This window comes from Equus caballus, chromosome 7 (genome assembly GCF_041296265.1).
Source record: "Equus caballus isolate H_3958 breed thoroughbred chromosome 7, TB-T2T, whole genome shotgun sequence".
NCBI classification, from domain to species: Eukaryota; Metazoa; Chordata; class Mammalia; order Perissodactyla; family Equidae; genus Equus; species Equus caballus.
The window spans coordinates 31922422-31994510 of record NC_091690.1 but is presented as its reverse complement, the minus strand read 5'-3'; the positions used below and the strand labels follow the sequence as shown (position 1 = coordinate 31994510).

General features: G+C 36.5%; 2 protein-coding genes and 2 pseudogenes across 2 annotated transcripts; 2 read left to right on the top strand and 2 right to left on the bottom strand.

Annotated features, from left to right (window-relative positions):
- Nucleotides 11162-12086, top strand: OR8B90P (olfactory receptor family 8 subfamily B member 90, pseudogene; annotated as a pseudogene).
- Nucleotides 31783-32733, bottom strand: OR10G6 (olfactory receptor family 10 subfamily G member 6). The gene is given in 1 exon segment (NM_001391506.1): nucleotides 31783-32733. A coding segment is annotated over 1 exon segment (951 nt).
- Nucleotides 45378-45782, top strand: OR10G9NP (olfactory receptor family 10 subfamily G member 9N, pseudogene; annotated as a pseudogene).
- On the bottom strand, nucleotides 55402-56337 carry OR10G7 (olfactory receptor family 10 subfamily G member 7). Its single transcript, NM_001391505.1, has one exon. The coding sequence runs from the start codon at nucleotides 56335-56337 to the stop codon at nucleotides 55402-55404; it is 936 nt and encodes a 311-aa protein (NP_001378434.1).
- Between the last annotated feature and the right edge of the window lie 15752 nt (nucleotides 56338-72089).

Genomic DNA, 72089 nt, shown 5'->3' with positions numbered 1-72089 from the left:
AAATAGGTAATTTTAGTTCTTTTGTCTTTTAACCTTCATATTATCTTCATAGGTGGTTGACCTGCTACCTTTACTGTTTTCTTACCTTTACCAGTGATTTTATTGCCGTTTTTTTTTTTTTTGGATAATTTTCTTATTCCTATTTGTGGTCTTCTCTTTCCTACTTAAATAAGTCTCTTCAGTGTTTCTTGTAGAATTGGTTTCTTGGTGATAAACTCCTTTAATTTTTGCTTGTTTGGGAAGCTCTTTATCTCTTCTTCTATTCTGAATGACAACCTTGATGGATACAGTATTCTTGGCTGTAGGGTTTTTTTTTCCATTTATCAATTTAAATATGTGATGCCATTCTCTTCTCGCCTGTATGGTTTTGGCTGAGAAGTGAGCTGATAGCCTTATGGTCTTTCCTTTGTATGTTACTTGTTGCCTTTCTTACTGCTTTTAAGATTCTCTCTTTATCTTTAATTTTGGACATTTTAATTATAATGTGTCTTGGTGTGGGCTCCTTTGGGCTTATCATGTTTGGTGCTCTCTATGCTTCCTATATTTGAATGCTTATTTCCTTCCTTAAGTTAGGAAAGTTTTCAGCTATTATTTCTTCAAATAGATTCTCTGTCCCTTTGTCTTGCTCTTCTCCTTCTGGGACACCTATAATACAAATATTAGCATGCTTGATATTGTCCCAGACTTCCTTTAGACTGTTCTCATTCTTTGTAAATTCTTTTTTCTTTTATCTGTTCAGCTTGGGTGATTTCTTCTAGTCCTCAGTCCAGCTCACTGATGCATTTTTCTGTATCATCTACTCTGCTATTGAGTACCTATAGTGAATTTTTCCTTTCCAATATTGTATTCTTCATTTCTAATCCATTCTTTTTTATATTTTCCAATCCTATTTTTACGTTCTTACTGTGTTCATCCAGATTTCTCCCAAGATCAGTGAGCATTCTTATGAGTTTTTGTTTCAACTCTTTGTCAGGTAGATTGCTTATTTCTATTTCATTTAGTTCTTTTTCTGGGATTTTATCCTGTTCCATTGCTTGAGACATATTCCTCTGTCTCCTCATTATGCTTCTTTCTCTATGCTTATATCTATGTATTAGGTGAGACAGCTATGTCCCCTTATCTTCAAGAAGCAGTCTTAGGTAAGAGACGCCCTTTGAGGACCAGGAGTATGCTTCTCTATCATCACCTACCCAACTGTTCTAGGAATGACCCCTGTGTGGGCTACACATGTTCTTCTGTGGCAGGGCTGCTCTTACTGCATGTACCCAGGGAGTCTAGGTTTTCTCTCACTGGCCCGCTGTTTGTAAATCAGGTTTGGGGAGCCTAGCACCATTGGCTCCAAAGTCTAGTAGTACCCTCTTGTGGCAGTTTTTCTGTTGTGAGTAGGCACCCAGTGTGGCTAGTTGCTAGGCTCAGGGGCTTACAATTGCTGTAGGCCTCAGGCCTGAAAGGCTGTTGTCAGCTCTCTCAGGATTGCATCTGAGTGGGACTGGCCCCAGGCATAGGAGCATACAATTGTTTCTGGTTTTGGAAGGCAGGGCCAATACCCTTTGTGAATGTTGGTGAAGCATAGGTCTTCTGCCACTGATAAGCCCCACCCCACAGGTCCACATACACCATCAACACAGTCCTGGTCCATGCACACATCCTGACCCATTGGAGCATACCCAGTTGCCCCACTGCAGAGGCCCCCACACTCTCCACTAACACCCCCCACAGTTCACCTGCTTCTCACATAGGTCCTTCCTGCAGAAGTGACACACTCATCTTCCTGTAGAGGATTGAGGCACCCAGTCTATGCAGGCTGATAAATAGCTTGAGGGCTTACTGTTTGGTGGGGCCAGTCCCTAGGGATGCCTCTCCTGGCTGAGCTGGATTAAATCTGTGCTCTAGTTGGTGTGGCAGACCCTTGGGCTATCAGGCCAGGGGGATAACTCCAATGGCATCTGCCAGCACCTGTGTCATACACCTGTACTAGGTCACAACAGTGGCTGCCATTAATGTCTCAGTCTCTGGAGAGGTCTCACCTCTCACAGAGATGCACCCAGAGCCTACCTGCTGAATTTTTTTTCACCAAAGTACTGTGCACCTTCCTTTCTACTGATTTTATGATGCTCTCTGAGATGGGTGAATGTCTGTGTGGGCCTTTTAAGAGCCAGCTTTTTTTGGCTTACGTCTGATATCTTTTCTGGGGGTATTCCCCCTTGTAGTTAATAGCCAGAAAAGTCAGGTATTACGAGACTTGTCTCAGTTGTGCTGAGTCTGAAGGATGCTTATAGTGATAATCCACCCCTGTTCAGGTCCCCACTTCTTCAGGGAAGGCTGAATACCTTAGGGTGGCTCCTGTTCAGCTGTGAAGCTCCTTGGCTCATGAAAGTGGCTTTTTTTCTCTCCAGAGAGAATTTATGCCTCTTCTGCTTCAGTTAGGACTGTCCATTTTTGTGGGGGTTCTTTTTGTCCAGTTTTCAGTTCTCTTTTTGGGGTAATTTTTCTAAGAACAGTTGTAACCTAGTTGTCTTCATGGGAAGAGGTGAGTTCAGAGTCCACCTACGACACCATCTTGACCACAATCTTATTGATAAATATGTTAAAGTAACCATAGGAAAAGATTGACAAAATAGAGGAAGAGGTAGAAAAATTCAGGACAAGGAAGTGTATTAAAAATAAAGCACAAAGAAAGATATATTGAAAAAAGAACACAAGAACTCAATGTCTGGAATGTGCCAAGTGATGCAGCATGCTTGTAATTAGACTTCCAAAAGGAGAGTAAACAGTGAATAGAAAAGACACTTATCTGAATGAATAGTGTCAATTTCTCCCCAAATATGATTAAAAAAATTGTAACATATAGATCAAGAAAACTCAACCAACCCAAAGTAGAATAGGTAGAAGCTTATGTATTCTAAACATACCTAGGCACATTATACTCAAACTGATGAAAACCAAAGGTCAAGTTAAAATCTTAAAAGCACTCAGATAATAAAAAATGCATTATTTTCAGAGGAACAATGATATGAATGACAGTGAATCCTGGTCAGAAAGAGTGGGGGTCAGAAGACAATGCAATGATATCTTAAAGTGCTCAAAAGGTGAGAATGAGGGCTTTAACCTTGAATTCTACATCCAGTGAAAATGCTGAAAAGTAAAGGACAAATAAACACATTTTCAAATAAATTGAAATTGAAACACATTTTCACTTGTAGTTCTACACTACAAGAATCAATAAAGGAAGCTCTTCTAGCTAAAAAAGAAATGACAAAGATTTTTTAACTTAAAGAAGGAATGAAAAGTGCTGGAAATTGAGAAATATGAGAAAATATAAAATACTATTTTACTTTCTCATATTTTAAAAAATTTATTGACTAAGGCAAAAATATAAATATTACATTTTAGTGTTACTAGTACATGTAGGATGAAAACAAAAAAAAAGCAGCAGTGTAACAGAAAAGAATGGGTTAAGTTGAATCATGCTGTTTAAAGCTTTTACATCATACATAATATAGTAAAATATTAATTCAATGTAGATTGCGATAAGTTAATCTTGAATTTTGGTCCCTTAAGCAAACAATGAAAGATAGAAAAAAAGAATAGTTAAAAAGCCAGTAGAGGTCATAGAATGGAATCTTAAAACAACTAGTCAAGTAACTTAAGTAACAGAAGGACAAAAGAACAAAAAATAGATGGGAAAAGCTGAAAAAAGAAAAGCAAAATAGGAAACTTATACCTAAGCATAATAATAACTACACTAAAAATATATTCTAAAAACTCCAATTCATATGCAGCAATTCTTATACTGGATAAAAAGACAAGACAATACCATATGCCATTTAGAAAAAACCTTGAGGGTATTATGCTAAGTGAAATAAGCCAGACAGAGAAAGGCAAACCCCATATGATTTCACTTATCTGTGGAAGATAAATAAACCCATGGATAAGGAAAACAGATTAGTGGTTATGTGATCAGAAACCAGGCAAGAAAAGGGTTACTGAGAATCTGACCCATAACTAGCATTGTCTGTAAAATCTTTTCCAGACAAGGAGAAAATTAAATGTGCTTTTTCAGAGGTTGATGTCCCCATTTTTAGATGTTGCCATCCTACAGTGAAACTTAACATGATTACAGCAAGACTCCTGTAAATTGCTCCAGCTCTAAGTGTCCAAAAGTTACTACAGACCTGTTACGTGATGATGTGTTCCTTGAACTTGTTATGTAATGGCATGTTGTGTTGAACTCATTATGTAATGGTGCTTTGATCTTGTTATGTAATAGGGCCTTGAACTCAGATGTAATGGCCATCGACAGGCAGCCAGCTTTGGCCCAGTTGTTACACAGTTGTAGCACATCCTCTGCACTCTACTGTATAAAGTTTCCACCAGCACTAAGCTCAGGGAGACACTGCTTTGGGGGCTGTCCCTGGTGTTCTCTATTGCTTGTGCAAGCAATAAAACTTTTCTTCACCTACTTCAGAGTTGGTTGTGCTTTTTGCCTCTGCACTCACCAAGAGATGGACCCACTGAGTTTGGTTACAGTTACCAGAGGGGAAAGGAGTGAAGGGAGGGCAAAAGGGGTAAAGGGGCACATATGTATGGGGACAGATAAAAACTAGACTATAGGTGGTGAACATGATGCAGTCTATACAAAAACTGCTAATATAATAATGTACACCTGAAGTTACACAATGTTATCAGCCAATATGACCTCAATAAAATAATTTTAGAAAAAGAAAAACATATTTTGCAGTTAAAGTCATGGACAAGATGAAAATTAAAAACTAAAAATGATGGAACATAAGAAAACTGGTTTGCCTGTTTTGATAACAAAGAAACTAGACTTCAAGACAATGAGTATTACTAAATATAAAGGGGGCATTTCACAATGATAACATGATCAACCCATTAAGAAGATACAAAAATCCTAGTTGTATACACATCTATAACAAGCAGTGAAAATACATGAAGCAACATTGAATAAATAAAGGGAGATACAAAAAAATTCGCAAACATAATGAATAGAACATCCATGAACTGTGGGACAACTTCAATTTCCCAGATATGTAATTCGAGTCCCAAAGGAGGGAGGGGGCAAGGAGTAGTGGCCAAAAGTTTTCCAAATTTGATAGAAATTATAAACTCACTGATTCAAGAAAGGTAACAAACCCTAAGCTTAAAAAACATGAAGAAAACTACAAGGGCACATAAAAATCCAATGTTTAAAAACCAGTGACAGATAGAAAGTCTTAAAAAGAGCCAGAGAAAAGATACATTATGTGAGAACAAAATAAAGGATGACATCAGCTTTCTATTCAGAAACAATACAAGCGAGAAAACAATGAAGCAATGTCTAAAATAACTAAAGATAGTAAAAGTAAATAAATATTTTTGACCTAAGATTCTCTATCTGGAAAAAATAGCTTTTAAAATAAATATAAATGGCTTCTGGAAGATGGAGTAGGTGCACTTGTCATTATTCCTCCCACTAAGTATAACTAAAAACCCTGGTCACATGTAAAACAAACAGAAGAGGACTCTGAAAAGTATACAAAGGAAGGAAGACTTGTCGGAACCTTGGGACCTGAGGAATGATACGATGGTGAGTAATCCTCACATATCCCAGAATTGGAGATGAAGAGGACAGCAACCAAAAAATACCAACAGGCATGGAACAAAAAAAACCCCATGGAAGCCTGCCCTTTGGGATTCCTCTGAGTTATGTCAACTGGATGGAGGAATAGGAGGTTCCCTATGTTCCCTACAAAAATAATGATCTGGCAGCCATCCATAGATGAAAATGCCTTTGTGGAAGCCTTGGGATCCAGGTAGGAAGTTGTGAAACCCCAGCGAAGCCCAAGACTAAGGAGAGAAGCTTTGAGAAGGCAGGCTTGTGATAGGGTGGCAGACTCTGCATGTGATTCCGTTGCAGGCTGAAAATAGTTGCATCTCCCTATGGATTCAGCTCCAGCCCCCTTGGGTGCAGTCCTACAACGAACCCTACCTGCCAAGGGATCTAGGAGGAGCCTTACCTGTCCATGCTCCTGGTACTAAGCTCGTTGATCTTGGACTTTACTGCAGATCCTGAAGTGACCCTGTGAACTGGCTCCAGTCCCCCTCTACTGTTATCCAGAGTCAGTCCTGCTGGCCCAGGGACCAAACAATGCCCATCCTTGCCCCTGGTGGCAGATCCACTGACCTCATCCTGACTGTGGACCCAGAAGTGGCCGTGTGGCTTAGTTCCAGCTCCACTGTGCCATAGTCTAGGTACAATCCTGCCCACTCAGGGAACTACCCTGCAACCCAGCAATCCCATTCTGAGTATATATCTAAAGAAAATGAATCTGTATCTTGAAGAGATGTCTGCACCTCCAAGTTCACTGCAGCATTATTCACAATAGCCAAGATTTGGAAACTACCTGAGTGTCAATGGATGAATGGATAAAGCAAATGTAGTATATGTACACAATGGGATATTATTCAGCCTTCAAAAGGAAAGAAATTCTGCATTTGTGACAATATGGATGGATGTGGAGGACACTATGCTAAGTGAGATAAGCCACCCATGAAAAGACAAGCACTGCATGCTCTTACTTATATATGAAATCTAAAAATGATGAACTCATAAAATCAGAGACTGGAATGGTGGTTGCCAGTGGCTGCGAGGGTAGGCGAAATGTGGAGATCTTGGCCAAAGGGTCTAAAGGTTCAGTTATGCAAGATGAATAATTTATGGAGATCTAATGTACAACATTGTGACTCGAGTTAATAATACTGTATTATATACCTGAGATTTGCTAAGAGAGTTGATCTTAAGTGTTCTCATCACAAAAAAAAATCATAATTATGTGAGGTGATGGATGTGTAAACAGTTTGATTGGGGTAGTTATTTCACCACATATGCACATATCAAAACATCATGTTCTAAACCTTAAATACGTACAATTTCCATTTGTCAAGTATACCAATCAAGCTGGAGAAAAAAAGCCTGTTCTTTTTAGCCAAAGGATCAGGAAAGGGGTAGCCTAGTAAGGCAGGAAATTTTAATAAGATAATCCCTCTACTGAAGCCAAATACCACGGAAAAACGTTTAGCCCCACCCCCGTGACAGCAGAGTCCAAATGGGAATCCCAGACTCCCACTCTCACAGGATGTAATGAGATGCCCCAACACTCTCACTGGAGCAGAGTCAGAGAATGCTATATAGAGAGCCAGGATTTTCATTCCTGCTGTGTGACAAGAGTTCCTTTTCATGGTGTCAGTGGAGAACATGTGGGAAGCCTAGACTTTCATCACAACCCACCAGTACTGAGGCATCCCTTCTCTTCCACTGGGCTCACGTAAGAAGAGAACTTGAGGAGAATCAAGGTTTTTACCATTGTTCTTTTGCAATGATGACATCCCACTGCAGTGTCAGCTGAGACCATGTGGGAAGGCATAACTACAACCCCCATTCATCAGCAAGGAGTGTGGGGAACCTGGGTTTCTTCTTTACCTGGCAGTAATGCGGTGGTGTCCCCACTTTTCCAGAGCAGAATGGTGTCAAAGAAAATAAGCTAAATGAAAGGTTTAAATAAAATCTAGAGTCTCATAACATAATAAAAAAATGCCCAAATTTAAAAAAGAAGAAATTGCTTGTTATACCAAGAATGAAGAAGATCTCAAGCTCAAAGCAAAAATGACAAGCAATACATACTGTCACCAACATGACAGACATGTTATAATTGCCTGACAATGATTTTAAAGCAGCCAGTATAGAAATGCTTCAATGAACAATTAGAAACATGTGAAACAATTTTTTTAAAGATTTTATTTTATTTTTTTTCTCCCCAAAGCCCCCCAGTACACAGTTGTATATTCTTTGTTGTGGGTCCTTCTAGTTGTGGCATGTGGGAGGCTGCCTCAGTGTGATTTGATGAGCAGTGCCATGTCTGCACCCAGGATTCAAACCAATGAAACACTGGGCCATCTGCAGCAGAGTGCGCTAACTTAACCACTCGGCCATGGGGCCAGCCCCTGAAACAAATTTTTAAAAAAGAAAACTTAGCAAAGAAATAGAAAGTTTCATCAAAGAAATAGAAGACATAAGATTACATCCTGTATGCTTCTATTTATATAACGTTCTAGAAAGGATAAATTTATAAAATGGAGAACACATTTAATGGTTGCCAGAGGTCAAGGGAGGATGCTGGGCAGGAAGAAAGCGAATGTGGCTATTAAATGGCAACATGAGGAATCCTTATGACCATGGAAATGTTCTGTATTTTGAATCAATGTGAATGACACAGTTGTGATTTTGAAAAATTAGCAGCACTCATCTGTACAAAATAAGTATTGGATAATTTGTTTTATTTTACTTACAAAACCACTTTATATTATATAACCTCAGTTATATACTTACATTTAAAAATATACTAGCCAATACTTCTGGGTGTTTGTAGCAGGTTAGTATAGTCTCACATAATCTTGCAAAAGTCATTTAGTTAAAATATATGGTTTACTTTTCTGCATGGATATGACAATATGGTACAGCATAAAGCTTAAATTCCCACTGACTTTGGCAAGTTAGAATATATTGGGCTTGAGTTACTTAAAAAACTCAGGAATGAGCAAAAGATGCTGTGAATATATCTCAGTGAAATGATGACCATTTTACATTGTTATAACTGAATGCTAAGTGAGATAAGCCACCCATGAGAAGACAAACACTGCGTGCTCTTACTTACTAAGGTGACCACATGCAGATGGAAGAAAGGAAGGGAATTAGAGCTTTGCAATGTAAGAATAAGCTCAGAATCTTTCTATATTCAGTTCATGTTTATCCATACTTACACTGGTATTAAAGGTGAAAGAAAGACTTCCAGGTTTGCTTTAGAACCCTGGCATAAAATTCTTCCAGCAATGTGATTTGATACAATAGAAATTGAGAGACAGCATTTCTGGGTCTTGTATCATGTAAATAAGAGCCCTTAACTTTCCATAGAAAACATGTTTTAATGAATCTCCAAGGTCCTCATCACTGCTGCAGCCCAAGGAATGTCTATCTTTTGAGGCACATTTCAAGCTTACCCTGAGGAATTTTTTGTCCCCTAGTAATTTTGAGGGGCTTGAGAATAATAATTGGTTTTAGTAATGGTTGGGGTTTAAATCATTCCGAAGTATAAAACCCAAAATTGAGGGATTTCCTAAAGATTTTTCTTGTCCTCTACTGTATCTCTTTACTTTCTCTCATTGAATTCACCTAATCCCATAGCTTTAACCTCTATGGAAACGATCACAGATCTTTTTCTCATGTTCTGACCTTTCCCCTTACCTTTATTTAGCTTTAGTTAGGCATTTGTCTAATGAACACTTCTACTTGGATGTTCTGCTTGCGGCTCAAGTCCTCCATGTTCAAAGCTAAATGCATGATTTTTGTGAATATTTCCACTCATTTTGAGTTATTTCTGTTTGTAGTAACACTAAACACCTAGGCAAGTATCTTTCAGAACTTTTTAATCTATTTTATCCTCTTTATGAGAAGTCCTGATGAATCTTTCCTTAGAACATTTCTTGCATATGTTTGTTTCTTGGAATTACTCACAGTAGCACTGTTAATTCGGGGCATTTTTATCATTCATTGACTATTATAATTACCTGCCAAAGCTGACCCTACCTCTAGTCTTTCTTACTGAAGTACATCCTGCCAGCACCCGCTGTGTTAATCTTTCACAGTGTGCACTTTGATTATTTAAATCCTGTGCCAAAAAAGTAATCAAATCTTGAATGGCTCCTAACAGCCTCCTGTAGTGAGCTTACCTTGATCTTGGCATTTGAGAGCTTCCTATACTGATCCAAAGTCTATGCTGCAGTCCAGTGGGGAGAGACATTGGGATCTCTCCGAGAGCCTGTGGAAGTCCTCTGTGTGACATACAGGGAGAGTGGAAATTATATGCTTTCTCTGAGCTCAGTAATTTTGATCTAGAGAGCTCCTAGAAGGCCACTAAGAGTTTCGCAGTGATCTTCACATAACTTACCGATGTTTTTTCTGTTTCACACTCAGGTCTATGAAAAAAAAAATTTACATTACATAAGCTTTTGCCTGTGGGGCAAGAATTCTATTATAGTTTCCAGTATAGGTCCCAGGAAAGATGGGAAAAAGGGACTCTAAATCATTCATTTTTTTATTAAAAAATATTTATTTATTCAATTCCTACTATATATGCCCAGTATTGCTCTAAGGTGCTGTAGAAGTAGCTCTGAAGAAAATGCATAAAATCCCTGTCCTTTTGGAACTTAGTTTCAAATGTATGAGAGTGCATGATTTATGTGTATAACAAATAAACAAGTAAATGTACAGTATTCCATATAGGGACAGATGCAGTGGATACAGGAAAGGTCATCTCCTTTTTTATTTGTGGAGGTGCCCTATTTGGCAGCAAGCAAAAATGTATGTAAAATGTTATACTTCCAATAAATCAATGTTATTTTAATGAACTAGGCTATAAATGCAGAGTAGGTAATTTCCTTGGTGTACAAAGCCTGAAACACTGCAGACACATGAGTCTTCTAATTTTTAATCACATCCTGAGGATTTCCCAACTCCTGAAAACCCCTTGGGTCATATTGGTTCGTGGGTCTTTGGCACCAGCAGATTCAAGAAGAAGAAGAATCTCCATTTGGGCTGTTCGTTTCTGAAATTCATCAGAGCCATTTTCCCCTCCTTGAGAGTAGAGGAGAAGGGTTGAAGAGAATATTGAAGTCCCAATGCAGAAAGGGGAGTGTTGAATTTTATCTATCCTGTTATTTTTCTTCCAAATCTCATCTGTGGAAGCCAAGGACTCCTTGAAATGCTATATCTCCTGTCTACTGAAATCACCATTGATCATTAGGTGGGCCCAGTGGACTGTCAAAACAGAAGTGGAACAGAGATTCTGTAGAGTCACGGTTGGTCACAAGTTTCCTGAATCTTATTCCTAGAGAACTTGCCCATTAATGTTTTTGATATACATCTTTAAAAATTCTCTCAGCCTTTATACAATGGAGAAAACAAAGACATACAGAACTGTGGGCTTGAGTTCATTCTTCCATTCTGGGTCTCAGTCCCATTTTACTGGAATTGGGTGGAGAGAGCTGGGTACTGATTTTAGTGTTATCTTTTTGTCCTGTTCCCACAGATATGTCCTAGGGAAGAATGGCTTCAGGAAATGACTCTTCAGTGACTCAGTTTCTCTTGCTTGGTTTAACTCAGTGATCATAACTCCAGCTGCCCCTGTTCTTCTTTCTCTTAGTAATCTATGTGGTCACCATGGTGGGGAACATTGGCTTGCTTATTCTCATTGGTCTGAACTCTCACCTGCACACCCCCATGTACTACATTCCCTTTAAACTTTCCTACACTGATCTCTGCTACTCCTCTGTCATAACCCCAAAAATGCTGTTAAGTTTTGTAAAAGAGAGCATCATCTCTTATTCAGAGCACATGGCTCAGCTCTATTTCTTCTCCTTCTTTGTTATTGATGAGTGCTATATTTTTACGTCAATGGCCTATGGCCCATATGTGGCCATCTGTAAGCCTTTGCTTTACAAGGTCATCATGTCCCATCAGGTCTGCCTCATGCTTATCATGGGTGCATATGCAATGGGGTTTGTGGGTGGCCCACACTGTATCCATGCTGAGACTCACCTTCTGTGATGGCAACATCATCAATCACTACGTGTGTGACATACCTCCTCTCCTCCAGTTCTCCTGCTCAAGCACCTACATCAATGAGCTGGTTGTTTTCCTTGTTGTGGTCATCAATGTAATAGTGCCCAGTCTCACCATCTCCATTTACTACACATTAATCTCCAACATCCTCGAGATCTGTTCTACAGGGGGCAGGTCTAAAGTCTTCAGTACCTGCAGCTCCCACATAATTACTGTTTCTCTTTTCTTTGGATCATCAGCATTCATGTATCTTAAATCTTTCCCTCCTGGGTCTCTGGACCAAGACAAACTATCCACAGTTTTTTATATCATTGTGGGCCCAACGATGAATCCTTTCATCTACAGTCTGAGGAACAAAGATGTCCAAATTGCACTGAGTAAGACTTTGAAGAAAAGGGTGTTCTCCTGAATGGAAATTGTGTTAGTTATTGATGCCAAATCCTGGTAAAGGCACACAATGTATAAAAATATGGAGAAAATAGAAATAAACCAAAACATAAATGCAGATGATTTGAACAATAAGAAAAATTAAGTTTATTATGTAAATTACTTCATATGAAAAGACGCTGTAAGGAAGAGGAGGATAAGTCCCTCATCCTTTCATAGAAAGTAAGGAAAGCATTTCATTCTGTCATTCTCCAGATTATTCTCAGAAACTATAAGGTTTTAAGTAGAAAGGTTGAATGATGATAAATTCAGGAATGGTAAGGTTGTGAGATTTTTGACTGAGGCATGTCTGGAATTCCTGTAAAATTTTCTCTTGGAGGTATAGACTTTGGTGTACTTTGAATGGAGCCATTTATTCATTCATTTACAGATTTCCCCCACTCCCTGAAAGTAGAGTGTTCCTATGAAAACTTTTGTAAACCAATTGCCATCAATTTGTATGGGAGAAACTTTTTTTTACCGTTCCCAGACCTCTCCAAATAACCTATGACATTATACCAAATAACACATAAAACCTAGAATAACACTAACATATAGTAAAATCAAGAATGATATGATAAATACACAGCCTGTATAAAATAGAAATAATGTATTTCCAGTGTAGTTTCACTTACCAGAATTGGGAAGACAGTGAGCACATTGGAAGGCTGAGAGGTGGTGGTGGTGGTGGTTATGGTGTCTTAGGCTGAGTCAGAGGTTGGGTTGGTGGGATGTAAAGGACACTAGGATGTAGGAGAGAGAGGAAGAGGTCATCTGTTAACATCTCATCATCATCTGAATCCATCAGGGCAGGCAGGTCACTAACGCCTCACCTTCTTCTGTGTCTGCCTGCCTCAATGTTGAAGGTGGGGGTCATTGACTTCCGTAGCTGACGTGGCTGATGTGAAAGGCTTAAAATACAACTATAACACTGAATACTATCTTCACTTTTTGCCTTTTTTGTAAGAGTAAAAAATCTCTTTGGATTTCTTGTGGCTAGCAAAAACAGATACTAACGTAAGTCTATCTTAAAAACGAAATGGCATAAAGCCACCTTTCTGTTAGCGAGGAAATCTGTAATAAACCTCTAATGAAAGGCTATTGAGTTTTCAGAAATGTGAGTGGTCCATATGAGTGGAATAGGGCATTTTGAATAGGAAGATTCATTTCCTTAAGGAGATGCTCTTCTCACTCTGGTCTCTTCTCAAGTTAGTCACAAGGGAGTGTGATAAAGAGAGATTTCCTTCTGATCCCTGTTCCTAACGACAAGCAACTGAGATAACCATTTACAGCAGTCAGAAATAAAGGGAACCTACATTAGATTTTACCTCTTGTGACTTCAGGGCAGCAAATGTGGGTAATAGGACATGCTATACTAATTTTACTACAAATATTTGTCAATTGTTAGTAGAATAATTTTTGTACTTTTCTTAAATACACCTAAAGCTCTCTAATTCCAATATCAGCATTTTCCCTTTATTATTTTCATTCTCTCTTTTGTCTCAGAGGTTTAATGGCACAAATTATGTAGTTATTTAATCAACAAATAGAAACTGAGCATCTATCCTGTACTAGGCTCTATTTTTAAACATCATAGATACAGTGGTGAATAAGATAAAAATTCTGTGCTCTCATAGGGCACATAGGGTAGTTTGTTTTCTTGTTCTTGAGTTTTGAGATTTCTTTATGTATTCTGAATACAAAGTATGTCAGACATATGATTTACAAATATTTCTCCTAGTCTATCTTTTCTTTTCGTTCTCTTAATAGTGTCTTGCAAAGAACAGAAAATCTCAAATTTGGTGAATTCTAATGTCTCGATTTTTTTAATCATGGATTGAACTTTTAGTGTCATATTTAAGAGACTTTTGCTAATCCCAAAGTCTCAACATTTTTCTCATATGTTTTTTTCTCTGTTATGGCATTTAAGTTTATGATCTATTTTGGATTAATTTTCCTATATGGTATTGGCTGTTGATCTAAGTTTTTTTTTTTTTTTTTTTGCACATGGATATCTTATTATTCCAACACTCTTTGTTGAAAAGTACTTCAGACTCAAGATAAGTCAACAAAAAGATATCTCGATGCAGAGTAGTGGTGGAGAGAGGAGAGAAGATATGTGGATCTGGCACTGTTGGGCACTAACGAATGCCCTTGTGCTTCTGAGTAGAGTGAGTTAAATGAAAGTGTAGGGAGTGGAGTTGTTGGGTGAAATGGAAAGTTTATGTTTTTTTATGAAACTGTTTTCAAAAGAGGCTCTACAATTTTATATTCCCATGAGTTTTTCCACATCCTTGTCAACACTTGGTATTGTCTGTCTTTTTAATCATGGCCATTCTAGTGAGTGTGCAGTGGTATCTCATTTTGGTTTTAATTTGAGCATCCTTAATGAGCAATGATATTGAATATCTTTTCATATGCTTATTATCCATTTGTATATCTTCTTTGGTGAAATATCTGTTTAAATATTGTGTGTACTTTCTGATTTGGTTATTTCTTTCTTCAATATTGTAAGATACAATTAAGATTGTAAGACAATCTAATTACTATCAAATTGTAAGACACAATTTAGAAAGTAAAAGGCCAAATCATAACCAAGAAAATATATTTGCAAAATATATATCTGATAATGGGCTTGTATTAAGAAAATATAAACAACTCCTAACTTACTATGTTTGTATGGTTTATTATTTTACATTCTTTTACTTTTAACCTACCTATAATATATTTGAAGCAAGGTTCTTGTGGACAGCATGCAGTTGGACCATTTGTAAATTCACTTTGATAATCTCTGTCCTTTAATTGACCTCTTAATTTAATTTATTTAGACCATTATTGACCTATTGATGTCTGAGGACTTACTCTACTTTGTATTGTTTTCTATTTGTTCCCACTGTTTCTTGTTCCTCTGTTTCCCCTTTTATTGCCTTTCTATGGGTTAGATGATCTTTCTCAGAATTCAAATTTGATTTATCTATAGTTATTTGAAGAGTATCTCTCTATATATCTTTTTAGTGGTTACTCTAGGTATCACGATATACAAAGTTACTTGCATAGTCTCCTGTTACTGACGTTTTACGACGTGGAGTAAAGTGTAGAAAATTTCCTTCTAGTTACTTCCCTTTATCCTTTTCCCTTTTTAAAAATTGTCAAGTATTTTCTCTGCATAGATTGAGTGCCATATCAGATGGTGTTATTACTTTTGTTTCAAATGTGAAAAATAATTTTTAAAAATCATGACGATAGTCTATTACATTTAGTTCTATTTTTACACATTCCATAATTCTTCCTTCCACATGTTCCAAGTCGCCTTCTCTTATTCTTTCCTTTCTGTTTGGTATATTTCTTTTAGTCATTCTTCAAGGGTTGGTATGTTGATGACAAATTATCTTAGACTTCCTTCATCTGGGAATTACTTATTTCCCCTTTATTCCTGAAGGATATTGCCATTGGATATAGAATTCAAAATTGGTGATTTTTCATTTTCAAAGCTTGAAAATGTTGAGTTCCTTTCTTTTTCTTCATTCTTTCAGATGAGGAATCTGGTGGCATCCTAATCATTGTATCTCTCAAGGTTATTTATCACTTCTCTCTACTTTCATTTAAGATTTTGTTTTGTTTTGTTTTCATTTTTCAAAAGTTTAACTCTGATCAGTCATGGCATGGATTTCTTTGGATTTATTCTGTTTGAAGCTTGCATAGCTCTTGAATCTCTAGGTTTGTCTTCCATTGAATTTGAGAAATTTTAAGGCACTATGTTTTTGAAGATTGTTTTCAGCCTTGCAATTCTTCCTCTTTGCCTTCTGTGACTCAAAAGACATAAATATTACGTTTCGTTATTGTTCCTAAGGTTTCTGAGGCTCTGCTTATTTTTGCCTAATATTTTTTATCTGTCATTCACATTATATAATTTCTCCTGGTTCATCTTTCAGTTCACTATTTCTTTCCTCTGTTGTCTCCAATCTACTCTGAAGTCCATCCTGTGAATTTTTTGCTTTATCTATTATAAATTTTAATTGCAAAATTTCTTTTCAGTTCTTAAAATTTAATTTGTTTTTAAAGAGAAACTTACATGTATTAAGTTCAAAACATCGGTGACATCAGCTAAAATTGATTATGTTAGCATATTTAATCAACTGGTTTTTAAAAATTTTTTTAATCAACTGTTTTAACTATGATATTGATACATTATGAAAGTTATGCAGTCCTTTTTTTGCTGTCGTTTTTGATTAAAATTTTTATTTTCAACTGTATGCAAATGTAAAAAGTAATAGAGATCATGTGTACCCTCTACCAAGTTTACTCCCCATGGTAACCTCTCACAAAACAGTAGTAAATATCACAACCAAAATTTTAACATAATCCAAAAATAGCCACACCCATTTCTCTCTCAACCCCACCCTCTTCTTGACACCTAGAAACCACTAATTTGTTCACCATTTCTACAATTTTATCATTTCAATAATGTTACATAAATAGAATCATATGCTATATAACATTTTTGACATTTTTTGTCCCTCCATATAATTATCTGAATATTTATCCAAATTGTTTTATGTGTCAATAGTTTCTTTCTTTTTATTGATGAATAGTATACCATGGTATGAAAGTACAGAAGTTTATTTAACCGTTCACATTTGGAAGGAAAAAATTATTTACAGTTTTTGGCTATTATGGATAACATTTGTATAACATATGTGTATAGGTTTTCGTGTGAACTTAAGTTTTCATTTTACTGGGATAAATGCCCAGGAGTGCAATTGCTGGGTTGAATGGTAGTTGCATTTTCAGTGTGTCAAGAAAGAAGAAAATTCTGCCAATTTTGATAACATGGATGGACTTTGAGGACATAATGCTAAATAAGATAAATCTGACAGAGAAGAGAAAAACCATATGATATCACTTACACGTGGAATCTAAAAAAGTCAAACTCATAAAAACAGAGTGGAATAGTGGTTACCAGGGGCTGAGGGGTAGAGGAATTGGGGAGATATTTAAGGGTACAAAATTGCAAATAGTAGATAAATAAATCTGGAGATCTGATGCACACCATAGTGATTATAGTCAGCAATACTCTATTATAAACTTCAAAGTTGCTAAGAGACTAGATTTTAATTGTTCTCACCACACATACACAAATATTAACTGTGTACAAGACAGAGGTGTTAGCTAATGCTATGGTGGTAATCCCATAGCAGTATATAAATATATCAAATTAACACATCGTAAACCTTAAACTTTCACAGTGTTGTATGTCAATTGTATCTCAAAAAAAAAAAAAAAAAAAAAAGAAAAGGAATTTGGATTGAGAAGAAAGAAAAGAGAGAGAGAAACGAACAAAATGCTTTCCAGAGTGGCTGCGGTATCATTTTATATTCCCTCCAGCAGCATACGAGTGATCCAGTTTCTCCATATCTATGCCATGATTTAGTATTGTCACTATATTTTATTTTAGCCATTCTGATGGATGTGAAATGATATCTCATTGTAGTTTAAATTTTTATGACCCTAATTCCTAATAATATTGAATATATTTCCATATGCTTATTTGCCAGGTATATATACTCTTCAGTTACCTGTCTCTTCATATCTTTTGTCCATTTTGTAATAGGAATATTTTTTAAGCATTGAGTTTGGATATTTAAAAAAATTCATATTCTAGTTACATTCCAGGAAGTCCTTTGGTCTATATGTGGATTACAAATATTGTCTGTAGCTTGTCTTTTCATCCTTTAAAAGAGATTTAATAAAGCTGAAGTTTTTAATTCTAATGAAGTACAGTTTTTCCTTCTATGGATCATACTTTTGGTGTCAACTCTAAGAACTCTTTGCCGAGCCCTATATCCTAAAGAGTTTTCCCAGACTTTTTTCCTAAAAGTTTCATAGATTTTGTTTTAATCCATGTCTGTGACCCATTTTGAATTAGTTTTTTAATAAAGTGTGAGATTTAGATTGGGTTTGTTTTTTTTGGCTGTGAATGTCCAATTGCTCCAACAGCATTTATTAAAAAGGTTGTCTTTCCTTTATTGAACAGGTTTTTTACTTTTTCAAAACTCATTTGGGAATATTCGTGTGGGTTTGTTTTAGGATTCTTTACTGTCTTTCATTGGATAATGTATTTATCTGTTCACCAGTCCCACACAGTCTTGATTACTGCAGCTGCAGCTATATGTTTTGAAATCAGCTAGGGTGATATGTTTTTATTTTATTCTTTCTTTCCAAATTTTTTGGTATTGAAGTTTCTTTGCTTTTCTATATAAAGTTTAGAATAAACTTGTTTATATTTTTAAAAAATATTGCTGAGATTTTGATGGGAATTGCTTTTAATCTGTATATTCACTTGGAGAGAATTAACAGCTTTACTATGTTGTCTTCCAATCCATGAACACAATAGGTCTCTCCATTTATTTTCTTGCGTTTCTTTCATCAGCATCGTGTAGTTTGCAGCACAAAATTCTGTACATGTTTTGTTAGGTTTACATGTATTTAAACTTTTAACAATTGTAAGTGATATCACTTTAATTTCAGCGTTTATGTGTTTATTGGTAGTACGTACAATTATAATTGATTTTGAGCCTGTGACCTTGCTAAACTCGTTTATGTCTTCTAGGAGTTTTTAAATAGATTCCTTGGGATTTTCTATGTAGAAAATTAGGTTATCTGCAATTAGGGACACTATTACTTCTTTTTTTCTGTTCTATGTCCATTCATTTCCTTTTCTTTCCTTATTGCACTGACCAATACTTTCTGTACATCGCTGAATAAAAGTGATGGTGGTGGACCTCTCTGTGTCATTTCCAATCACAGGGAAAGCATTCGGTTTTTCACCCTCAATTATAATGTTAGCTGAAGGTTTTTTTCTAGTTGTTCTTTTTCAATGTGAGGAAGTTTTTCTCTATTCCTAGTTTCTGAGAGTTTTTTTTTGATCATGAATGGTTTTTGAATTTAGTCAAATGTTTATTTTTTTGTGACTTGATTGAAATGAGTATGTGTTTTTTTCTTCTTAAGCTTGTTCATATAGTGAATTACGTTTCTTGATTTTTCCAGTGTAGAACCATCCTTGCATCCTTGGAACAAACTCTACTGGTTGTAGTGTATAATTCTGTTTATTTATTGCTGAATTTTGTCTGCTAATATGATGTAAAAGATTTTTTAAAGGGATATTAACATGTGCTTTTCTTTTTTATCCTATCTTTGATTTTTGCATCAGGGTAATAGTGGCAACGTAAAATGAATTGGGAATTATTCTCTTTACTTCTATTTCCTGGAAGAGATTATGCAGAATTCGTCTTAATTTTCAAATATTTGTTAGAATTTCTCACTGAAAACATCTAGACCTATAAATTTCTTCTTGGGGACTTTTTAAGTTACAAATTTACTTTCCTTAATCGTTATAGGACTATTCTACTTTTCTGTTTCTTTTGTGGTATTTTGTGTTTTTCAAGGCATTAATTCATTTCATTTCTGTTGTCAAGTTTATGTGTGAAATTTTTTCTTAGTGTCTTCTTATTATCGTTTTGATGGTTGTAGTGATATTTGCTGTTTTTTCTCCCTCACGTTGGCAATTTGTGTCAACTATTTTTTTCTTTGTCATTTTTTCTAGTAGTTTGTCAATTTTATTGATCTTTTCAAATACCTAGATATACGTTTCATTGTTTTTCTCTATTGTTTTTCTGTTTCTGGTTTCACTGATTTTTGCTCTTATCTTTACCATCGCTTTTCTTCTTTTTTCTTTGGGCTTCTGCAAGATGGATTTGTCCATTTTCCTCATGGATATACTCAATCATTTGTTTATATCACTATGGACTCATGGATATTTATTTTACACTTTAAACTATAATCCAAAGCTACTTCATTTATTTTCTAGTTCAAATTGTTCCAGTTTGGGCCACTATGAACCCTTTCAATTGGCTCCTGTGTCTGTTTGACATAGCACCATCTTTCTGTTTGTGTGAGTGTGTGTGTGTATGTGTGTGTAGATTCATACTTCTTTGCTTTCTAACGCTACAAGATGCTTCAGGCTTATCTTTTATATTTTCTGCCCCAGTTTCTGAACTATTTTCTTTTGTTAGAGAACATAATTAGAAACCATTATCTGGGCACTAGATGTGTGTTTTCCATTAATTTTTTGCTGTGTAACAAAACATTGCAAAATTTAGTGCCTTAAAACAATGGCAATCATTTGTTTAGTCACAAATCTGCAATTTGTGCTGGGCATGGTAAAGAAAATTCACCTCTTCTTTACTTGATATTCACTTGGACAGCCTGACTGAGGTTAGATGGCTCAACCACACACTTGGTAAGTCTTTTGTCTAAGAACTTAGCTGCTGGAGGCCCAAGGCCTCCATATCTCTTTAACTGGGCTTCTCTCTATGGGTCTTTTCATGTGGTCCATGGATGTTTGCCCTTCTTCAGCGCATGGTGACTAGTTCCAAGAGTAAGTGCCTTAGAGAACCAGCAAGAAGCTATATTGCCTTTAATGATCTAGCCTCAGAAGTCATATAGCATCTTCCAAATTCAGAAGGGGAAGATATGACCCCTCAACCTTTTGATGAAAAAGTGTCATAGTTTTGTTTCATGAAGAATATTTGGGATGGGAGATATTGCTGTGGTCATCTTTGGAAAATATAATTTGCCCTAATATCTTAGAATTTAGTACAATTTTGAGAATATGTGTGTATGTGTAATGGAGGGTGATCTAAGTTCAAAAACTCCTATTCAAAGTTGGAGAATCCTTGTCTCAAAGAGAACTTCCCTTTTCTGAAGAGTGGTAAAACTGGTTCTTGAACATCTGTCTCCAAAGCTCATATGTATCTACAGCATTCTGGGCAAACATTACCTCATCGTAGCTTCTCTAAATTCTGTGCTCTCTGGGTTTTAATGTTCTCAGACATTTATCTTGATTTACATAGCAAAATTGTGAGTAATAATTAAAATAGGAAGTGGATATAAACTTGCCAATAAAAGCTCTAAGTAACAGAATATTTTTTAAAAAATGTCATTTTATTAAATTCTAACATTTCCAGTGATGGGGGAAACAACTATATATTTTACAGATCTTCATATTATTTAAACAATAGCTTGAAATCATAAATCACTTGCATATTCATTATTTGAATGCCACTGCTACTGCGGAAGTCTTTTGTTTTATGAGGATATTTAGTCCACATGATTACATGCATCATAATTTCCTTGGTATACCCTACCTTCGGGAATACTGGTGAACTTCTCCCTCAGAAGCTCCATGCCATAGGATGACCTATGCTTAGTGAAGAATAGTCAGAATGCTTAGTTAGTCACTCTTGTAGCATGTCCTTCCCTGCAAGTTATCTTGTCCAAATAATGCTGTTATTTCCTATCCATTTAACATACTCTTCATAAAGAAAATATCAGTTTGTGTCCTATTTGCAGTGAAGGGAGGCTGGAAAAATGATAGTCTAATGTAGTTGTCCTCCTTTTGTCAAGTATTTTTTTCATTTTAATTAATAATTAATTTTCTAGACTTTTTCCTTTTAAATTTCAAGTGAACCTGTGTACAAACACAAGAAATCTCCTAAATTTAAAAACCAAACCCAAATATAGAAATATCTAAAAGGAGAAAACAACTGAGATTAACAATTTGTCTTCTTCCCCTACTGGATAAAAAACAAATTTTCTGACATGATAATTTTATTGTGAAGAATGTGTATGTGTCTTATTTTATTTCCAGATCTTGAATGCTGGGTTGAACAAATATTTTACTGAGTTAACCTTTGTTTGGAACATAAGAGGTATGAGGGATCTCTGCTCTTAAAGTTTTGATTGTCTGGTTATGCACATGAAACATTCAATAACAATATAAGGTAGGTTGTCTTTAACCCCATTATGGAGGCCTATAATAAACCAATGTGCTGAAGAATCCATGCTACCTGAGTCAGATATGAAGATGAAGGAACAGAGTTTGAGAGAGTAAAGGATTCTTACTGTGTAGACAGATATAAAAGTTTTAAGGTCAAAGTTGAGGATAAGGGAATAATATAAGAATGGAATTGAATGCCACAATCTTCTTCCATAATTTATCCCACCATTTCAAGAAACCAGTCATTTGAAAAGATAAAGGAATGCTTTAGGACAGGATTATAGCTTGTTTTAGCACTATCTCCCATTCTGTATTTGGCTTTCCATATATTCTACCTGTGCTTAAAGACTACTCTGATAGGAATAATGAGTTTGTCTTGGTTACTTCTGTCCTTCCTACATATCTATCAATAACTCTGACATACTAGAACAAGGGAGAATATCTCCCAATTTTGGATGGATGCTGTACCTTCATTGCATTTCTTTCTCTCTCTCTCTCCTTTTTTTTTTTTCTTTTTGATGTATTTTTACCTTCCGGGAAAGCCAGGTTCAGACCTGCATTTAAAGAGATTCATGCACTATTTAAAGGTCAGTGAATCTTTATCTCAAAGATAACTGCCTTTGGTTAAAGGCCTAAAGTGACTTTGAGACCTCTAATATAATTGGGAGTTCATAAACAATGGGAGCTAGACTTGATTCTTTCTAAGGTATTATGGCATAATCGAAATGTGTGATCTCTGCGGCCATACAGATTTGAGTTGAAATCCTGGCTTCAACTGTTCCCGGTTGCATGACCTTGGAAAAGTGACTTCACCTCCCTCCCTCAGTCTCAGTTCTGTTATTTGTATAATGTGAATAATAACATTATCTTAAAATATAGTTCTAAGGAAGGACAACACAATGTAAAAGGCACAGTGTGTTGCACATATATACATCGAAAATGATTATGATTACTATTCAAGTTCTAACAGTCTTTCGATTTTTTCTCTGTAATTTTTTTTCCTTTAAAACACCTCTGACATAGTCTGTATAATGCCTTTCCAGCTCCAGTGTTATCGCTCAAGTTAAGCAATGTTTTCTCTCATGCCTGGGATATTATAATAATCTATTAATTGGCCATTCTACAACCTGTCTCTTTTTTCCTCTTTGTCTTCTCATTTATCCCATGATTCAGTGCTTAAGAATGTGGCTTCTTCTTCCTATAGATGAAGAAGATGAGGAGAAATAAAGAAATGTCTTTTTTTTTTTGATAGTTGCTTTCTCCATGTTCAGTGATGATATCAAAACCCTGCCAATTCTTCACAGACAGTTTGAATCTGAGCTTGTGTAATAAGCTCTCCTTGACTTCTTCAGCCTGCTTGACAAGAAATGGATACATCTATTTTTCACCAGGAACTTAACATAATTACATCATTTTGCCCACATAAAATCTTACAACTTAGTTATTTTTAACCTTATTATTAAAAGAGGACACTGAAACATAAAGTATTGTAAAATTTGCACAAGATCCTACATCTCGCGACTGGTGGAATCAGAATTAAAATACAAGTATGTCCAACTGAGTTCAAAATCCACCTTATTTCTACCAGTTAGCTATATACCATCTCGAATGGGAGAATAAAGATATTGACACTTTCTAAATGAACTTGGGCAAGTCATTTTTTTCCTTATAGTTGTATTTTATTATCCTAAAAATGTGATTTGTTCTCTTAAGTTAGGTGATACAAAGTTTCATTTATTGTTTGTACATTACATTTTTATCATTATTCTTTAATATGTATTATATACTTAATAAAATTATTTCATAAAGAATAAAAAAAGGATAATTTACTAAAATAAATGAGAATATGAATAGCATTTCACATACCTCTGAGTGATAGAGCTTAGATCTTGGAGATTCTCTACATATCACCTAATCCAGTCCTTTCACTTTACTGACAAAGAGTTTGTGAATGAGACATTTGGACAGATCACTTGGCAAAAGGGAGGGAAAAACATTCATGGATGAGCTGAAACTCAGTTATTCCGATGTCCACTTGAATGATTTTCCCTCTCTGTTTTATATTATTCTATATCTTTCTTTCTTCCTACCTTTCTTTCTTCCTTTCATTTTTTTGCTGAAGAAGATCGGCCCTGAGCTAACATCTGTTTTCAGTCTTCCTCTTTTTGCTTGAGGAAGACTGTTGCTGAGCTGACATCTGTGCCACTTTTCCTCTACTTTGGATGTGGGACACAGCTACAGCATGGCTTGATGAGAGGTGCGTAGGTTTGTGCTGTGATCTGGCCCAAAACCTAGGGCCAGGCCACCAAAGCTGAGCATGTGAATTTAACCACTATGCCACCAGCCGGCTCCACCCCTCTCCATTTTAATACTGGAATAGCTGCTTTCCTGGCAGGCAAATTAAGTCACACACAGATTAGGGGGTGGATTGGTGTCTCTTTTTTTTTTTAATTTTTATTGTTTTCGGATGTACATCATATTTCAAATTCTGTATACATTACATCATGTTCACCACCCGAACACTAATTATAGTGCATCCCCTCACATGTGACCCTAGTCACCCCTTTTGCCCTCCCCCCTCCCCCCTTCCAAAATGGTAGCCACCAGTCCAATCTCCAATGCTATGTGGGTTTTTTTTTTGTCGTATTTATCTTCTACTTATGAGTGAGATCATATGGTATTTGACTTTCTCCCTCTGACTTATTTCACTCAGCATAATACCCTCAAGGTCCATCCATGTTGTCACAAATGGCCGGATTTCGTCATTTCTTATGGCTGAGTAGTAGTCCATCGTGTATAAATACCACATCTTCTTTATCCATTCGTCCCTTGATGGGCACCTAGGTTGCTTCCAAGTCTTGGCTGTTGTGTATAATGCCACAATGAACATAGGGGTGCAAGGATCTTTATGCCTGTGTGTTTTCAAGTTCTTTGGATAAACACCCAGCAGTGGAATAGCTGGATCATATGGTAGATCTATCCTTAATTTTCTGAGGATACTCCAAACTGCTTTCCATAGTGGCTGCACCAGTTTGCACTGCCACCAGCAGTGAACAAGGGTTCCCTTCTCTGCACACCCTCTCCAACATTTGTTGTTTCCTGTCTTGTTAATTACAGCCATTCTGACCGGAGTGAGGTGATACCTCATTGTAGTTTTGATTTGCATCTCCCTGATAGCTAATGATGTTGAGCATCTTTTCATATGCCTGTTGGCCGTCTGTATATCTTCTGTGGAGAAATCTCTGTTCAGATCTTTTGCCCATTTTCTAATTGGATTGTTGGTTTTTTTGTTGTTGAGCTGTGTGAGTTCTTTGTATATTTTGGATGTTAACCCCTTATCTGATATGTAGTTTGCAAATATGTTCTCCCAATTGTTAGGTTGTCTTTTCATTTTTTTGATGGTTTCCTCTGCTGTGCAGAAGCTTTTTAGTTTGATGTAGTCCCATTTGTTCATTTTTTCTTTTGTTTCCCTTGCCCGGTCAGACATGGGACTTGAAAATATGCTGCTCAGACCAATGTCATAGAGCGTACTGCCTATGTTTTCTTCTAGAAGTCTCATGGTTGTGGGTCTTACATTCAAGTCTTTAATCCATTTTGAGTTGATTTTTGTGCGTGGTGTAAAGGAATGGTCTACTTTCATTCTTTTGCATGTGGCTGTCCAGTTTTCCCAACACCATTTATTGAAGAGACTTTCCTTTCTCCATCGTATGCTCTCTGTACACCGAAAACTATAAAACATTGTTGAAAGAAATAGAAGAAGACACAAAGAAATGGGAAGACATTCCGTGCTCTTGGATTGGAATAATTAACATTGTTAAAATGTCCATACTTCCTAAAGCAATCTATATATTCAATGCAATCCCTATCAAAGTTCCAACAACATTTTGTACAGAAATAGAACAAAGAATCCTAAAATTTATATGGAACAGTAAAAGACCCCGAATAGCCAAAGGATTCCTGAGGAAAAAGAACAAAGCTGGAGGTATCACACTCCCCGATTTCAAATTATACTACAAAGCCATAGTAAACAAAACAGCATGGTACTGGCACAAAAACAGACACACAGATCAATGGAACAAAATTGAGAGCCCAGAAGTAAACCCATACGTTTATGGGCAGCTAATATTCGACAAGGGAGCCAAGAGCATACGATGGAGAAAGGAGAGTCTCTTCAATAAATGGTGTTGAGAAAACTGGACAGCCACATGCAAAAGAATGAAAGTAGACCATTCCTTTACACCACGCACAAAAATCAACTCAAAATGGATTAAAGACTTGAATGTAAGACCCACAACCATGAGACTTCTAGAAGAAAACATAGGCAGTACGCTCTATGACATTGGTCTGAGCAGCATATTTTCAAGTCCCATGTTTGACCGGGCAAGGGAAACAAAAGAAAAAATGAACAAATGGGACTACATCAAACTAAAAAGCTTCTGCACAGCAGAGGAAACCATCAAAAAAATGAAAAGACAACCTAACAATTGGGAGAACATATTTGCAAACTACATATCAGATAAGGGGTTAACATCCAAAATATACAAAGAACTCACACAGCTCAACAACAAAAAAACCAACAATCCAATTAGAAAATGGGCAAAAGATCTGAACAGAGATTTCTCCACAGAAGATATACAGACGGCCAACAGGCATATGAAAAGATGCTCAACATCATTAGCTATCAGGGAGATGCAAATCAAAACTACAATGAGGTATCACCTCACTCCGGTCAGAATGGCTGTAATTAACAAGACAGGAAACAACAAATGTTGGAGAGGGTGTGCAGAGAAGGGAACCCTTGTTCACTGCTGGTGGCAGTGCAAACTGGTGCAGCCACTATGGAAAGCAGTTTGGAGTATCCTCAGAAAATTAAGGATAGATCTACCATATGATCCAGCTATTCCACTGCTGGGTGTTTATCCAAAGAACTTGAAAACACACAGGCATAAAGATCCTTGCACCCCTATGTTCATTGTGGCATTATACACAACAGCCAAGACTTGGAAGCAACCTAGGTGCCCATCAAGGGACGAATGGATAAAGAAGATGTGGTATTTATACACGATGGACTACTACTCAGCCATAAGAAATGACGAAATCCGGCCATTTGTGACAACATGGATGGACCTTGAGGGTATTATGCTGAGTGAAATAAGTCAGAGGGAGAAAGTCAAATACCATATGATCTCACTCATAAGTAGAAGATAAATACGACAAAAAAAAAACCCACATAGCATTGGAGATTGGACTGGTGGCTACCATTTTGGAAGGGGGGAGGGGGGAGGGCAAAAGGGGTGACTAGGGTCACATGTGAGGGGATGCACTATAATTAGTGTTCGGGTGGTGAACATGATGTAATGTATACAGAATTTGAAATATGATGCACAAGCAAAAAAAATAAAAATGAAAAAAAAAAAGGAAAAGAAAAGAAAACCAACAGACAAATAATTACGGCAATTAAGATAACTCAACAACTATTTAGAATATGAAACCAACATTTAAAAATCCAGAGCAGATTCCTGCTCTGTCTATAAAAAATTAACTGCTTCAGGAAATGCCTTCTCCCCATAACAGTCTAGAAAAACAGACAAAAATCTATGAAATCTTTCTTTTCAGACATTGGGTAAAAGGGAGCACAGGACCATGATTCCTGAAAGAAGGGAAACAAATGAGATAAGCCCTGAGATTGCCTGAATTCAATGCCTGAAGACAGTTTCCAGGTTTCAGAAACCCATAATACACACAGCATTAGTTAAAATCCTCTCAAACTAATGTCTTAATATCAGGGCTTAATAGGCCAAAATTAAAACTGCTGTATATATATCATAAAAAAACAGATAAAAATTTTAGAGGTGAAATATATAATAACTGAAATGAAAAAGCATAGTATATATATATATGAGTTCTGGGAAGAGGTAGACCTGTGTTCAAATCTAGGCTTTGTATAGACTGAGCAGCTTGGTAAAGTCCCTTGAAATTTCTGAGATTTAGTTTCCTAATAGGTAAATGATTAAAAAATACTTATGTTGAAAGTTTTTGAAAAGGATTCTGTATATGTTTTAGTAATTTCAAATAATTTACTTCTAATTGATCACTTTAAAAAAATTATTTGCCTAATATTCTATGAGTTCACGTCCATCTTTGTAATAGCTTTAACATCCATTTTTCTATTTTTTTCTACAATCACTATAGTTAATAACAAACTCACTTGACTTTTTAATTTAAAATTTGTATTAATTGGTCATACTAGTATCTGTCATCCTTCTTCTCTAAATTTTTCCAATATGATGCTTTCACATTGACCATTCTTTATTCTCAACTTAAGAAAGTGGAGCTCCATCATCCAAAGCATAATCTAAACTTTTCAAAGCAAGTTCATTTCCTCTGTGTTATCTGAATATAGCATTTTCTTTCCGTTTAAATAGGCAACCCCTTTTACTAGTGTTTTATCCTTCATTGGGTTATATTTTTATCTCCTTAAGGGCCTAGAAATGTCTTTTATATTTTAGATACTCAATGAAAGTAGTTTAATAAAGGCTAATAAGTGATACCCACGCAACAGTGATACAGGAAGATATGCAGGGAGAAAATGGTGAGATTTAGAGCCTATAGTAATTACATGAGAGATTCTCAGTCACAGTGATACTGGATACACTACTCAGGAGGAAGTGATTTACCTGGCTGTGCTTGGGCCATTTATCCCCATGACCATCTTTTCAATTATAGTAGCTGGTTAGTTATCCCCTCTTTTTACTTACCTGAGCCCATTGTTTGCATTTTAACATTTCCTTTTTCTAAGAGGTCACTTCCAAGTGATATTTGCCCCATGTAACAAATAAAGACATAAGATTACTCTGCAAGTCCTTAAAGGTCCTAGAATTTTATTATTGCTTTCCGTTTTTCTGTATGAAATTCTCAGTAGAGAAATTGCTAAGTGCATTAAACACACAAGGGGTAGTCAAGTGCTATAAGTAGTAATGGACTATCAAAATAAATACATTATCTCGAAGAGAGCCCAGAAAAGTCCAGCTCCTAATGAAGGTCTTGCAAAACTTGATTTCTTCTAGACTTTCAACATCCCTGCTTTTTTTTTAAGGTTTTGTAGAGCTGCATGTGGATATGGGCAAGGCCTTATTTCTAAGAGGCATGGAGGATTTTATGAAACTCCTACGAACCTTTGCCTAGAGTTTGCATCTTATTATATTAGTAGGAACTCAATAGCCCCATCTACCACACACCCAAAGTGAATTTTTTGAAGTCTGAGCTCCACAAAATCTTCCAAAGCTTGGGATTGTGTGTTCACTGAATAATCAGAAAGGCAATTTCTATGGTTTACGGTATGGTCATCTTTGGATTTTGTCTCTTTGAATGTTTAGGAATTCTTTCCCTACGCGCACCCTTTCTAGTCTCTTCAATAGATCAGGCTCATTACCAGAGTTCTATTTGAATTTTTCCATCTTTTCCTTTTAAATATAATTGACCTTTCATCTTGAAATATACCTTCTATCTGTATCTGCATTTAAAATTTCTACAACCTTTGGCCTTAGTCTCTTGCTGAGTCACAACTGGATGATTAGAAATATAGCCTCCTACAACGATTTCTCAATTCTCATCTCTCCCTTAGTGAATTACTTCATCCTGCACAACATTGACTGATCAAATCCCAAGAGAGTTTGTCTTACTTATCTGTCCTAGAAATGCTAATCAACCCAACCTCACATATTTCTTTACTATGCAACATAAAAGTCTCAGTTTATAATTCAAAACTATCCAAAATCTGATTGATCGCTTGATCTCTTAAGAGGCAAAGTTGCATAAAAAGTTTACTTTGTGCAGTTCTTTCTAGTAGACAGTTCTAATTCTGGACTCATAGACTTAAGTTCACATATCAGCTCTGATGCTGTCTTAACTGTGTATAAAGAGCAAAATAAAATTTGTTGCTTATTGTTTTTATGGGGTAGGTTTCCTAGTTTAAAATGATGAGATATATTTTATATTTATAAGTATCTAAAAATACATTTAAAAGTAAAACAATAAATTGAACTTTTTATGTGACCCTTCATCTTTATGTGTGACTTGTTATTGGCTTTGATGAGAAAAGAGCTGCTCAACTTTGCTGTAATCTTATGTCCAGATAGGCTCTGCTCTGGCCCAGAAGCCTTATTAACTGAGTCCTGCTTCCTTTTGTGCCATGGGATGTTTAAGTTCCCATGACACCACGGTTTTGCATGTTTGACAAACATAGTTTGTAACTGCCTTGTCCCAGCCCCAAGGCTCCTCCTCCCAAGATAGTTAATTAGACTTTTTTAGTGTATTCTCCTAGCATCATCCCTAGGGGTTTATGTTCCTGTCACACAAAAAAATTCTGTCTACTCCTGTCCTATGACTGATTAGATTTTATAAGACCTTCAAACCATAGATTATCCTATGCTTTCCAGGATTCCGACTGTATAAATTTCAGCCCTAAATATCTCTTTATCCTTTTCCTAAATTACTATAACACATATTGTACACTGAATTATGCCAATTGTTTTTATTCATTTTCTGGTCACATATTTTATCTCTCTGCCTCACATATAAATGCATCTTCTTCACATAAGATTATAAACTCATTTAGAATAGACAACACTGCCATAGTTTTGGAGTTATACTGAATAAATTTTTGTTGAACTGGATTGCCTAGTCATGCATATTTTGATGTTTAACCTTGCATTGCTGCTATTATAACAGATAGGATGAAAGGTCACTGACCGCACACATTCCATCTCAGAAAGTTTCTGGTTCATAAAAATCAGTTCTCTTTTATTATCCCAGCTTTTTAACAATTATAATTGACTTTGGAGACTATAGTCATCCTTGGGCTGTACTTTCTCATGTACATTTGAAACATCAATAAAACCATCTCTAGTACTCTGTATTCCATTACCTAGGAGTGAAGGGTCCCCACTTAGACACTGGTGACATTATCACAAGAAAGACCAATAGGATGGGCTTCATTCATCTTCTTGCAACCAGGTACATTCCCCATCCCATCCTGCTCCACATTCATACTCAGTTATGGAAAACTGCAAGAATGTGTTTTTGTAGCACATACGTCCTTCAGCTATCTCATATAAACTGCTTCATAAATATCCATGGAAGCATTAGGGAGACCTAGTCTATGTTGTGGAGCAGGAAAGCTTATCCTTGGCATGCCTACCTCAAGTTTACCAAAGTGGAGTCCTGTGCAAGATCAGAAGAGTAGAAATACTCAGGTCTTGATGCAGTGCACATGTAATGGCTCTCTCACATTGTGGTGAAGTTGTCCCCTCTAGTTAAAGTTCAAATTCAAGTTCATCTACCATTTTTGTCATAGTTAAAGGCAGAGAGTAGGGAGTAGAAAAGCCACTCACCTCCCTAAACTTCAGTTTCCTCACAATTACATGGGAATAATAACACCCACCTCACATTATTCTTGTCAAGGTCAAATCACATGGTTTGCATGAAGGTTATTTGTAACCTGTAAAAAACTATATGGGTATCAACTCAGGGGTTAGAACCAATGATATACATGTAAATAGTTGCCACAGGGAAACAGAGTTTTTGTGTAGATATGTTACTTGTCATAGATCTTTTCTGCAAAATTCTATCCTTGCTAAGTTGCTTTGGTTGATTCCCACTGGAAGAAATACAGAAAATGATGTTTGAAAGCAGGTAACACTGTGGAACTTTCCAGGATTCCTACTTCTGTACCTAGGAGTCCTCTACTTCTGCATGAATCCTCCTTTATCTCTCTGTGGTAAATCGTCCCAGTTATCTGGTACCTCATCTGGTGCCCTAAATTTTAGTATCTACTGCATGTCTATGATGCATGGAGTTCATGAAACTGCACATCCTTGCGACCTACCAGCCTCCATAATGCTGCCTTCATCTCTTTGTTGCGGAGTGTGTAGATGATGGGGTTAAGCAAGGGAGTGATGACAGTGTAGAAGACAGCTACCACCGCATCCAGGGGTTCCTGTGAGCCAGGACGAAGATAAATGAAAGTGCAGGGCACATAGTAAACAATGACAACAGTGAGGTGGGCACCACAGGTGGAGAAGGCATTGCGGCGCCCATCAACGGACCGGATTTGCAGGATGGCAGCCACAATGCAACCATAGGAAGTAAGGATAAGCACAAAGCAGGTGAGGGCCAGGAATCCAATGTCCACAAAGGTGACCAGCTCGTTGATGGTGGTGTCAGCACAGGCTAGACGCAGCACAGCTGGGATGTCACAAAAGAAGTAGTCTACCCTGTTTGGACCACAGAAGGGCAGCCGGAATATGAAGCTTGTCTGGAAAAGTGAGTGGAGGGTGCCTCCCAGCCACGTCCCAAAAGCCAGATAGTTACAGACACTATGAGTCATGGTGGTGGCATAATGTAAAGGCTTACAAATGGCCAGGAAACGATCATAAGCCATTAGTGTGTAAAGGAAACATTCAGTGCAGCCCAAGAAATGGAAAGAAAAAAGTTGGATTACACAGCCCCCAAAGGAGATAACTCTACTATCCAAGAGAAAGCCAGCTAGCATCTTGGGGACAATGGCACAGGAAATGGTCATGTCCAAGAAGGAGAGGTGACATAGGAACCAGTACATGGGGCGATGGAACCGGCTGTCCACAAAGACAGTGAGGATGATGAGGCCATTGCCAGAGACAGTGAGGGCATAGATGACAAGGAAAGCTAGGAAGAGTGGTATCCCCAATTGTGGTGGGTAGTGCAAGCCCACCAAAATGAAGTGAGACACAGAAGTCTGATTTCCACCTTGCATTTCCTTGCTGCTCACATCTGCCAAAAAAGTAGCAGAAAGGAAAAGCTTACTGCCCTTTAAATTCTCTAGGCATTGTACATATATTCTGTGTCATTCCCAAATACAGACAGAAAAGGATCTCAGAAAAAGGGATCTTGCTCTTGCTTAGCTCTTGTTCCTAATCACTCTTTCTCCCCACACTCACTCAACTCCTCATTCTGAGATTCTGCTTGGTTCCAGGGAGCAATTGTTCTCTTCGAGATTAAAACTCATGTAATGGATGATGTGTATATAATTCAGGAGAGTGAAGGAAAGACCATACACAGGGCTTTCATGTCATGAGGAAGAAGTACAATCATATAAAACCTAAATCAATCTATGAAGAAATGGCTGTTCTGTTGTTTTCCTTCAGTTTTATCTCCGCTGTATGTACCAGAGAGTTAGGATATAGGTTATTTATTTATTTTTTAAGAATATGAGAGTTGCAATTATATTTCCTAATGTAAATGTGCCCAATAAAAATCTGTGTGGATTTTTAAAAATGCACTCTCTGGGCTACACATTAAACATACAATATTCAGAATCTTTGAAGTTGTAGCCAGAAGTAACTATTTTTATAAATTCTATTTCAAAAACACTCATGCTATTTAAAATCTTTCAGGATAGTGAAACAATACGAAATCTCAGCCCCAAGGCACCTGTTGTGATCTCTTCTCTCTGCTTCTGGATAAGTGCAGTCCATCTGTCCATCCATCCATTCATCAATCTGTTCGTTCAGTAAAGCAGCATATATTGTATCTTGAGAGCATAGCCTCTGAAGTCAGACCAAGTTTATACATCCTAGTTCCTCCACTTACACTCATTGGTAATCTTGGAAAAGCCATTTCACCTTTCTTTGCCTATTTCTAAAAGTGGGGACAGGCATAGTGCCTACCTCATAGGATTGTTGTAAGGATTAAATAAATTAATTTACATAATTCACAGTAGCACTTACTAAACATTAGCTGTAATTTTCTAGCAACGATGTGTTGTTGTCCTATTATTAGGCAAATTCAGTCATTACATTTGTGCCTCAGGTCTGAAGTGAACCTGTAGCTTCCAGTGAGTTGGAATAGGAGATGTGAGTCCTCCAACTTTGAAGCAGCCTCACAAAGAGCCTTTTCTCCCAGGGCTACTGGTGACGGTCATCAACCACAGTTAAAGGAAGAAATCAGAGAAGTGGCTAAGGGAATGCCAGAGCTCTTCCACTGAGGGATCAAGTGAGGTGTATCCTTCCTAGTGTCACCTTTCTCCTACCAATATTTGCTCTAATAGTCTGTTTACCAACTGAAGGCAAACATCCAAAATAGTATGTCACCTTCCTGAGGACTCAGGGGCCACCGAGAATCATTCAGAAGGCTTCAGAGGGTGTGGAATGAAATTTGGTTTCCAACTGGACTCCTAGTAGGCAAAAGAACCAAGGTTGCAGCTATGGTTTCTCTCTGGCTATTTCCTCTCCTTCTTCTACTGCATGAATCACCATGTGTCCATAATCTTACCCCTTTCCCTCTTCTTCAGTGACATGAGACCAATCTTAACAGGGAAAACAGACTTTCTGGGGGCTGAATAATTTCCTGGGTCATGAGATTTTCCTTGTTAAACCTAGGAGAGTCCAAGAAAAACTGAGACAGGTGGTCACCGTAAGTAAAAATCTAAACCTCATAGAAACTAAATAATCTCTCAACATGTAGCTACAGAATCTATTCTGAAACAATTTCAGAGGAAATTCTTAGAGGCTTCCTACCCGCTTCTTTGTTTCCCAACCTTTAATAGCACCACAGTGCCCAGCGAGAAAGTCCAAACTTACTGCCATAGCCTATAAGAGTGGCATAATCTGATGTCTACCTATTTCCCTAGCCTCTTCTCTCTACACGCCATCCCCAAAATTTGTTCTGTAGCGAAATATTCTTTCATGTTTCCTTATAGATTAGTCCTTCTCATGTGGAATGGCCTTGTTCCTCTGATGCCTGAAAATTTTCTACTAACCTTTCAAGATCCCATTCATGTGTGATCTACTAAGTGAAGCCTTTCTTCCCTTTCTGCCAAATGGCCACTCATTCTTCTCAGCCTCCACAGTACTTCATTCATGTTTCTATGATAAGCTTATTCAGCATATTTCAATTTACCCCTTTGTATGTCTGATTCCTCCTATTAAACTGTGAGGTCCTACAAGGACTTTGTCTCATTTTTCTTTTCATCGCAAGTTTGTAGCATACCTTGCACAAAAAGATTCTTAAATCTCATTCAATATCTACATTCTGCTCTGTCTGGATATCCCTATTATCTAAACACTGAATCCAGGGTACTATCAATTAGGTCTTATAATCTAGCTGATGAAATCATAAGAATTCTAATACTGAGACTGTTAGAACTGGCTAGCTATGTTATTTTGATCAAATCTCTTAATATTCCTACTTTCAGTTTCTCAGTTGTAAAAAAAAAAAGAGAGAGAGAGAGAGAGAGAGAAGGAGGAGGAGTTGGTACAGATTCCCCCCAAAAAAGAAATAGCAATCTAGCAATCTCGTCTGCATCCATATCAATACACATCTTAAATTTTGTTCTTACACACAGACAATCAATTTTCCTCCTAGCCTCTATTCTCTTCTGGACTATATATTTTTTCTCTTATCTCCCTGCTGCCTTGACATCTCAGTCTTCATTCACTTTTATAATTTATTGTCCTCTCTGCGCAGAAATAATCATTTTTTTCCTCTGGGAAGATATAAAAATAGCCCTAGCTTACTCTTTAACAAGTAAAACTTCTCTAGTTACATTGTGTATGCAATTTAGTCAGTACCACATAATATCATCAACATATGATATATTCATCTGTGTAATGGGAAAAGAAGCAGTTTCTATAAGTATTCTTGGGGAAGAGGACATTAGTATCCAAATACTAGCTATATCTGGCCTTTTCAAATCCTGTATGAACTAAACTAGGCTTAAAGTAGATCCAGAAACTCATCTGGGTCAGAAAACTCTGAGAGGTAAATTGGCCTTTGGTAGGCAGACTACAGAGGTCTTCCCCTCTCCCACCACTTATTTGTAATGCCTGACTGTCTTCTCTGTTCCCAACGTACTTTTACTAAATATGTATCTTAGAAGAATTTCCATTACTACACCTCCTCCTCCCTTCTGGAGTCTTCTCTGCTGATGGTCACTACCTGGATGTGAGTATGCCAAGAGGCGATGGCCTGCTGCTTGCCTCAGCTTCCTCTTGCTCCTTGCTGTTTCTTGTGGAGGTTCCTTTTTGAGCTCAACAGGTTCCCTGGTCTTGCCCTCTGACACATCCCTTCTTGATTTTGTCACTGTCTCTTTCTGTACACTTGTCTGGGCTCGCCTCTTTTCTTTTTAGCCTTTTTGAAAGTGTTGGCAATGTTGTCCCTAGGCTTAGAATTCTAGAGTCTTGCTTCCTATCAAGCAGCTGTTCCTTCTTTCAGTCCTCATGGGATGGGGGCAGGGTGCTGACATCACTTTCGCTTCACCCTTCAGGGGCACTTAACTTTCATGGAATAAGTTGCAGTGGGCTTTGTTAACAGTGAAACGTGAACTATGGCTATTCCAGGAAGTGTATTTAGTTGCTAGTGGTGTCCCTGTAGCATAGGATCCTGCTAAGAATATACACTGATCAGGAGTCAGGAAGGATCACTCCTTCCATTTCTCTGGGTTTTAGTTTTCTCATCTATAAATTGGAGATAATGTTGCCTTATCTACTTATCCTGTACAGCTATGGGGATAGAATTTGAAAGAATTTTAAAGCCAAAGATGCTACAGAAATGCCATATGTTAATTACTTTAAAAGTGCCCTTTGACTTTACTCAGATTGAAAGAGTAAATTACTAGGACATTGCAGTAGCATAGGCAAAATTATCTTGGGCAGAACTGTCTAGATCAACCAATATGCAAATAGGAGACTAAGCTAGAAGGAGTATGAAAAACTTGACAATCTCTTAGAAGTCAAACACACGTAGATTAGAGCTGGAAGGCCCTTTAGAGAATTGATCTAGAGCACATCCCATTTTACACTTAAAAAAAATTAATTCTGAAGAGAATAAGAGCTTTTCCAAAGGTGAAAGGTCGTACTGTTTAGTTAGTGGATAAAATCTCACAGAAGTGTATGCAGATATATAATATGGAATCACTCAACTATGAGAATAGAGGAAGTTTTAGTTTTGAAATAGTGCTGGGCAAACTATAGATCAATAAATATTTGTTAAAATACTTTTTGTCTTTTAATATGTTTTAATTATTTACTTTGAATCATTGTTGCTATACAATTTTTAAGTAACATATTGTGAGACACAACATTGCACATGGTCTATTTTTTGAAGGAGCCATTCTCCACTTAAGGAATCAAATAAAATCAGCATCAAGTATTTCAGTCTGTATTTATTAGTACATTTTCCTATTACCAGGACATGATTTCCTAGTTTTTCTCTATTTCCTCATGATGCTAAGTTTAAGTCAGACTTAGGGTTCTGCTCAGAAGTAATTTTACATATAGGAAGAGAGACAGAAGGAATTTAAGACTCAAATACCTAATCTTCCCTGTCAGTTCTGTGATATCCCTGATGGGAACATGTATTTACATAGAATAATATAATGCAAAGGAATACTTGATTACAAATTGGGGCTTTGGTTCCAAAGTCCAATGTGGATCCTTGGCCTTGAAAAGTTAGGAAAGACCTTTATCTATATGAAGGAGCCTAAGTGGTTGTTTTTTTAACTCTAGACCTCTCTTTGCTTTCCACTTGATTTTCTATGTGGACGGAGCCATGGAATGTCTCTGGGAGAGGGATGGCAATTCCTAGTGCAAGTAACAACTTACAGGGAGGGTCTAAGAATCTCAAATCTGCACATTTTCAAATAAAGGACATACTGAAGCTCAGAGATTTTCCATGATTGTGATAAAATGTCTTATTTTGTTGTGGCAACCCAGCAGAAATAGCAAAAAACAAACCACGTATTTTGAATGCAGATTATTAATTACAGTATCAAATTAACTTCTTATTTTGCCAGGGTTCTCATGTAAAATTAGGAAATGATTAGAAAAAACAAGGTTCTAAGAAATGGAATGGGGAATAGTGGCAGGATTTGGATGATATGGTGCCTGAATCCTCAACCCCATGCTGAATCTCTGTACCCAAAAAAAGCATCCCCTTCAGCCATCTCTGATGAGGCAGTTCTTGCTTTTCTTGGAGATCCAAAAGGCCTCTCCAAACAGAAAGATGGTTTTCCTTAGTCAAACACCTCAAGTGTCCTTCTCCCTTCCCCAGTCCAGCCCCCTCCCCACATTAGTTTCCATCAGATGAATGCCATTTCTGAAAGAGTTTGACCAAGGAAATAAGAATGTCATCAAAGATTTGGATAAATTATCAGTATGAGCTATCCAGAAGTCCTTCACTCAGTGTGCTAACTTGGTCAGATGATAGTAGCTTTACACTATTTACTTACCAATTGATTGACTAACACTTGGACTCAATGGTGGTTCATACTAAATAAAAATATTGGGAAAGGAATCGGTGACTTGAGAAACTGGAAGTGTGGAAGTGGCTTTACCATGTACAGCCTGTCCACTCATGCACAAAACGAAGCCTGAAAGGGTCAAGAAGTTACTCCTTTTACCAAGGCTCTAAGGATTGCACCGAGAAGAGATACTATCAGGAGTCAAGGATACTGTTTGAAATCGATGCAGCTGAAATGTGCTTTTAACTTTTATGATCTTTTAAGGATCATGAGTAGTGGGCTTTAACTATTAGGCAAGAGGTGGGGAAAGGTATCAGAATGAGTTGTCAGCAGTGTGATAGTCTAAATGGACCAACCAGCAAAGAATTTTGCCAAACCAGAAAATCCTTCCTTCTTGATTAACATAACAAAATTCTACCATGTCTTATAAATAGAGGACAAAATTGAGCTACCATGAGTGTCATCACCCCTACCCAATTTCCTGGTTGAGTCAGTTCACTGATTCAGTACCATTTTAGAGAAGGAAAGTCTAGGTATGCCCTACAGTAACATTACAAGCATCTACTGTGCATATTCTTCGCAGATTTCCCCAAATACACCTGTGTTCTTTTCATGGAATAACCAGTTAAGGAAAATGTCCAGATCACTTTTGATGTCTTGAACTCTGGCTTTGTTTGGTGATAAATGGAGCTTTGAACTAAGTCCATCTTAGCAAAATGTCAAAGTACTCTGCAACTATTTCCTAGTTCATGAATGCGGGTTGGAATTGATGTTCTTGCAACTGAGAGAATCTGCACATTGACCTCTCAACACTGGGGTAAGTAGGGACTATTTTGATAGAGAGAGCCATGTGGAAGCCCTGGGTCTCCCCACTTTCAATAAAAGAGTCATAAAAATTTTCCTGTCTTTGGGAAGGCCCATGGAGATTAATATCACTCCTAAAGATGAAAGATTCAGGATGGAAATTTATATAACATCTCCATTTAACTCTGTAGTATGACAGGTGCAGAATGACAGAGAATTGTAAGTTTAATGGAGCAGTTACTAATGTCAAAACTCCTAATCTAGACATGGTCTTGTTAGAGTACATCAGTAGAACCATTAGCACGGTGATCCCCAACTGATAAATGCTTTTAACTTGTAAAAGTTTCCAAATACAAACTGTTAAACATAAAAAGTTTCCACATACAAAATACATATGTACACATATATAATATTAAGCAAAACACATGCAATCATGATCCAATTGAAGAACAAAATGTCGTAAGAACCATTGTAATGTCCTCCGTGCTTTTCTCCTATGACATCCTCTTCTCTCTCAATGAGAAACAGTGACTATACTGAAATTTCTGTTAACCCTTCCCTTGATTTTCTTCTGTAAGTTTACCAACTATGTGTTCATTTCTCTTTTGAACTAAATAATATAAATGGAATCATACAGCAGTATCATTACTTAAAAATAATGTTTTTGAAACTCATTGATTTTGATGGCTGGAGTTTACTCACTTTTTGTTTTTTACCTTTGTAGTATCTATTTTATGACTAAACCACATTTTTCTTTCTTCTCTGTCTTTTTTCACGTTGTTCTTTCCTTTTCCAAACATTTGTGTTGTTGACTTTTTTTTGCTGTACATGAGCAGCGTTGTTAAGTATATTTTTATATGTGGTAGGAAATACATATGTACAAAATTTATGTAGATTCCTGGAAAAGGACTGCTGGACCATAGGTATACATACGTATCTGTAGCTATGTTGAAGATCTAGCGTTTATACCAATTTTCACATTAACTAGGAGCATAAGAGATCTCTTTTGTTCCACATTCTTGCTACTACTTGGTATATTCATATTTTACAATTTTTTTCCGAATCTTGAAAGTATGAAATTATATCTTATTGTAATTCTAATATGCATTTCCATGATTACCAATGAAGTCAAACATGCTTTCCTTGTTTTCTAGCCATTCCTGTTTTTCATTCTCTGAAAAGTTTGTATGGGCACACTGCATGATGAGAAATATCTGGCTGGCCATATGAACACAAAATTGTAGAATTACTGGCTCTTATCCCTCTACCAAACAAAATATTGGTACTAACACATAAGGCAATGATTTTGTTGCTTTGCCCTCTTCCTTATCCCAACACTGAGTCTAGCTAATTCCATGGGATGCCTCTGCATATAACTATATCCAGAGGTAAGAAGTAATAGCAAATGACTGCAAATTAATTTGACAATACGGAAATGTGTTTGTGTCCTGCATGAATAATGGTTTGATTCACCCTGTTTGGCAACATCAACATGCTGAGTTTCCTGATAAGAAAAGTATTGAAACAACCAGAAGTCATTAATGTAAGCTATTACCTCGTAACCATTTGCAAAATAAGTATTGTACTTCCTACATGTGTTTTCTATATGGCTTTGACATGTATGCATTTATGTGCTTTAGTTTTCTCCCTTCCATTCACTCTCTTATATTATATATAAGATGTGTTCATGGTAACTATATTCTTTTGTTCTTAGGTCACACAATGTTGAGTTAGAATTACTCAGAACCAGAGATGCAATCGTCATCACTCAGAGATTCCAGATTTGAATCTGGATGAAATGAATGGTGATATATTGGAATGGCTCCCTCTGTGAAGGGAGTGACACGAGGAAGAAAGTTGCATTGTATTTGGTGCTGACATCGTGTGTGTGTAAAAATGAGGGGAAGCATGTATACAAATGGTGCGTGATCAATCTAGTGGACTGGCCTGAATCTTTATTGGTTTACTTGTTTTCAAACATTTTGGCTGAGTTTCTTTTAAACTCCCTTCCTGTAGGTGGGACTGCCTTCTGCTATAAGAAATATCAGATGACTTCCCATTCACTCTAGCAAATAGGAAACATGGACATGGGATCTAGGCTTGGTCAATAAGATATATCAACCCAGGCTTTGGTTCAGAAGCAAGCAGCAATAAAAGGTACATACAAGATATACATACATACACGGAAGACAAAATGAATTCAGATGGTGACAATGCGTACATTACCAACACAGTTTTGAAAGGCAGGGCTGACAGTATGCCACCAGTGCTTTAAGGGGTTTGTGCCTGTGGTGATCATGGGCACTTGGTCGATCTGAGACGTGCATGAAAACAGCAGTGGGACCTTCACCAGATATTTGTTAGGCACGATTTTGCAATAATTCTACCTGGCTTTCGTGTTTCCTATTCCTTTTGCAAGCTTGATTTTTTTTCTTTACTGGTTTGTTTATTACATGGGTGTGTATGTATGTGAGGGAGGGTTGTGTTTTAACTGAAATATAAATTTTTGTTTAACTTGTTTTTTTCACATAAATTATATATTGTAGACATCCCTACAGGTCACTAGATCAATATCCAATCCTTTTATTTTCTTGTTTCTTTATGTATACAATAATTTTAAGGTAATTAGATTATAACATGTATGCTATATTATTATTTTTGTCTTTTAATATTTTTCTCTTTTCGTTACTTCCACCCTTCAATCCCAGATTAACAGCCTTATTTATATCCTTCAGCTTCTTGCTCTATGCTCCTATAATATACAAGTTGTCATTGTTTGCTTTACAAAAATGGCACAACGCTAACCACACTTCTGTGCATCATGTTCCCCCTACCACCACCTACTGAAAATATCTCATGAAAACCCTTCAAAGTTGGCTGGTGTGATTATAATTCAATCTTTTTCAAAGCTTAATATTTCGTGATGTAACAACACCATGATTGATTCAACCATTCTTCTTTAGGAATATTCATTTTGTTTTTAGTTGTTTTGCCAGTATAAACCATGTATCAAGACACATGCTTGAATAAATATACGTATCTACTGGTGCTTTTATTTTTATGAGACAGATTCCTGGAGTGGAATAACTGCATTTCAGAGTACATTTATTTTTAAAATTCAGTAACTATTGTAATACTGCTTTCTCAAAGACAGCAGTGCAACTACACACATTTATACCAACAATATGGAAGATGAAGCTTTTACCTTCATCCAAGCAGCAACAGATGTTGATATTAGTAACTTGAATAATTATCACAATTTGTAAAAGTTCAGACAAATCAATAAGAAAAAGACTATTACCTTAAAAGAAAGGAATTAATAATGCTCATGAAAGTCTAATTTACAAAATAAGATATACTTATGAAATATCATGTGTTTACTCATGCTTGCAAAAGCAATGAAAGTTATGACAGCAATAGATTCTAATTATTACTTATACAACTGGGAAATAATTATGTCTTTAGGTATTTCATTAGGAAAAGTCACTCTAAAACTCTAAGCAACAAAAAAAGTTTGGAAACTTAGATTTTTTGAACCACCTTAAAAAGATGGTGAAAAAGAGAGTGCTGTTGAGATGGAGAGTGTAAACAGATGATGACCATTTATGGATTCTGGACAATTTTAAGTTGAGAGTAAGCAGTTGTGAATCTATCTGCATGACCAGGCAGGGAGAGGGTAATTGAGTCCTCCTTTCCTCTTAGGTATAAATATTAGTTCCAGAAAGACATGAACTCTTCTCAGGAGTGCTCAAATAACAAACACGTGGAGAAATATATGCATGATTGTTAAAAACCTGTCATTACTCTCTTCCTGTTGTTTTTCTCCTCATCAGGGTCCTGAAGACCCAAGAGTAATCCTCTCCCCTGAGACACTAAATCAAGTTAAGCTCCTACCCATCCTGCCATGTTAGTTTCCGTTACCTGTACTTCAACTAGTTAGGTCCTTGAGGAGACATGAATCACTCTTTCTCAACAAGGAATCACAGTCATATCTGTTCTTTGAGTAATGATTTGCAAACTAGTGCCTCTTTATAGCATGTAGAAACTGAAAAATTTTGGGAAAAAACACCACAGATGAGTTTTATACTGAAATGAATCACAAGATGTAAGATGAGTTCTTAGAAAGGTAGATTTCTCTTATTTCCCTCTGTTTTCTTTGTTAAATTCCATTCACAGCCAAGGTACTTGGGGATTGTTAGACTTCCTTCTAAATTAGGTTATCTAGTCTCTCTCTCCTTCCCTATATACGTATAATTAATAATTGAGGGCCTACAAATAGGGACTAATTGCCACAGCTTGGACAAATGAGTCAAACATTGATGCCTCTGATTATTAATCTTTCCTAAAGCTCAGGCTACATTGTAATGCATGTGATGAAAATTTTTGTATCTCATCTAATCTGAATGTGAGATTGTCCTGGTGATGGGATCCTGCTGGTACAAGAGAGATTTTAGAAATACGTCTGTTCTACTATTGTGTTTTTCTCTTTTTGCTGAGAAAGATTGGCCCTGATCTAACATCTGTGCCAATATTCCTTCACTTTATGTGTGGATTGCCACCACAACATGGCTGAGCAGCGGTATAGGTCCATGCCCAGGATCCAAAACTGCTAACCTGGGCCACTGAAGCTGAGTGTGCTGAACTCAACCACTACGCCACAGGGCAAGCCCCTGTTTGTTCTACTTTTTGAGTTATGATATCCATGTAGGTGATTATGATAATTCTCTCTGCTATTTATTCTCTTATTTGAAAATAACATAGCTTTAATGCAGCTTAAGCTACATTGCCTGGAAATAGGATACATTTTATCTGGGCTTTGCTAAGAGCAGAAATTCTTGTTTTTCTCACATTGATGAGCCAGTTTCAGAGTCTTCTCTCATAGAACAATTAATACCAATCCTGAACGCGACAGTATTTTGGATTAAATCAATAACAGCATTTCTGCCTCACTTTTTCATTGTACAGAGTTCCAACTTTTCTTTACATCAAGCTGACATAGGTCTTTTCCTCTTGCATTGGTTCCATTTTTCCTGTCTCAGGTAGTAAGTTTTAAATAAGAATGATATACTTGATGGAACTGTCTTCTCTTTTGAAAGCATTGCCTGGATTTACAAGAACAACAAGTAGAAAATGAAGGAAGAGATGTCTCTAACATAACCAATCTTAGAAAATATTTAGATGTCTAGGATAGAAGGATGTATGTTAGAAGAATGTCTGCCGCATGGATTGTGGTTGGGAGAATACACATGGACTTTATGTTCTTAAAAACTCATGAAGGATGGTCTACTGCAAGAGAAGCATGAGGCTAGCAGTGTGTGAGGCTTGGTATTTTCTGGATAACACAGCAGATGGCAGGGATCCTGTTATAGAGTTGAGATTCTTAACCTCCTCTGAACGAAGTCTCTTTATAAGCAGATGGTGGTGGAAGTGAGACATGAGTACCAATATCAGTGATGAAATTTCAAACAGACATCTAGCTTTGAAATTGAGAAGTCTCTACAGCACAAAGAGAATTTATTTATTCTTCCTCCCTCTTTCCTTTCCCCACTTCTCTCTCTAAACATGTCTATATATATGTACATATATGTATATATTTTTATATGTGTGTATATATATTCATATATATGTATATATTTATATATATATATAGTATTACGGAATTTGTATTACAGAATTGACTTTCTTGATATATCTATCTATAGACAGATAAGGATAGACATAGAGATAGAGATAGAGATGATACAGATATAGATATATCAGATGGCCGGGTAGTTAGAACTTGAAGGTGGCCTCTAAAGCTGAGAACGATGCTCTCTGCCAAGAGCCAGCAAGAAAATAGAGCTACCAGTCTTAAAGCTTCAAGGAAATGAATTTTGCCAACAACCTCAATAAGCTTGGAAGAGGATCCTGAGCCTCAGATGAGAGTATATTCTCAGATGAGATTACAGACCCAGCTGACTCCTTGATTTCAACTTGAAAAACTGTAAGATATTAATTTGAATTGTTTTATGGTGCTAGGTTTGTGATAATTTATGATACATCATTAGAAATTAATACAAATGGTTTCTCTTACTTTCACTTGCATATATCTATGTGCCTCTATTTGTGTGTGTGTGTGTGTGTGTGTGTGTGAGGGAGAGACAGAGACATACAGAGAGATGATGATGATGAAATCATTCTATCACCTTTACAAAAGAAGCTTTGTAATAAGCAAAGTTGACTATAACGCTACCATAGATGATGCAGTAGCTACGTAGAGAATCGGTCCTCAGTTCCCAATTAAATACTGGATGTTCTTTATATTCCCAGAGGGAGAGGGACCATAGGTGTGGAGAAATGACACCCTGCTCTTTGGAATCTTCTGTGATATACTTCCCATCCTCAAACTGGCTTTTGCAGACACCTCTGTCAATGAGATGGTGATCTTTGTCGGGGTAGTGGCCTCAGGCTGTTTTCTCCTGATAGTGCTATCCTATGTGTCCATTGTCTATTCCATCCTGAAGATCCCCATCTCAGAGGGGAGACACAGAGCCTTTCAGACCTGCACCTCCCACTGCATTGTGATCCTTTGTTTCTTTGTTTGCTGTGTTTTCCTTTACATGAGGCTAGGCTCCAAGGATGCTGTGGATGGGGTTGTGGCAATTTTCTCCACTGTGCTTACACCTCTTCTAAACCCTGTGGTGTATACCCTATGGAACAAGGACGTGATGAAAGCTCTGTTGAAGCTGAAAGACAAAGTATCATATTCTCAGAACAAATAAACACTTGATGTAGATATGCTTATCTAAAAAAAAAAAGAAAAGAGTCCTATGATTTAATCATCAACATGTAATTTATTGCATGTATAGCTTTCAGTGTTAACATTTTCCAAAACTACCTACTCAGGACTATTTGTTGCATTAATTTTTCTGAGGAATTTTAAAAATCTCATTATATTTTTAATCATGAGATTCTTTTATTATGTAGCCAAATAAAAAATTATGTCGTAATATATTTGGTAATGTTTATGGCAATACGATTTGGTTTGATTTTTTCATTTAGGTAAAATTGACCTAAAACACTCTATTACGTTCAGCCGTATAACATAATAATTGAGACTGTATATATTGCAAAATGATCAGCACAATAATTCTAATTAATATCCGTCTCCATACAGTTACAAAAATTTTCTTTTCTAGTGATGAAAACTTTTAAGATCTACTCTTTAGCTACTTTCAAATATGCAATAAAGTGGCAAGCCCTGTGGTGTAGTGGTTAGGTTCAGTGCACTCCACATTGGTGGCCCCGGGTTCGTGGGTTCAGATCCCAGGTGGGGAGCTACACCACTCATCAGCCATGCTGTGGTGGCAATCCACATAAAAAGATAGGAAGATTGTCATGAATGTTAGCTCAGGCCTAAATTTCCTCAAGTAAAAAAGAGAAGATTGTCAGTGTCGCAATCCAATGTACACATCAGGATAGATGCGGAGAGGACTGATGGCCACTCTGAGTTTATTATAACCAGCGTTTCAATATATACATAGCTTACAGCTGTTAAACATACACAGGTGTTCTGGATGAAGTAATTAGCAAATGCCAAGAATTCTTAGTGATTTCTCAAGGAAACCCTCCCTCGGCTTCTGTTCTGATGTTATCATGTTATTGCTGTGGTCATATATTTTTATCTCGGAGCAGGCAAGGTCTCCTAGCCAACTGCCTCTCCTGCTCCCGATATCGATATCGTGTCTCCATCTGTGACCCCAGGTGACCACGCCTGTCTTAGGTTGCCCCGCCCTGGAGGTCATTGGCTGACCGGCCTTCTCACTTCTGGATCACAGTTTGTTGGCAAGTCTTTTCCAGTGATTATTAACCCTTCCTGCGTCAGGGGTGGCTACAAAGATTGACAGCAGACATTAGCTCAGCAATGATCTTCCTCAGAAAAAATAATGCAGTAGAGTATTATTAACTATAGTCATAACGCCGCTAGCAACTACCCATCTGTTCTCTGTATCTATGAGCTCAGTTTTTGTTTTTGTTGTTGTTTTAGATTCCATCTATAAATGAGATCCTAAGGTATTTGGCTTTCTCTGTCTGGCATATTTTACATAGCATGATGCCTTCTAAGTCCATCCATGTTGTTGCAAATGGCAAGATTTTCTCTTTTTTTCTAAGCCAGAGTAATATTACATTGTGTGTGTTTGTGTGTGTGTGTGTGTGTGTAAATTTTTGTTTACCAATTCTTCATCACATTCTCTTTATCCCATCTTCTGTCAATGGGCACTTACATTATTTCTATATCTTGGCTATTGTAAATGATGCCTCAATGGGCACAGAGGTGCAAATATCTTATTGAGTTAGTGTTTTTGTTTTCTTCAGACAAATACTCAGAAGTAGAATTGCTGGATCCTAGGGTAGTTCTATTTTTAATTTATTGAGGAACCTTCATACTGTTGTCCATAGTGGCTGCACCAATTTACATTCCCACCAATACACCAATATGGCACAGGGGTTCCCTTTTCTTCACATCCTCACCAACATTTGTTATCTGTTGTCTTTTTTATAATAATCTAGGAGATGTGAGGTGATATCTAATTGTGGTTTTGATTTGCATTTCCCTGGTGATTAGTGATATTGAGCACCTTTTCATGTACCTGTTGCCCAAGTGTATGTCTTCCTTAGAAAAATGTCTATCCACATCTTCTGCCCATTTTTTAATTGGATTGTTTGTTTTTTGCTGAGTTATATAAGTTCTTTATAAATTTTCGATATTAAGCCTCTGTTTGGCAAATGTTTTCTCCCATTTTGTAGGCTGCCTTTTCATTTTGTTGATGATTTTCCAATGTTCTGCAGAAGCTTTTTAATTTGATGTAATCCCACTTTTTTATTTTTGCTTTTTGTCTTTGCTTTTGACATCAGATTTAAAAAAAACACAATTTTGAATGTGGGTTATTAATTACAAGATCAGATAAACTTTTTCCTTTGCCAGGATTCTCATGTAAAATTAGGGAATGATTAGAAAAGAAGAGGGTTCTAAGATATGGAATGGGGAATACTGCCATGATTTGGATGATGAGGTGCCTGAATTCCAAACCCCACACTGAATCTCCCTGCCCAGAAAGATTAGCGACTCCTGTTCTGTTTGATGAGGCTGTTCTTGCTTTGCTTGGGAATTCAAAAGGCCTCACCTTCAAAGGGAAAGATAGTTTTCCTCAGTGATATACCTCAAGTGTCCTTCCTGCCTCCCCCAGTTTACCTGCTCCCCACATTACTTTTAGACAGATGAACATAATTCCAAAGAGAAAAGAATGTCATTAAAGATTTGAATTAATTATCACTATGAACATGCTTTCCAGAAGTTTTACACTCATTGTGCTAACTTGATCAGATAATAGTAGTCTTATACCGTTTACTTACTGATGGTTGGCTGACACTTGCACTCAACAGTGACTTATGCTAAATAAAGATATAGGAAAAAGATGTAAGGACTTGAGAAATTGGAATGTGGAAGTGAATTTCCCATGTACAACCTACTCCCTCATGCACAAATCCTGTGGCCTGAAAGGATGAAGAATTTATTGTTTTTGATCAATGCTCTAAGAATTATACTGAGGAACAGAAACATCAGAGGCCAAGAAGATTGATTGGAATTGAGATAGTTAAAATGAGCTTTTACTTATTAAAATATTTAAAGATTATAAATAGTGGGCTCAAACTATCAGACAAGAAGTGAGGAAAGTTATCAGAGTGGGTAGTAAGAGCAATATGGTAGTAAACAGGGAAACTAGTAAAGAATTTTTCCAAAAAAGAAAGTCTGTCCTTCTTAATTAATATAACAAAATTCTACCAGGTCTCATAAAAGAGGCCAAAACCGAGCCACCACGAGTGTCATTGCCCTTATCCACTTCCCTGGTTGAGTCAGTTCATTGATTCAATGCCATTTTCAAAAAGGACAGGCCAAATATTCTCTATAGTAAGAACATAAGCATGTACTGTGCATAATCTTCCTAACTTTCCCCCAAATGGACCTCTGTTCCTTCCATGGAGTAACTAGTCAAGGGAAATAGCCAGGCTGTTTTTAATGTATTGAACTCTGGCTTTGTCAGGTAATAAATGGAGCTCTGAACCAAGTCCACCTTATAGAACGTCATATTATCCTAAAATTGCTTCCTACTTCATTAGTGTAGAGTTGGAATTTACGTTCTCAGCAACTGAGGCAATCTCCACGTTGGCTTCCTGAGCCTAAAGTAACTAGGGACTATTTTTATAGAGAGGGTCATGTGGAAGCCCGAGGTCTCCAACTTTCAATAAAAGAGTCATAAAAATTTTGTCTTTTGGGATGCTCATGGAGATTAATACTACTAAAAGAATTAAAAGATTCAGGATAGAAATTTCTATCACATGCCCATTAACTCTGCAGTATTACAGGTGCAGAATGACAGAGAATTGTAAGTTTAAGGAAGTAGTGACTTATATCATAGCTCCTGATCTAGATGTGGTCTTATTAGATTATGTCAGTAGAACAATTAGCACAGTGGTCTCCAGCTGATAAATGCTTTTAATTTGTAAAAGTTACCAAATACAAAAAGTGTCATACATAAAAAATTTACACATAGATAATACATATATACATGCACTCAGATATAAATACATGCATATATACATACACATATATAATAATGACAAAAATGCATGTAACCACAATCCTATTTTTTTTTAAAGATTTTTTTTTTTTTAATTTTTTCCTTTTTCTCCTCAAAGCCCCCCAGTACATAGTTGTATATTCTTCGTTGTGGGTCCTTCTAGTTGTGGTATGTGGGACGCTGCCTCAGCGTGGTTTGATGAGCAGTGCCATGTCCGCACCCAGGATTCGAACCAACGAAACACTGGGCCGCCTGCAGTGTAATGCGCGAACTTAACCACTCGGCCACCGGGCCAGCCCCACAATCCTATTTTTTTCACCACCAGTAGTCACAATATATATGTGCCCCTTTAACTTTTCACCCTCTCCACACCGCCTTGTTCTCTAGTACCCACTAATCTGTTCTCCTTATCCATGTGTTTGTTTATCTTCCACATAGCAGTGAAATCATATGGTATTTGTTTTTATCTTTCTGACCTATTCATTCAGCACAATCTCCTCAAAGCCTATCCATGTTGTTGCAAATGGGATAATTTTGTCTTTTTCACAGTTGAGCAGTATTCCATTCTGTATGTATACCACACCTTCTTTATCCATACATCCATTGAGCACTTGGGTTGGTTCCATGTCTTTGCTATCAGGAATAATGCCGCTATGAATATGTGATGCATACATCTCTTTAAATTGTTGATTTCATGTTCTTTGGACAAATATCTAGTACTGGAGTAGCTGGATCCTATGGTAGTTCTATTTTTAATTGTTTGAGAAATCTCCATACTCTTTTCCACAGTGGCTGAACCAGTCTGCATTACCACCAGCAATGTGTGAGTCTTCCCTTTTCTCCACACACTCTCCAACATTTGTTATTTCTTGTCTTGTTAATTGTAGCCATTCTGATGGTGTAAGGTGATAACACATTGTAGTTTATATTTGCATTTCCCTAATAATTAGTGGTATTGAATATCTCTTCGTGTGCCTGTTGGCCATCTGTATATCTTGTTTGGAAAAATGTCTGTTCATATCTTCTGCCCAATTTTTGATTGAGTTGTTTGTGTTTTTGTTGTTGAGATGTATGAGTTCTTTATATATTTTAGAAATTAACCTCTTGTCAGATATATGATCTGCAAATATTTTCTCCCAGTTGATGGGTCATCTTTTCATTTTGTTCATGGTTTCCTTTGCCTTGCAGAACAAAGCTGAGGTATCACAGTTCCTGACTTAAAAATATCCTGCAAAGCTATAGTAATCAAAACAGCAGGGTACTGGCACAACAACAGACACAAAAGTCAATGGAACATAATTAACAACCCAGAAATAAAACCACACATGTATGGATAGCTAATATTTGACAAAGGAGCTGGTAACATACAATAGAGGAAGGAAAGTCTCTCAATAAATGGTTTTGGAAAAACTGGACAGCCATATGCAAAAGAATGAAAGTAGACATTATCTTACACTATACACAAAGTTTAAGTCAAAATGGGTTAAAAGCTTTAATGTAAGACGTGAAACCATAATGCTCTTAGAAGAAAATAAAGGCAGTACACTCTTTGACATCAGTCTTAACGGTGTCTTTTTGAATACCATGTCTACTCAGGCAAGGGAAACAAAAGAAAAAAATAAACAAATGGGACTACATAAGACTAAAAAGCTTCTGCATGGCAAAGGAAACCAACAACAAAATGAAAAGACAACCCACCAATTGGGAGAAGATTTTTTCAAATCATATAACCAACAAGGGGTTAATTTCCAAAATATATAAAAAATTCATACAACTCAATCACATCAAAATGAACAACCCAATCAAAAAATGGGCAGAGGATATGAACAGACATTTTGCTAAAGAGGATATACAAATGGTCAACAGGTACATGAAAAGATGTTCAACATCACTAACTTTTAGTGAAGTGCAAATCAAAACTACATTGAGATGTCAACTCATACCCATCAGAATGGCTCTAATTAGCAACACAAGAAATAACAAGTGTTACAGAGAATGTAGAGAAAAGAGAACCCTCATACACTGCTAGTGAGAATGCAAACTTGTGCAGCCACTGTGGAAAAGAGTATGGGGATTTCTCAAAAAAATTAAAAATAGAAATATCAGAGGATCCAGCTATTCCACTACTGGGTATTTATCCAGGAACAGGAAATTAATAATTTAAAAAGATATATTCATCCCTATGTTCATCATAGTATTATTCACACTAGCCAAGATGTGGTAGCAACTACCCATCAACAGATGAACAGGATGAATGGATAAAGAAGTTATGGTACATGGAATACTACTCACCCGTGAAAAAAGACAAGATTGTGCCATTTGTGACAATGTGGACAGACCTTGAGGGTACTAGGCTAAGTGAATAGGTCAGACAGAGAAAACCAAATACCATATGATTTCACTCATATGTGGAAGATAAACAAACACAAGGTAAAGGAGAACAGATTAGTGGTTACCAGAGGACAAGGGGTGGGGGTGGGCAAAAGAGGTAAAAGAGTACACATGCATAGTGATGGATAAAAACTGGACTGTTGGTGGTGAATATGATGCAGTCTACCCAGCAATTGAAATATAGCAATGTATATCTGAAATTTACATAATGTCATAAGCAAATATGACCTCAATAAAATAATTTTACAAATCAACTGAGTGATATGTGTCTGTGTGGATTCCATATCAGCTTCCATTCATCTATATGTCAATACTTATGACAACTGCGAACACTCTTGATTACTATGATTACAATACTTATCACTATCTTTAAACACACAAGGTGTAGGTCTCTGTTGCTACTATGTGCACTATGTGCCTACTATGTGCACCTTCATCCCACAAGGCCACCAGCTGCCCCTTCAATATTCAAATCAGTGTTTTGATACTTTACTTCCTTCTAATCTTCTTCAGATATTCCCTTGATGCTATTTGTACATGATCTCTGTAGTGGAATATTTATTTCAGTAACATTAAGGAATTGGAAGAGCATAAGTTTTGGCACTTTCATCTCTTGGTGTCTCCCAGGACCATTCCATTGAGAAGGAGCTGCTTTTATAAGTGCTATCTCTGGGCCTCTTTAAATTTACAATCTCTATAAAGGTCTTTGGGTGTTATTGTGAGAAATACTTCTGCAAGTTTCAGTAACAGATTTGTGTAAATCTCCTGAAGACTATCTTTCTTGGGCTTCCTTTGGAAATGTAGGAAGGGTGGTGGGTTATCCCTTAGTGATCTGGTTCCACTTTATGCTGCTCATTAGGAGAAGTTTCCTTCTCCACATTTGGGAAATGGATATTTAACAGCGAGCATAAACCAAAGAATGTCATAAACTAGTGACCAGTCCCCTTCCTTACTTTACTTTGTAAGTATCACCTGCTTTGTCTTCTAAGCTACGCTTTCAACCAGACAATTTTACCTGAAAGTTTCACAGGTACTTAATGAAAACATTTCCAAAGTTAGACTCTTCATTCTACCCTAAGAAGTTACCCCTATTACTTTGTCTCTTTTGTTGAGTTATGTTACAGCTGTCAAGGCATGCTGAACATCTCACACAGTTGCCTCCTCACACAGTTGGCTACTATTTGCCATCCATTGCATCACCTTCAAGTCACGCTGCTACTGCCTGAACCTGGATTTTCATGCTTTTTTCTGATAGGCAGATGAAAAAGCTCTCTAGTTGATCTTTCTGCCCTAAAGCTTATCTTCCTCCAATCTGTCTTCCATGGTCCCACTAATTGTATCTCTAAATATAAATGCTATCATATTATGGTTACATCTGCTGCATTACAATAATCCCAAAATGTGCAAGATAAAAATTATTCTTCCTAATGTTGTATGCAAGTTTCTTCTGGATTCCTCTAATTTTCCGACTCCTCTTCTTATTCATACTATACTATTTTTATACTGGGACTGTAAGCTCCTTGAAAAGGAGGTCTATGTCTGTTCAATCTTTGTACTCATAATGCTAGGCACACAATAGCCACTTAACTCATATTTGCATATTGAATGAATAAAAAGGCGGATACAGGATGGAAAGAGAAAAAAGAGAACATAAAAAATGTACACAAAAAAATAAAATGTAACTCAAAGTTGTTTTATCTAACCCTCTAACAATTAAAATACTAATATCGTACAGCTTTATTCAGTGGTCAATATTCATATTAGCTAAAAACTCATCACACAAGAGATCTTTATGTTCTTGGAACTGTTCAAGATCTTCACTGTGGTGGTGAGTATCCAAACTTACACAGGTGTTAAAATTTATACTCCTTAACACACACACACACAAATACAACTGGGAAAATCTGAATAAGATCTGTAGATTATATCAACGTCAATACACTGTTTGTGATATTATGCTATAATTTTAGAAATTATTACCACTGGGGGAAACTGGGCCAAGGTAGACAAAGGATCTCTCTGTATTATGTCTTACAACATTATATGATTCCTCCATTAATTAAATACAAATTTCAGTTAAAAAAAAGACAGATATTTACTATATATATCACCATTAAAAATCTAAATGACTTTCACCGTGGTTTCACTTAATACATATTATTATTATTATATTGAATCTAACAAGCATATTTTTAAGTTAAAACTAATAATGCTTCTCTCTTTGGGCACCATTACACGTATCATAACATACCCTGGCTGATGCTACACTTGTTTTTCTCCCTCACCAGATGATGACTTACATGAAGACAGAGATCTTGTCAGTTCTTTTTGAAAATCTATTGTGTATCATTTTGCTTAACACTCAGTAAATGTCCCATAATATTTTGTGTTTTTGTGAGTTAAATAAAATAGTGTGATGTTACAAGGAACTGAAGAATCCAAGGGAACTGAATGGCTATGTAATTTTGGTCTAACTTGTTCTCAGTTTTCTCCTTTGCAAAATGAGTAGGGTTAAATAATTGTCCACACAGATTTGGTTTACTGGAGTGAACACTAATAATCAACCTCTTACATAGGTCACTGTTTCATGGTTTATATAGGTCATGCTTTCATAGTTATTTATTATTTGTCCCCTGTTTACTTTAAAAAATAATTTTAAGATTGTTAAAAATAATAGGTTTACACTTAAGGTAAAGGCAGGATCTATGTAAACACAGAAAGGAAAATCAAGACAGTTATAGCAGTGACCAATAGAGTACAAACAGTGAATAAGCAGACAGATATTTATTTTCAAAAATCTTGCAGATCAAAGTGAAAAAAACTAAACAGTTACATAATTTTCATTGGCTCATATATGTGAATAAAGCCTTTCATCTTGATAATCAAGCATTTTTGGCCAGATATTTTCTAATGTAAAAATCCTATCTTATGGGTACTGTATTGTATAATGTATTTTGAATATTATTAATGATTTTTCAATATAGAAAGCTTATAAGGGGAAAGAAAGAGCTTTTTACAAGTTTTCATTTAAATTTCACAAAATAAAATATAAGAGTACTGTACTGGAGAGCCATTCTGGAAAATATTTATGTAGGGGATAGAAGTAAACCACATCTCTCATGATTTACTTGATAGAACACACAAAAAATAGAACAGGCCATTATCCTTCCTTTTAGATTATCACCATTAAAAGGTTTCTTAATCTGGGATTCTGAGAAGTATTGAACAGGGGAAAACTTAAAAATCATTAAATTTTCATTAAAAATTAAAACTGGGTACTTGGAATGTTCCTTAAAACTAAAATACTAATGTTGGTGGTTTAATTGAATTATAAGTAAAAAAGAAGCTAGTCATATCTGTCCTTTATTGATTATTTACTCCGAAGGAATACTGACTCATTTTTCACCTTGAGCAGAGCTTTCTTCACTTCCTTGTTCCTCAGAGTATACACCACAGGGTTTAGAAGGGGTGTCAGCACAGTGTAAAAAACTGCGACGACCCCATCCACAGCATCCTTGGAGCCGGGTCTCAGATAAATAAAAGCACCAGGGCCGAAGAAACAAAGGACCACAACGCAATGGGAGGCGCAGGTCTGAAAGGCTCTGTGTCTCCCCTCTGAGGTGCGAATCTTTAGGATGGAACAGATGATGGACACATAGGACAACACTATCAGGAAAAAGCAGCCTGAGGTCACTACCCCGATGTTGACAAAGACCACTATCTCATTGGCAGAGGTGTCTGCACAGGCCAGTTTGAGGATGGGCGGTGCATCACAGAAGTAATGCTGGATCTGGTTGGACCCACAGTAGGGCAAACGGAACGTCAACATGGTCTGGAAAGCAGAGTGTACAGAACCAGTCAGCCATGTGGTTGTGGCCAGGAGGGCACACCTTCTCCCACTCATCATGCTGGTGTACCTGAGTGGGTAACTGATGGCCAGGTAGCGGTCATAAGACATGACTGTGTAGAGGAAACATTCAGTGCTCCCCAGGAAGTGGAAGGCATAGAGCTGGGCCATGCAGCTGTGGAAGGAGATAGCCTTGCCTCCTGGGGAGACCAAGGTCATCAGCATTTTGGGCACAGTGACTGTGGAGAACCACATGTCAATGAAGGACAGGTTGGTCAGGAAGTAGTACATGGGGGTGTGGAGGTGGGAATCCACCGAGATCACCAGCAGGATGAGGAGGTTCCCCACCACAGTGAGTACATAAATCACCAAGAAGATCCCAAAGAGTGGAGTGTCCAGAGCAGGTGCATGGGGAATGCCCATGAGGATAAACGTTGTCACGAGGCTCACGTTTGTCATTTCTTCTCATCTATAGTGCTCTGTTCCTATAGGAAGGAATGCAAATCCAATATTTACTGAGAACATATTTTATATGAAATATGGCAACTACATTTTCCCTGATGGAGAATACAAGAGGCAGGTTGGTATTTATGTTTTTCATAACACTTTTGCTTTAACATGAGACTTTGAAGAGGAATGGTCACTTCCTTATTTCAATACCAAAACCAGCCAAATAAAAAAGAATCAGTCAAATTAAAAAGGAGTAAATTCATATAAAATCTGCCAAGTAGAAAAGAGGAGTCCTTTTCGTATGGTGGTTTCTGTAGAAATTAGAAAAGATATACCTAACTAGCATCTTTCCAGCCTTAACACACTTTCTAGGGATAAACCTTTGTCCAGGGATCTCTCTCTCCTTTTCTCTCTCTCACACACATATCAACACATACACGTACACACACACACACACACACACACACACACACACTGCCAAATATACAAATTGAGTCTCTGATCATCAGAGAACACCACTACAAATGTAAATTTGTAAAGGAATTTTCATCCTTGATGACTGAGAGAAAATTCCTTTCTAAAGCTCTCTAGTCAACAGCCTGTGTCAAGGTGGGACCCCAGCAGTGGTTTAGCATTACTTGGAGCCAGGCTCCTCTGTCCAAACATAGACCATACTCCCCTGATCATCTGTGAAATCTGACACCAAACTAATGCAATAATGGTCACAGTACCATCACTTTCCTCAACACCTCTCATCCTATGTTTATTTCTAACACAATTTGTTTTATTATTTCTCCCTCCAGGATTTTAAGCAATCAATCACCTTCTAAAGTGTGATCTAACTGACTCACGATATATTTCGAGAGGCCCACAAGGAATTAGATCTGCTTACACAGTAAAGAGGACTAAACTGTATCTCTGGTGTTTGAGTTCCAGGACTGAATATTTACATTTGCTATAAAACAGACACAAACATGCTTTTAAAACTAAAGAAAAAATATCTAGTCTGAAATGATTTTTATTGTTTCTAGGATTTCAATTATTCCATGACTCAGACTGCAAGTTTTTTCTTTCTTTCCTTTTTTTTTTTTTTTTTTTTGAGGAAGATTAGCCCTGAGCTAACATCTGCTACCAATCCTCATCTTTTTGGTGAAGAAGACCAGCCCTGAGCTAACATCTGTGCCCATCTTCCTCTACTTTATTTTGGGACACCGGCCACAGCATGGCTTGACAAGTGGTGCGTAGGTTCTCACCCAGGATTCAAACTGGTGAACCCTGGGGGTCCAAAGCAGAATGTGGGAATTTAACTGCTGTGCCACTGGGCCGGCCCCTCTTTCCTTTTTTCAATGATCTGAATTTCCTTGAATTTATATATTCAAAGAGAAAAGAAATAAAATGGTATGAAGAAATGAAGAGAAATCTGGTTGTAACCTGGAAGTCTCTGACGGAAGAGAAACATTTCTACATGAATTCTAAGATGGTTCTACCATAGAGAGTAATATAAACAGCACATTCCCATTTTGGAGTTTCTAATAAAAACAGACCTTTTCTGTTGTTTCAATTCAGAGTAATAATGCCAAGATTTATAGAGAAAGCACTTTACTGATGGCATTCTTATAAAATTTTGAGTGTTTTATAAAACTATGCAAAATTGGCCCTGTAGCCATGACTTAGGCAATATAAGCCAAAGCCGAGGAAGAATAGACCTATGACCATAAACACATCATAATCACACTAAAATTTCCAACAATGAAAAATGCTAAAATTTTGCTACTTACCAATTTGACAACAAAGTTCAAGATTTAAAGAAACTCTGTCTTTAAGGGGAAAGATTCTTCTTTTTCTTGCATAGATGAAACCACAAGAAGAACAAGCTATAGACAAAAACTCATCTTAAATAATAGAGATTAAAATTGATTTCATATCCCAGGGGATATTACATGGCCCTTGAGTCCCTATGGATGAGGATAACGTTTCCACATAATGGTAAATACTCAGAATTTTTTTCCAAATGCCTTTAAGTTGGTTTTGCATTTGATGGGCCATCATTCCTTAAGACATTTTGTTTAGCCAAAAATCAATTTCCAAAGTAAATAAGCATGATAGTCTGGGTTTGAAAATTCCTTGTTCTAGGAATGATTTACTTGTGTTTTTTTAAATTTTTTGTTCTGTTCTCTGATTTCTTCTTTAAATTCACATGTGGAAAATATAGGCTTTTATCCCAAAAGGGACAATTTTCTGGTGAGGTTCATAGTCCCTTTGATGAATCTTTTACTTTCTGGTGATTATGGCCAGTCACAAAAAGGAGCTCTGAAGTTGGTTTGCTCCAGGGATGTTCCCAGCATTACTCTTCCCAGATAAACATCTTACTAATTAAACTTTCTCCGTCTGAGACCTGGCAGACCGCAAATTCCCAGTCAGGAATGGATGATACCTCTACCTCACCTTGTCTGATTCAGAGATTTTCTCTCTTTTCAGGGACTTCTGCCTTTGTACCTTCTATCTTATAAACTTAGAATATATTTAGACTTTCTGTGAAAATTGATTTTTTAAAGCTTGATTAATATAACTAAAGAGACGGAAAATATGCTTTTCTTCTAGAAGTAGGTTATGTATTAGTTATCAGGAAAAGATCTTTATGAAAACAAAGAGAAAATCTGTTCTAACACAGTGGAAGCTCAAAGCACCATTCGTTTTGGAGAAAGAAAATTGCAACTTCACAAGCATTTTGTGCTAATAGAAATGGACTTACCTGTTTTTGGAGACTATCACTTTCCATAAGGTGGGTTTTGAGAAACTAAAGCCCCCTGAATTAGTATTTCTCTCAATTTATCACATAACCCAATTTTCTGATTTTGGCTATCCAGTGTAAGTCATATATAATCAATGTAAAATCACATTCTATCTTGAAAGGCTACTTCAAGAATTATTTGCAATTTAGCTCCAGTTAATATATTTCAAAATCTCTCTATAAAACTCATACTAAAGATTTTGTTAATTTAAACTTCTATCCAACTTCACTTACATACCTTATACTATTAACTTCTATTTGATTCTCTTTGGTTATATAGGTATAAATTCATATAATCTTATAAAATACTAACTTTGTCTTTTGCTTTCCAAAAGTAAACATCCATTCTTTTTTCTGTCTTACCGTATTGATCAAAACCACTATGGCTGCCCAGCAATTATTGTTTGGGGAATATTTAGATTTCTTAAGAGTGCTGCACAACATGTTCAGTCCCCTTTTCCTTCAAAAGATAATGACATTTGCTGACTTTTACCTTGTTCAGGAACAAGAAAAGAATGAGCCATCTTTATAAAGACCCAATGATGTTCTAGGTGATGAATGCGTCAGAACTTCTAACACCAAGAATTCTCCACTGATAGTCGTTTACACATAGAAAAAGGCACAGCTGAGTCCACCTTCACATTCTTGCGACTTCTGCTGATACTCTAACAAGACTAGAGAGGAGTAGAACCCCATGCACTTATATTTGCCATACTCATTCTTCACTGGGTCTGCTCTGCTGGCGAGTCATTCCTCTAACATTATCTTTTTTTCAAAATTGATTTTGCTATTCAATGCCTTTTGCATTTCTACGTGCATTTTAGAATCATCTTGTCATTTTGCGTCAAAAAGCCTGCTGGGGTTTTCAGTAGAATTGGCTTGAATTGATAGATCATTTTGGGAGAATCGACATCTTAACTACATTGTGTTTGACCCATGAGTACCATAAATCTCTTTCATTTCTCTCAGCAAGGTTGTATAGTTTCAGTGTTCAGGTCAGGCCCATCTTTTCTCAGATTTACCACTATTTTCTATTTTGATGCTATTTTAAATGGCAGTTTTAATATTTTTAATTTCTGATTATTAATCCCTAGTAAATAGAAATACAACTGATTTTTTTATATTTGTCATATTGCACAACTTGGCTAAGCTCACTTGGTTCTTGCAGCTTTTGTAGATGTTCCATCAGGTTTTCTACATTGATGATCATGATCATGTTGTCTACAAACATAAACAGTTGACTTCTCCTTTATAATCTGAATCACTTTCATTTCTTTTTCTTACCTAATTGCTCTGTCTAGAAACTCTAGTATAATGTTGAATAGAAGTGGTGAGAGTAGATGTCCTTGTCTTTTCATTATCTTGGGGTGAAAACATTTGGTTTTTTGCCATTAAGTATGATGTTAGCTGTGAGCTTTTATAGTTTTTGTTTTTGTTTTTCTCTTTAATGAGTTGAAAATGATCTCTCTTATTCCTAGTGAGCTGAGAGGTTTAACAGGGATGGATCTTTGGAATTTGTCAAATGCATTTTCTGCCTCTTTTGAGATGATCACATAGTTTTCTTTTTTTAGTTTGTTGCTATGGTGAATTATATTGTGAGTTCTGAATATTAAACCAAATACATTTCCAGAGTCAATTCCACTTGATCATGATGTATAATCATTTCTCATATGTATTGGACTTCATGTGGTAAAATTTTAAGAATTTTTGTATCTATTTTTTAAAGAATATTATTTGGTAGTTATTTTCTTGTAATGTTTTTGACTAATTTTTGTATCAAGGTAATGCTGCAATCATAGAATGACTAGGAACAATTTGTACTAATTCAATTTTCTAAAAACGTTTGTATAGGAGAGTGATGTATGCATCATGGCAGAGTGTTTTGTTCTCCTAGGCTCTCCCACCTAAGACACAATGAAAAGGACATTCATTAACTAACAGAGGACATATGCATAACACAAAAGACATCTGAGAGATCTACACAGCCATACCTCTGAAGGTGGAGGTGCTGGCTCCCCTGGAAGGCAGTGGAGGAGGTAAGTGGACTTCCTTCCCCTCTGTAGCTGCAGCAATCTAGGCTGTGTGAGCTTCCATATTGGCCAGTGCAAGACTCTGACAGGAGAGGGGGAAAAATAAGCCCTCTGTGGAAAACGTTTCTGCTCTCAGAATTGCTTTCCAGCCTGTGGAAATGGTCCACACAGAGGTTGTTAAGTCACCCTGTGGGTGCCCCCACCAAGTGGAGCAGCCCCGGTGAGCTGCCAGTGAGTGCAGAGTGGGAGCATGGGTGGGAAAGAAGGTGCCCCTTCCTCCTCATCCCACCTGGCGCACTGGTTCAGCTGGTCAGACAGGTCAGGGGATCCCCACCAGAGTACCTGTGCCTATATGTGTGAAGCAGCAGCAGCAAGATGCAGAAAGCACTATTGGCACAATTTCCAATAGATGGGCACAACAGCCAGGGGTTACGGAGGGCTCAGAAAACACAGCTCCTGCACCCCCAGTGGTGGGAGGTGGAAACTGTGACAAGATACCACCAATATTTGATGGCAAATGTCCACCCCATCAAATAGAATGAAGAAATAAATTAACGCTACAGACCAAAAGGAAAATAAAAAGTATCCAAAAACCAATAATGAAGTCACAGAAATTTGCAATTAAATGACAGAGAATTCAAAAAAGTTACCATAAAGAAACTCAACAAGTTACAAGAAAACTCTAAAAGACAGTTCAAGAAAGTCAGGAAAATAATTAATGACCAGAGGGAATTCTTCACAAAACAACTTGAAACACACACACAAAAAATGCGAAACATAAATTTGGGAGATGAAAAACACAGTGAAAGAAATTTTAAAAAACTGAATCCTTAAATAACAGAGCTGACATTATGGAGGACATAATTAGTAATTTAGGGAAGAGAAATATAGAAATGCTTCAGGTGGAGGAGGAGAGAGAAGTAAGACTAAAAGAAATGAAAAAAGTTCTCTGAGAAATATCTGACTTAATTAGGAAATGCAACATAAGGATTTTAGGTATTCCAGAAGGAGATGGGAGGGAGAAAGCTGCAGAGAACTTATTCAAAGAAATAATAGCTGAAAACTTCCCAAACCTGGGGAAGGAGCTGGAATTACATGTAAATGAAACTAATACAACTCCTAATTACATCAATGCAAAAAGACCTTCTCCAAGGCATATATTATTAAAACTGGCAAAAGTCTATGACAAAGAAAAAATGTTTGGGCCGGCCTGGTGGAGCAGCAGTTGGGTTTGTACATTCTGCTTCAGTGGCCCGGGATTCACTGGTTTGGATCCTGCTTGTGGGCATGGCACTGCTTAGCAAGCCATGCTGTGGTAGGCATCCCACATATAAAGTGGAGGAAGATGGGCATGGATGTTAGCTCAGGGCCAGTCTTCCTCAGCAAACAGAGGAGGATTGGTGGCAGATGTTAGCTCAGGGCTAAACTTCCTCATAAAAAAAGAGAAGATAAAAAATATTAATGTCAGCAAGGCAGAAGAAGTTAACTTACAAGAGAATCTCTATCACACTTTCAGTAGATTTCTCAGCAGAAACCTTACAGGCTAGGAGAGAGTGGAATGATATGTTCGAAATACTGAGAGATGATAACTTTCAGCCAAGAATATTCCATCCAGTGAAACGATCCTTCAGATACAATGGAGAAATAAAAATTTTCTCAGCTAAACAAAAGCTGAGGAAATTCATTGTCTCAAGATCCCCCTACAAGAAATGATCAAGAAAGCCCTCATGTCTCAAAAATAAAAGAAAGGGCTCACAAAGACTGAAGCAAGTAGATAGATAGGTAGTCTAAATCAGAAAATTACAACATTCTTATCAGAAAATGTTAGCAAACACTTATTTATAACATTAAAGATAAAGGGAAAGAAAGCATAAAAAATAACAATAAACACTTCATTTTACTCACAAACTCACAACACAAAAAAGAATAAGTTGTGACAAAAATAACTTAGGGAAGAAAAAGGGATGGAATCTGCTTAGGCTAAGGTGATAAGAGGCTAAGAGAAAATGGACTATCTTCTCTATGAGATCTTTTATACAAACATCATGGTAATCACTAAACAAAAAATAGAACAAGACGCAAATGATAAATAAAGAGAAGGCTGAGAAAATCATCATAGAAAATCACCAACTGAATTGTCAGTCAGAAATACACAGAACAAGAAATAAGGGAAATGCTGAGGAACCAGAAAACAGGAGAGAAAATGACAGTATTAAGCCCTCATATATTGATAAGCACTCTAAATGTAAATGGACTGAATGTGCCAATCAAAAGACAGAGAGGCTGGATGGATTACAAGACAAGACCCAACAATGTGCTGCATCCAAAAACACATCTCAGCTCTAAAGACAAACACAAGCTCAGAGTGAACAGATGGAAGATGATACTCCATGCTAATGGCAAAAAAATAAAAAATAAAACAGGTCTTGTCATACTTATATCAGACAAAGTAGACTTCAAGATAAAAGAGGCAATGAGAGACAAATGGGGGCAGTACATATTGATAAAAAGGACGCTCCCCCAGGGGGACATAACACTTATAAATATATATGCCCCTAAGAAAGAAGCACCAAAGTACACATGGCAACTATTAACAGACATAAAGGAGAAATTAACAGCAACAAAATAATAGTAGGGAACCTCAACACTCCACTTACATCAATGGATACATCATCCAGACAAAAGTTCAACAAGGAAATAGTGGAATTAAATGAAAAACTAGACCAGATGGATTTAAGTGATATCCATAGCACACTCCATCTAAAACCAGCAGACACACACATTCCTCTTAAGTGTACATGGAACATTCACAAAGATAGACCATATGTTGGGAAACAAGGCAAGCCTCAATAAATTTAAGAAGATTGAAGTTATATCAAGCATTTTTCCTACCATAATGCTATGAAACTAGAAATCAACTACAAAAAAATACTGGGAAGTGACAAATATGTGGAAACTAAACAGAATGCTACTGAACAACCAAGGGATCAATGAAGAAATTAAAGGAGGAATCAAAAAATATATGGAGAAAAAAGAAAATGTAAATACATCATACCCACTCATATGGGATGTAGCAAAAGCAGTCCTAAGAGGGAAATTCATAGCAATATAGGCCGACCTTAAAAAACAAGAGGAACCTCAAATAAGCTATCTTAAACTACACTTAACAGAAGTAGAGGGGCCGGCTCTGTGGCTGAGTGGTTAAGTTCGCACGCTCTGCTGCGGTAGCCCAGGGTTTGGATCCTGGGTGCAGACATGGCACCACTCGTCAGGCCATGTTGAGGCAGCATCCTACATCCCACAACTAGAAGGACCTACAACTAAGATATTCAACTGTGTACAGGGGGGTTTGGGGAGATAAAGCAGAAAAAAAAATTGGCAACAGTTGTTAGCCCAGGTGCCAATCCTTAAAAAAAAAAAAGAAGAAGAAGATTGGCAACAGTTGTTAGCCCAGATGCCAATCTTTTAAAAAAAAAAAAAATTAGTAGAAAAAGAAGAACAAACAAAGCCAAAAGTCAGAAGCAGATAATAAAAATTAGAGCAGAAATAAATGAAATAGAACAAATAAAAGTAGAAAGGATAAAAGAAACTAAGATCTGGTTCCTTGAAAATATCAAAACATTGACAAACCTTTAGCTAGACTCACCAATAAAAAAAGAGAGAAGATTCAAATGAATAAACTCAGAAACGAAAGGGGAGAAATTACAATGGATACCACAGAAATACAAAGGATTATAAAAGAATACTATGAAAAGCTGTATATCAACAAATTGGACAGTCTAGAAGAAATAGATAACTTCTTAGACCCATACAACCTCCCAAAAGTGAACCAAAGAGAAATAGAGAATCTGAATAGACCAATCACAAGCAAAGAGATTGAAACAGCAAACAAAAACCTCCCAGAATAAAAATCCAGGACCAGATGGCTTCTCTGGAGAATTCTACCAAACATTCAAAGCAGACTTATTACCTATCCTTCTCAAACTATTCCAGAAAATTGAGGAACAAGGAGCTCTTCCTAATACATTCTACAAGGCCACCATCACCCTAATACCAAAGTCAGACAAGGACAACACAAAGAAGGAAAATTATAGGCCAATGTCACTGAGACACACTGCTGCAAAAATCCTCAACAAAATATTGGTAAATAGAATACAGGAATACATTAAAATGATGATAAACCAGGATCAAGCGGGATTTACACCAGGGACACAGGGTTGGTTCAACATCCACAAATCAATCAGTGTGATACACCACATTAACTAAAAGGAATAAAAATCACATGATCATCTCAATAGATGTAGAGAAAGTATTTGACAAAATCCAACACCTATTTATGATAAAAAAAAAAAAAACCCTCAATGCAATGGGTATAGAAGGAAAGTATCTCAACATAATAAAGACCACTTATGACAAACCCACAGCCAATATCATACTCAATGGTGAAAACAGGAAGCCATCCCTCTGTGATCAGGAACAAGACAATGGTGCCCACTCTTGCCACTCTTATTCAACATAGAACTTGAGATTTTGGCTAGAGTGTTTAGGGAAGAAAAGGAAATAAAAGGTATCCAAATTGGCAAGGAAAAAGTGAAACTCTCACTTTTTGCAGATGACATGATTCTAGGTATGGAAAACTCTAAAGAATCCATCAGAAAAGTATTAGAAATAATCAACAACTACAGTGAAGTTGCCAGGAACAAAATCAACTTACAAACATCTGTTGCATTTCTATACTCTAATAATGAACTAACACAAAGAGGACTCAAGAATACAATCCCATTTACAACCACAACAAAAAGAATAAAATATCTAGGAATTAATTTAACCAAGTAGGTGAAAGATCTATACAATAAAAACTATAAGATATTGTTGAAAGAAATTGATGGCATAAAGAAATGTGAAGATATTCCATGCAGATGGTTTGGAAGAATAAAGATATTTAAAATGTCCATATTGCCTAAAGAAATCTACAGATTCAGTGCAATCCCTGTCAGAATCCCAATGACATTCCTCATGGAAATAGAACAAAGAATCTTAAAATTCACATGGAGCTGCAAAAGACCTGAATACCTAAAGCAATCCCGAGAAAAAGAACAAAACTGGAGGCACCACAATCCCTACCTTCAAATATTTTGTAGTATATTTTGTAATCAAAAAAGCACGGTAATAGAACAAAAACAGACACACAGATCAATGGAACAAAATTGAAAGCCCTATAATAATACCACACACCTGTGGATAGCTAATCTTCAGCAAAGGAGCTAAAAACATACAATGGAGAAAGGAAACTTTCTTCAATAAATGGTATTGGGAAAACCAGACAGCCACATGCAAGAGAGTGAAAGTAGACCATTATCTTATACACAAAAATTAACTCAAAATAGATTAAAAACTTGAAGGTAAGATCTGAAACTATAAAACACCAAGAAGAAAACAGGCAGTACACCCTTTGACATCAGTCTTAGAATCATCTTTTTAGATATGTTCTACTCAGGCAAGAGAAAAAAAAGAACAAATAAACAAATAGGACTACATCAGACTAAAGAGTTTCTGCAAGGCAAAAGAAATCAGGAACAAAATGAAAAGACAACACACCTACTGAAAGAAAATTTTTGCAAATCATATATCCGTCAAGGGGTTAATCTCCAAAATATATAAAGAACTCATACAACTCAACAACAGAAAAGCAAACAACCTGGTCGAAAAATGGGCAGAGGATATCAAAAGACATTTTTCCAAAGAAGATATACAGGTGGCCAACAGGCACATGAAAACATGTTCAACATCACTAATCATTAGGGAAATGCAAATCAGAACTACAATGAGACGTCTCCTCCACCTGTTAGAATGGCTGTGATTACCAAGACAAAAAACAACAAATGTTGGAGAGGATGTGGAGAAAACATAACCCTGATACACTGCTGGTGGGAATGTAAACTGGTGCAGCCACTATGGAAAACCGTATGGAGAGTTCTCAAAAAGTTAAAAATAGAAGTACTGTATGACCCAGCCTTTCCAATCCTGGCTATTTATCCAAAGAACATGAAATCAACAATTCAAAGAGACTTATACAATCCTATGTCCATTGCAGCATTATTCACAATAGCCAAAATGTGAAAGCAACCCAAGTGCCCATCAACTGATGAATGGGTTAAAAACAAGTGGAATTCTACTCAGTCAAAAAAAAAAAAAAAAAACTGTCCCATTTGCAACAACATACATGGACCTTTGTTAAGCGAAATAAGACAGAGAAAGACAAGCACCACATGATTTCACTCCTATGTGGAAGAAAAACAAACACATGGGCAAAGAGAATAGATTAGTGATTACCGGAGGGGAAGGGGTTATTCCTCTACCTCATTTTTTTTAGCTGTTGCTCTAGGGTTCACAATATCCATCTTTAAATGATTACAATTTACTTTCAAATTTTGCCACTTCATATGTAATGGATGCATCTTAAAGCAGTATAATTTCCATCCTGTGTGCTATTGTTGCTATACATTTTACTTTTGTGTACATAATAAATCCCAAAATACATTGCCATTATTTTTACTTCAAATAGTGAATTTTCCCTTTATGGAACTCCTGTTCAATTGTATAGACTGAATTTTCCTTTTTGATTCATTTTCCTTCTATGTGAAGACCTTCCTTTAACATTTCTTGTAGTTCAGGCCTACTGTTTACAAAATTCTTTTTTGTAAAAAGAAAGCTTTTGTTTTCCTAAACAGATATTGTCCCTTCATTTTCAAAGGATAATTTTGCTAGATATAGATATCTAAGTTGACATTTTTAATTTCAATCTTTTAAATATGTGATTCTACTGCCTCCCATCTTGCATAGTTTTGATGGAAATTATGCCTTCATTATTATCTTTGTTCTATACTCAACATCTATTTTTTTAAAATCTGGCTGCTTTTAAGATGTTTTTCTCTATCATTGGTTTTCATCAATTTTATTATAATAGAAACTTGGGCAGTTTTCTTTGTTCATCCTGTCTGCGGTTTATTCAGCTCCTTGGATCTCTTGGTTTATCTTTCTCATCAAAATTTCAAAATTTTTAGGGGCCAGCCCTGTGGCACAGCGGTTGTTTGCATGTTCTGTTTCAGTGGACCAGGGTTTACGGATTCACTTCCAGTCATAGACGTACTCACTTATCAAGCCATGCTGTGACAGGCATCCCACATATGAATTAAAGGAAGATGGGCATGAATGTTAGCTCAGAGCCAATCTTCCTCAGCAAAAAGAGAAGGATTGGTGGCAGATGTTAGCTCAAGGCTAATCTTCCTCAAATAAACAAAAAAAGAGGAAAATTTCAAAATTTTTATCTATCATTTCTTTAAACACTTTTTGTATTTTTTTCCCTTCCTTCTCAGGTGACGGCAACTTATGACAGACTTCTTGACATTGTCTCACAGTCACTGAGATTCTAGGGTTTTTTTCTTTTTTCTCCTTTACTTTTTCCTCTGCTCTTCATTTTGGACAGCTTCTTTTGTTATGATTTCAGATTCACTGATATTTTCCTCTCCAGTGCCCAGTTTGCTAGCAATCCCTTCCTTCAATTTTTAAATTTCAGATATTAAATTTTTGTTATCTAGAAGTTCTGTGTTCTTTTGTATACCTTCCATTTATCTCCTCTTTATATTCACTTTTCCTTTAAATCATTAAGTATTTTGAACATACATACAATAGCAGTTTTAAATACTTTGTCTCAATCTCATCATATCTGTTATTTCTGTGTATTTTTCTCTTAACTCTTCTTTTGGTTATCAATCTTAGTTTTCTACTTCTCTGCATTTCTGGTATTTTGTTATGCTGCATTTTACATTGTTGACATCTGACATTTGCTCTTTTTTCTTTAAAGAGTGTTGGGCTTTATTTTGGCCCGTATTAAATTCCTTGTGGATCTACCTGACCTGCAAGGATTGTTTTTAAGGCTTTTTGGGTAGGACTATAGTAGCATTCACCCAAAGGATTCTTTAATCCTATTACTCATGTGTGGCATTTCTGGGAGTCTTTATCGAATGTCCTGGTGATCGACAAGAACTTTCCATTTTGGCTGGCCGTAGTTCAAACCTTTCTCAACTGTGTGGCCTCCAGGAATTATTCATCTTATAAACACCAAGCTGATATCTATTCAACCTGATGGTGTTTCATCCTACATATGCACAGGTTAGTAATCAGAAAACACTCAAGCATGTCCCTGTGCAGATTTTTAGAGGTCTTTTTCTGTATGGGCCTGTCATGTCAGGATCTTTGCTCCAGAACCTCTAAATCAGCCTTCCTGAACTCCTAGCTCTGTCTCCTCACATCAGCAAGACTGTTGTGCTCTCCTTAGGTTCCCATTCACGTATCATGGTCCAGAATGTGCCTCTTAGCAAAACTACTTACCTCAGTTGTTTTTCCTCAGTCAGAGATTCCAGTCTTGTTCTGCCTATTGTCCAACAGATAAAAATACTTATTTTTATCTTTTTGGACCCAGTTTTCTATTTATTTATGATAGTAGGATAAATCCAATTCATCTTACTATATCATAGACCAGAATAGAAACACCTCAAATTCAACTTTTTAGTCATTTGCTTGTGTTGTGAAATATAACATATACAGATAAAAGTGTAGAAGCATAAATGTACAGTTAAAATTTATAAAGCAAAATTTATAAAGCAAACACTCATGTCACCACCACCCAAATTAACAAATTAAACATTGCCAGCAAGCTTGGAGTCCCCACATATCCCTACCTGAAGCCAATCTGCTTCCATTTCACTATCATGACTTCTACGGGAAATCTGATTTCTGATTAATTTTGAAGTTATCTCTAAACGATAGGTTAAGTTTGTCTTTTTAAAATTTATACATGTGGGTCATATACTGCTATTTAATGTATAGTTTCCATCATTTAAAATGTTTCAAAAATTTACATATTGATATGTGTAGCTGTAAATTCCTTCCTTTTATTTATGTGTATTATTCCATTGTAAAACATACCCTTGGTAGACCTTTGAGTGATCAGATTTTAGCTATAACAAAATTTCTGCCTTGAGTACTCATATGCTATCCTGATGCACGTGTGCATGGGTTGCTACAGAGAGATTTCTGTATTATGAGAAAAATATTACCCAAATTATTTGAAAGCAATGAACTATTTTCTGAGATGGTTCTATAAATTGATGCTCCCTTCAGTAATGTGAAAGTTCTAGTAATTAATGATATTTGACATTTACTTTAAGCAAAATCTTACTGCAATTTTAATTGTTATTTTCCTAATTATTAAAGTGATTGAACAGAAGTCATTGTTGTCGTTTATTGGCTGTTTGTATTTCTCCTTTTGTGAAGCCTACCCAAGTAATTTGTCTGCTTTCATATTGGCAGGCTTTTTTTATATATACATTTTAGGAGTCCTTTACATATTGAGTATGAGTCCTTATTAGTAATATGTGCTATAAATAACATCTCTAACTTCCATTTTTTCTTTTTACTCTTTTAAGGTTATTCTCAACTTTAAAGCAAGCAAAATTATTAATGTTTCCCTTAGTGTTACTAGTTTCTATATCCAGGTACAAAAATATTTCCTCCAATTAAACTTGTAAAAGCTGTACTATTTGCCATATAGATTTGAGTTTATAGAACTCCTGGAATTGATTTTGTATATGGTATGGGTAAGAGATTAATTTTATTTTTTCTTTGATTATCCAGTTGTCCAAACATAATTTATTGAAAAAAACTGCTACATGATCTTTCATGCCACCTTTGACTAAAATCAATTATCCATATATTCAAGGGGTCTGCTTTTTATGCTCTCTTCTATTCCATTTGTCTAAACCAACATCAACACCACATTGTTTTAATTGCTATAAAAATAATAAATTTGAGGGCCTGACCCGCTGGCACAGTGGTTAAGTTTGTGTGCTCTGCTTCAGTGTCCAGTGTTTGCAGGTTTGGATCTCAGGCACGGACCTACTCACCGCTCATCAAGCCACGCTTTGGCAGTGTCCCACATACAAAATAGATGAAGATTGGCACAGATGTTAGCTTAGGACAATCTTTTTCAAAAAAAAGAGGAAGATTACCTCTGGATGTTAGCTCATGGCCAATCTTCCTCACCAAAAAAAAAAAAATTAAAAAAACATAAAAATAACAGAAATTTATAAATATATTTAGCCTTAAGAATAACCAAAAAATGCATATTAAAAAATAGTTGGTTGTCAATTGCTTATGAAACAACCTTTCTACTTTTAAATATGCTAATACATTATGCTGACAAAATCAGCCTTCATAAGCACTGCTGATAGCAAAGTACATAATTTGATAACAATCTTAAAAACAATATTATTCATGATTATTATAGTATTTCTACGTAGCTATGCTTATCTCTAATAAAGTTTCATATATGAATAACTGATTTAAGAATTTCATCATAGTGCATTTTATGTGTATATCTGTCTACCTACCTACACATATGTATTTTAGGAAATATAATCATAAATTAAAAATTTTAAATTAAAAGGAAAATATGCAAAACTACATATCTAGCATGATTGTAACTAGTTAAAAATATACCATAACCATGTGATACAGTGATTAGAAAGAGTAAAATGTTAACATTGGTAATGTTAAGGTAAAGGAACTATGACATTTTTTCTTGCTTTTTTGAATGTTTGCCAAATAGTTTATAAGGCTGCAATGCTACTTGTACAATGAATATATCATTTATTATGAAATAATGAGATACGTAATGGGAAAGGGGTGTGAGGAAAGAAAGGAGGGCCTCTAATTACTTCCTTTGCTCATTCATGCTCCTTAAGTGTAGGGATTGGGCCACTGGGGACATTGTCTCAAAAGAAACTCTCCAGTTTGCAAACATTATAAATCTAGAATTTCAGGACAAGTCTATGTGGCTGGGCTGAATTTCGCATCTCTGTGTTCTGGATTCAAGAGCA

Bases quoted from the DNA above. Each gene is read 5' to 3' on its own strand.
- OR10G7 (NM_001391505.1), bottom strand. From the start codon at position 56,337: ATGACAAACGTGAGCCTCGTGACAACGTTTATCCTCATGGGCATTCCC.